This window comes from Molothrus aeneus, chromosome 1 (assembly GCF_037042795.1).
Source record: "Molothrus aeneus isolate 106 chromosome 1, BPBGC_Maene_1.0, whole genome shotgun sequence".
Classification (NCBI taxonomy): domain Eukaryota; kingdom Metazoa; phylum Chordata; class Aves; order Passeriformes; family Icteridae; genus Molothrus; species Molothrus aeneus.
The window spans coordinates 49,451,567-49,523,655 of record NC_089646.1 but is presented as its reverse complement, the minus strand read 5'-3'; positions in this window follow the sequence as shown (position 1 = coordinate 49,523,655).

Below are 72,089 nucleotides of genomic sequence, written 5' to 3'. Positions count from 1 at the left end.
AGGCAGCATTACATCATCTAAAAAGAAAAAAAAAAGCAGCCTTTGCTGGTAAACTGCTAATAGCCATGACAATCAGATTGGAATAAATAGTTAAACTGAAATAATGGTATTTAAACAGGAAGACACCATCAACTTGGCAACTGATAAATGGAATCCATTTATTAGTGTTGGTGAAAGGTTTTCTTCTTGAAAAACTAACCTTGAAATGAAAACCAACTAAGCTATAGACTTATGAGGATAGATTTTGACCTAGCATGTAGCAGCTAAATTCAGAATAATTTACAGTCCCACAGCCATGATTATGTTTCCAATACAAAGCATGGGAATTCAAAAGTTTCTCTTTTGGTAGTCTTTTACATCTTCAGGAGCCCAAAGGATGTAAATCACACATGCTGTGTATTTCTTTGATAAGCCTAGATGCCCTGGCTTCAAAAAGTGGCAGATCAGTGATGCAGCTTCTGCCAGTGTACTGGGCCTGCACTGAAATCAGTGGGCTTTCCTGTGACTGGACCTGGACTGAATTTCTCATGTTTCAAATTCCTGCTCTCCTCTGTGCCATGTTGTCTCTTCTTTCAGCCTGTCAGCACAGTCTGTCTGTGTGATCTGCACTTCCCTTCTCCTATGTGTTTGTAGCCTTAGGAACTACTGAAAATGATGTGTGATGTCTTGCGCAGGTGCACATACAAATTTATATATATATATATATATATATATATATATATATGTGTGTGTGTGTGTGTGCGTGTTCATAAAATATCATACATATTTATGTCAATGTCCAGTTAGACAAAATGTGGTAAAGTTCAATTCCTCTCTGAGGTTCTTGTTTCAAAAGAAGGTTTACATCAGAACAAGGCCTAGGTGCCTAAAAATGTAGATGGAAGTAATCTGGGATTTAAAATCACCCCAAATACTAAAATATCAGTGGCTATTATATATCAGCAGACTTGTAAAGTCCTGCCACATGCTGATTTGTACATCTAGATCTAGTTCAAAAGTACTGTGATCCTATTCTGTTTGCCATATATCAAATCTCACATCATTCTCTGGTCACACCAGAGTTGACTCAAGAGAGGAGCCTTGCAGGTGGCTGAGCAGCCTTCACTGCCAAGCAGCTGGGGTGCACACCAGGGCTTGAAGGAGACAGTCAAAGTGGGCAAACAAATTGTTAAAACTGAATTGCAATAAGAATTGTTATAACTGAATTGCATCCTAGCCCAGTGCTAGGACCTAGGGTGGCTATGCTTTTGCACAGCATATAAATGAAAAGAAGAAGAGAGATAAGTGTGGTAGCTGTGAAGTCTCCTTTTGTTTGGTTTGTTCTAAGGAAAAATGATGTGGAAGGTCTTGCTCCCTCAGTTTAGCTGTTGAAGCACTGCTTGAGTAGTGAATTTTTATCATTTGGATTTTCTATGGCTGTTAAAATAAATGCTAGCTGAAATACCAGTATGAAAGACCTAAGAAATGCCTCAAACGGCTGTATTTAAAATAAACAGACTATTTCCCCTCTGTCTGGACTCTCTCTTTGGATAATGGTTTCCACATACTAAAGTCTAAGTATCACCCACTATCTCTTTTGCTGTAAATTCTTTTTTGGATAAGGAATAGTATTTAAAAGTATTTATGTAACTAAAGACAGAGATTTGCCATTAGTAAAAGTTGTTTTAGAAGTGCAAAACTAGTTACCTTAACCTCTAAGTCAAAACTTAATTAAGCTCTTACTTCACTTTAAATTGTTTCAAATGTAGAAACCTGGTATCTGACTTGCAGTCTAAGTTATTTACTTTTCCAGATCATACTGTAAATGTTCTGGTCTGAAAAACTGAAAAGAAAGTCTGGCACATATACAAAGAAAGGACTGAAACCCTTGGGATTAATGGCAGGGAGACACTAAACTGGTCAGAGACATTTAGCAGTCTTCTAAGGCATTTATCTATAATTTTGGAGGATCCAAGCATCTAGATTTGTCCCTAAGCTGCTTAGACTTGACAGTACTGACACTGAAATCTCTAAAAAATTTAAGGCACCTGAGGGAGACACTGAGACTTAGCTGACATGAGCTGCTCCCAAAGAAGTCTGCCTCTGTCCTCCAGAGGGAACTGAGGAAGAATCACTTCCCTTGGCTGAAAGTGGTCTTGTGAGTACTTCTCTGAGACTCTTAAAGCATGTTAGTTCTTGTGTATTTTGATTCCTAATCCAAAACCCTGTGTGGGTTGGTTCTGGAGACCAATACAACTGGTACTGTGAAAGCAAAGCTGCTTCAGAACCAGTGCCAGGACAGGGTCTTTCTTTGGTAGATACAGTACATTTTGTTATTGTGTGAGCAAGAAGAGTGCAGCTAAAGCATCACAGCTAGCCAATAAAAAATGAAGCACTCTACAGAAGCATTAGGGTGCATAAAAAATTAACTCCAGGGTCATATATGCAAAACTTTATTATGCAGGCTTCAAATCTCATCAGAGTCATTGTTTAACTGCTCTCCTCAGAAACTAGGCTAACTCTTGAAACCTTTCATATTTATCATTTATTTAAAAAACATTTTAAGTGCAGCAAATACTTAAACTTGAAAGATAATTCAGCTTCTTTTTTCAGGGCTAAGTTTGTTATGAGGATTTTGTATTGTCATTTAGACAGATACTGTAAAAATACAGATACGAATGAAATAAGGCCCTTGAGCCCACAGTTAAAATCTACGTAAGTTGGCATTGCTTTATTAAAGCTCACGGGGGCAGATTTGCCTTAGTAGAAGAGTTTGCTCTTGTCTAGTTTTGAAAAAGGGATTTAACATGGCTGGCATCCTAAAAACAGGAGTCAGAAACCAGGAGTTTTCATAAACCAGAAAACCTCCAAGAAGAAGTAAACAGTCATCCAGTTGGGAGTCTATGCTAATTTTTGGGGATTTTTTCTTCACCAATACCCAGAGATATTCTTGGGCACTGGATGCTCAATGCAGTACAAAGAAACTGTTTTGAGATGTTCTCAAAATTTTAGCACGTTGTCATTCAGTGTCCACACAGATATTTAGGAAGCATAGATGTTTTAAGGCACAAATAATGAGCTCAATGAACCCTACATGAAAATCCCTACATTTGAGGCTTTGAAATATCCATGATGTAATGGCAAATATTATTTTTTAAATTTCTATTATTTATTTTATTTTATTTTATCTTTCTTTAAATTTTATTTTTTGTAATTTTTAAATTTTTATTTTGTTTTTTCTATTTTATTAATTTTATCTTATTTATTTATTTAAAAATATTATTTTATTTTATTTTTATTTATTTTATTTATTTTATTTTTATATTTAATTTTATATTTTATATTTTATTTTATTATTTTATTTTTCTATTTTTAATTTTATTTTTAATTTTTTTAAAATTTTTTATTATTTTTGTTATTTTATTTTATTTTTATTTTATTTTTATTTTAGAGGAGTAATGTTACATCTTTCAGTATGAGAAGGATCAACTCATTCCTAATAGTACTTTGAAAGATGAGAACAGGTATTTTACTTTATTTCCAGCCCTGCCCATGCTTCAATAACATTAGTGTTTGATGGTAGTACTTGCTGTGCAGCAGCATTGTGGTCTGCCAAGGTCTCAGTCCTGCCAGTAACTTCTCTGTCTCAGACACTATTTTCTCAGTTGTCCAAGTTGTCCATATTTATAATGGGAACATTTAAGATCCAGCTGATCTTTTAATGTTCTGCAGCAAATAAAAATGATGGGTGTAGAGCCTGGCATGTTTTTTAGCATTGTTGAAGTGCTGCATAAGGGATTTGGCTGCCTGAGCCCCATTAAGGTATATGGGAACCATACGGCCACATCGTCAAATACCACTTTAAAACTGTAGGTGATTCTGTCTGTAGCAGAGCACGGGAGTTTGAAGCTGTTCAGTACTCCTCTTTTTTAACCCATCTCAGGTTTTATTTTCTGCATTTAACTCATGGAAATTGCTGTAGATAAAGAACCATCCTGCAGGCTGGATTCTGGGTCATACTCTGCTTGCCATGACTTTAGTTTTCCCAGTACTGACTATGTGGACATATTTTCTGCTGAAATTCTTCTAACTTGTCATTTGGGGCCCTGTAAACACATAGCTTGGCTCTGTTCTAAATGTTATTTAGTAGATTTATTGGTTTATTGGATTTATTTATTAGATTTATTTACACTCCTCTTGAAGAGTAGAGGCAGGTAAATGTTTATCAACCAAGGATACTTTCTCATTTGCAAGCTTCTGAAGCCTTCTGAAATTTAAGCCTCTGGTGTCCCTCTGCTTCCCCTGACTACAATGTTTTATTTAAAGTTTTTATTTCAGAATTGCTAACCCAATTTTAGAAAGACCTTAGAAAGACCCTTGTGAGAGGCACAAGGACAAAATCCCTTGGTTATGACATGGGATGATCCTATGTCTAGTTTCTCTAATGTGGGAAAAAGTAAAGAAAAAAAAAACCCCAGGGAAAATGGAGAACTTGGGTTAAAATACAGAGTGAATACTTCTTGCGGGTTTTCAGAGCTGTAGAGAGACCCCTGTCACATGTGCCTTTGGCTGAAGCTGGATGGCTGCTGTCATCAGGGAGGGCAGTGGGATCACCAGTGCTCAGCTTTGAGCTAATCCAGTGGAGGTGACAGCTTGAAGGGGCCCGAAGAGATTAAAAAGAGGTGAAAGTGTGCATATCTCTATCTATATCTATCTATCTATCTATCTATCTATCTATCTATCTATCTATCTATCTATCTATCTATCTATCTCTATACACACATGTTTTTCAAGGTGCATGCCATCTGGCTATCAAAGCATCTCCCAGTATTGTATGAACTGTCAGAAAAAAAACCAACCAAAAAAACAACAAAACCAAAACATTTAAATAAGAAAGAACAAAAGAGAGAAAAGAAGATGGGAGGAGAGAATAAAAGACAGAGTATAACCAGAGAGGATGACTTGCACAAATTGCATCCAACCCATTCTCTTAATTTCTACTTTTTCTCTGACTCCTCTCATGTGGATTCCTTGGAAATTATGTTTGGGATCTGTTTGGAATTGACAAGGGGAGAGTTTTCCTATCCAGATAGATGTGTTTACACTGCACTTGAATATTATGAAGCCTCCTTCATGATCCAGACACTTTATGGTATCTGGTTTTGGTTTTGCTTATAGATACCTTTCTGGCAAAAGGTATCTATAAGAAAAACAAACACAACTTCCAGAGATCCTTTTTGTGTAATTGTGATTGTGTAAGTTGTATAATTGTGACTGATCCTTGTCATAATTCTCTGTTTCTGAGAATTATAGGGGCATAAACACCTTTGCACTTTTTTTTTTAACATAAACTGAAATGTTTATCTGTGTGCATTTTAAACCTGTATTTGCAAGTAGCTGAATGTGCATAAGATTGTTGGCAAGTAAGTATCAGTGTTTTGTGTACAGATATGACTCTTGCACACATGATTTTACAGCTGACTGGAGGGTCTACCAGACATTTAAGGCATAATTGTTGGAAAGGAAGAAAAGGAGGAAAAAAAAGTCTGATTCCTCTAAATTCCTTCGAGTGTCTTCTGAGCATAATGACAGCTCACTGGCCTGTAGGGACCAAAAACCTGCCAGAGAGACCTCCAGAGACAGCACTTACTTCATCCTCTGTCATTCTGAACAATCCTTTATTTTTGTCATTTCTGGATACCACAGAGACCTCTATTGCTCTTTGCTCCCTGTCCCACTGTCTGGCTTTTAATTTGCAGTCATCTGTGCCAACCCAGCTAAATTCCTGCTTGACATAGCTGAAACTTGGTTACAACAGCAGGTTCTCGGAAATGCCCAAGACAATGGACAAATGCTCCAATTCTCTCAGCATCTGTGCTAACCTTGAAACTCTACCTGGTAGGCACAGTGCAATCAAAAACTAATCAGTGAAATCAAGCTGAGATTTGGTCTTGGGAGCTAATAGGATAAAAAAAAAGATGACTTTGCAAATATGTTTGGACTTTCAAGGGTGAAGATGCACAAAGCCCTCCTTAATCATCAGTATCTCAAAAGAGTAGTGATAGGAGTACCTGGCAAAGCCTGTCAGCATCTGTGTTAATCCAGTTAATTAGCTGGAAAGGACAAATTCCTCTGAAAGCACCTATGTGATGGGCAGGCTGTCTTCCTATTTCATTAGGATGATTGTTTTAAAGGCTGCAGGTAAAATGGTGGCTGTGTTCCTCTAGATCTTTCCTTAACATGCTGAAGCTGGAGCATGTCAGAGGGCATTTGGGGCTGGGAGGTAGCATGGGGCAAAGAGCACCCAGACAACTTCCCAAGGAAGCAGCCTGGTAGGGAGGCAGGAGCTTGAGCTGCAACCTACGCAGTCTGTGTGATTTTCCTCTCCCTCCTTTACTGCCTTGCTCTTTCAGCAAGGGAAAAAAAAAAAGAAAATAGGAAAAAAAGAAAAAAAAGAAGGGAAAAGGCTGCAATGTGTCACAAAGGAACAGACTGGCAGACATCTGCCTCTTGCTTTATTTATTTATTTTTTTTTTACAAAAAGGAAAGGGTACAGAGCCAACTCTTCACTCCAGAGCCCCCAGTCCCTTAACAAACCAAATGGTGGCTGTTGGCAGGGTACTGACAGCTTGTTAATGAAGGAATTCTTGACAAAATGACAACCTGTGTGGGATGCTGTGTGAAGCTGAATCCTCCCACAAACCAGTACTAAGTAATTAGGTGGTGGTGAAAATAGCAACTAACTACTGTTGAGGAGAAAAGAAAAGGGGGAAAAAAATCTCCTATATTAATTATAAAAGCAGTTCTCATTTGAATAGTATCCCTTTTCCCCTTCCCTGAGAAGACACAACAGTTTTCCCTGAACTGCCTGCATCTCACTCCGTGGGCCAAAGGGTGCATCTCAAAAGGCTGAGCCTGATGACTGTGAATTCAATGCTTTTTTCTCTGCAAATGTGACCAGGAAAGGAAGCCCTAATGAAAACCAAACAAAAAGCTGTCCACTGGGGCTGCCCCTTTTGCCCCCCAAAATGGCCCTGTCTGGTTCACCTTACTCTGTTTTTCCCTTGATTTTTGTCTGATTGCTTCAGGCAGGTGGGCCTGTCTGTTGACAACTGCATTAGGTTCTAAACCCCTGAGAGGAGGCTGGGTGAGGAACCAGCCAAAGCAGAGTGCTTGAGTTACAAAGTGGGTCTTGCAGAAAGACACATTTTAAACAGTGCCTCAGCAACATCAGCATCCACGTTCACGACCATGGCATCAGTACCAGGAGCCAGAGCATTGGCTAGTAGCAGCTGAAGCAAAATATGTGACTTGTGGTGAAATTAGCTTTTTAGTTTGGCTCAATACAAAGATACCATTCTCCACTGTGTCTTGAACAGCAGCTCATGATAATTTAGCTAAATAGTTCAATAATACAGAGCATAGAAGTTTGTACAAGAAGGAAAATAATGTATTGCTTTATAAATGTTGAATTTTTTTCCCTCCCAGAGGGAGGCTGAAAACTTTGGGTCAACCGTAATGTGCAAAAAGTAATTTAAACTAAAAAAATAAAAGAAGGGGGGGAAAGTCAGGGAACTTTGAGCCTTTTTTTACCCTACACGAAAGCCAGAATTTTGAGAAATTCAGCTAACTTTGTTGTTTTGTGCTCTTAGGGTGTTTGGTCTTTTCCCACCTTGTTTCTTGTAATGACATTTACTTTCTACAGCTGTAGTTTTACATAAACAATACAGACTGAAATGAACATTCTATGCCTTCTAGTTTTAAAATAACATGGAGAAATTAAGAGCTTGCAGACTTTGAAGACACTCAAAGAACTTTATCTACAAAAAGAACTACTTAATCTCAAAAAAACTTTAACTTATCTACATTTTCAATTCCTCATTACTTTTTTGTTTTCAATGGGCCTCACTGATTTTCTTGTATCTCATCTATTACTCAGGTAAGTTTGCTCCCATTTGTGGCTTTTGTAGTCAAGCTCTGTTTAAACATTATGAAAGCTACAAAAAAATAGCTTCCTGAGGAATAGTTCATTGATTCTTGAAATAGATGAGTAATAAAAGAACCTATACATTTAATTCTATTAATTTTTTTTAGAAGGAATAGAGATTGATTTAGTTCTGGTTTACTGCATGAGGTCAAGAATAGACATAAGAAAGAACACTTTAAAGGTTAAAGGCTTCACTTTAGAGGGAGCTGTGAAAACATCTAACATTTCAATAACCTGTTGTACCAGGGAGAGGCAAAAGCCAGGTCAGGGATATTTTATTCTTTCCAAGTATACAGATAGAGCTATGAAAAAATTGTTTATGCTGTAAGTAGACAAATTTGTTTTGCCTGTATTGTGTGCCTTAAATTACTGATTATTTTTTTGAATGACTTCTCACCCCTGCTCTTCTTTTCAAAGAAAGCAAAACAGTTTTTGATCTTGGATAATTACATTGCTCAGTAGCATGGGCAAATTAAGGATAGAACATAAATGAATGCTTTAGAATTTGAACAGTCAGAATCTTTTGTGATGTGAAAAAGTACATAAACACTGATGATGAAATTTTGGCCCATCCAAATTTACGAATGCGTGTTAGCATTGGCTAATAGAATCTTGCTTTAAACAGATGAAAAAATGGGACTGAAATTCATTTGGGTTTCATTTCTGGCACCTGGATTAAAGCTTTTGGAGGTGTTCTTATGATAACAGGATCAAGAAATTACTCTAGAAAATTATGCCATGCACAAAGCAAATAAATTCATTTGTGTGGTTAAAAGTGCAAGTTGTGAGGTCCTTTCTTCTTGGGAGGATTTACTCCATGTTCTGGCCCCTAGAAAGGGCCACAGGATGCTACCAATCAAAGGAAATATATGCAAATACAAACAAAACAAGGCTTGTCAGATGCTGACTATATTAAAAAAGTAAATATTGCAAAATTAGTCTTATTTTGCAATATTGCATTTTAGTTCAAAACAGAACTTATTAAAATCTGGACTGGACTGTAGAGAATAATCTTTGTGCAAGTGCGTACAAGGTGCTCTAATAAACTTTCCCACAAATGGGAAGGCAAATGTGTATGACCCCTTTGTGCTTGTGGTGGCAGTTTAGGGCTGGCTGAGTGATACTGAATCAGGAAGAAGTTAATTTACAGTGAACAGGATTGCTTGTGTTACTGTGCTCCTGGGGCCAGGTTCTTTGCTTGTAGACTCAGAGTCAAATATTAATGCTATCACTGATTTGAAATTCTCAGTTCTCAGGGAGATGCTGTGATCTGTGCTATTCATAGATCTTGACCTCCCACGTTTGGTGTCTGTGGAGAAGGTGGAACTAGCATTGGCTTTAGTGGAAACTGCTCTCTTGTAGAACAAGTAAGAGCTCGTCACTGCTGCAGAAGGTGACTGCGAGTAGGGCTTGTTCCTCTGACATGCTAAATAAAACACATACTTTATGACAAACACTTTGCAGGATTCAGCCTCAGCATGCTCAGTCTTTTGTTGTATCAAATTCTGAGAGGAGCCAGAGAACTTCTTGGTCCAGGGCTATTTGTCCAGAAGCAATCTGAAACGTAAGTAAATCCCAAGTAACTGCATTAGTGAGACAGCTGGAACATTGTCAGCAGAGACAGACTTGTGCAAGCAATGTGGACTCTGCTGAATTTACTTGCATGGGATTTGTTCAGCTGCTGAACAACAAGAGTGTGATGTGATGAGATCTCTATCACGCTTCCATTTATTTTAATAAATCTGTACATTTCTTGTGCTAACTGAAATAAAGGGAGAAGGCTTTTCAAAGCCTGACAAAGTCTGCCTATTAGTACCCCTTATGCATGGACTTTTGTTATGCTCAGGTGCTCAGAAAGGCATCCAATGTGCAGCACAGTAATGATTAATCTTCAAAGACATGGCAGAATCACTGAATCTTCTGAGTTGAAAGGAACCCACAAGGATCATCAAGTTCAACTTTTAAGTGAATGACCCATACAGTGATTGAACCTACAACCTTGATGTTATAAGCACCATGCTCTAACCAGCTGTGCTAATCATCTTATGGATGAGGAAATGTATATCACTCTGCATTTAAGGATCATACTGTTAGATTTAATGTGGAGTAACAACAACCTGTTGAAATGGTAGTGCCTTAAACATGCTTGCTTTTGTGGCAGTGCAAAATTAAGTTTAATATTGGCAAATTGGTTATGTAAACTCACATTCTGTCTAATCAGGAGTAAATCCTATGATTCTTTCAGAGCAACTGAGCATCCATATTTCTTTCCTATTTAATGGAATCAGCCAGGGGTACTGAATACTTGACAATTTTGCAAATGAAATTGCTCAAATAGGTGCTGAGGTAAGGCCAGGGCAGCTCTGTTTCAGTGAGTGATTTTAAAACTCTTCACCTGATATTTGTCCTGTAAAGAACTGAGAAAATGTGGTGCCAGTGTGTAGCACTTTTGTGTATCCTGCACATTCATTATCAGATCTTGACTTGTCCAACATTTGTGTTTGTTATAGCTTCACAGTCAGTGAGTTCTCCTTGTGAAGGCTGACAACAAGGTGTCTGAATTACAGCCTGCAATTTGAGTCTGCTTAAATTTAATATTTTCTGTATTATAGATAAGGAAAGAACAGCACTCAGTAAGCAGCCTCCTTCCCCTAAGCATTGTTTAGAGACTGCAGGAAGAACATTTGTAAATTTTAGAGCAGAACTCTGCTTTCTCTGTTTTGATTGTGTGAACCAAGAAAAATCCCAGTAAATCAAGTTGCCTCCTTCCTCACCAGCCAGCACCCAAACAATTGCTTTCCCACCAGGGCTTACCAATTCCAGCAGCTGGTGATGGCTGAGAAAATTGTAACCTGGTATCTGTCCTTCCTGGTACAGGACGGATATTATTTATCTTATTTATCTCCCGACCACATGGTCTCAGCCATGGGCTACATAGTGCCACACGTGGTGATAACCTGATCCTTGACAGTGTTATCCCAGCATGGTCTGGGTGCTACCATGAGGCAGAGCCTCACTGTCTCAGTGAAAGCAGATTTTACTGTTGTGTAGAGGTACACTGAGGAAAGATACAGATGAAGGAAGCTGCACCAAAAATGCCACATAGGCATGTGGCAATGCTTTACACAACTTCCAGAAGAGTAATGGCCCTGTGTGTCCTGATTCAGGGCAAATAGAGAACCCCCAAAGGGGCTCCTCTAGAAAAGCAGATTCAATTGGCTCATCTCTCAACCGGTTTGGGAGAAAATACCTCTTTGGAGAAAAGTGGAAAAAAACCTGTTTATTAAACAATAAAACCTAAACAATATTAAACAATAAAACCCCTTGCTGCTCCAAAAGAGATGACAAACTGAGGAAGTCCCCTCCCTGGGCTGCAGCTCAGCTCACTCAGTCTCTGATCAGTCCCTCAGTGCTGGAAATGCCACAGCCCAGGCTCAGCCTGGTGGGCCACAGGTGTGAGCTGCCAGTGCTCCGCTGGGTGTTCAGGCCTGAGCAGGTTTAAACAGTCCAAGAAAAAGAAAATCCACAGTCCAGGGAACTTTTTTGCCTCAGGTAGCTAAACTAACTAAAAGCAAAGGAGAGCTCTGTCCCGCTGTCTGTCCATCTGCAGACCACACAGTCCAGGAGCAGGAATGTGGAGGAGTGAGTGCAGTGTATGAAAACAAACTGTGTGCTTCTTCTCTCCCCCCTTCACTCTCTGCAACAAGTCTTAAAGGTGCAAAACTTATTATTCAGCATAAACAGAACAAGATGATTGGGGATAAAAGCATCATATAGTCTACTCGGGACACTGTGTTAAATTGCTGTTATACTGTTTGAAATAATTTACAAAAGAAATTGAGAAACTTATAAGCAAAGCAGAAGAGGTAAAGGAAACTGTCCAAGAAGACTGCAATTAAACTATGGGAATTTTGGGCTCTCAGGCATATATTCAGCTTAGTTTGTCAGACCCTGATGCCTGATTATTATTATTTAAAGTGAAATGTATTTTGGCTTGTTTGCTTTATTTATTTACTTTAATCATGTCACAGTTCCCTTCACTCCAGGGCATTGCTGGTGGGCACTTGATTCAGAATTTGAGAAATTTTGATCCCAGAAATGGCTGAGTAACTATAGGTCTTGTTCAGGTGTCATGACCGGTGGACATTCTAGGCTAGCAGAAACAAAACTTGTTTATCAGGCTGTAATATATATATGGAAAAATAGATGTTGCTGCATTTCTATTAGGATAAGAACTAGGGGTAGGGGATGTTTGCTCTGTCTCAATAGCAAGCTATCAATATTCTCAGCAGCATTATTAGTATGTATTGAAAATCTTTAGTAAAGCATTGCAAGTTTGCACAGAGGTAATTTACATCACATAATTAGGATGCCTAAAACCATATACAGAAGCATAGGTGCTAGTAGTGCCAAGTACTTGATTGTATTACATTGCAATGCTATTCTAGGGGGATTATAGCATTTTCTGACACTGCTGATTGCATGGCAACAAAAAGAGGAGCTTTTACACACATTTCTGTGTCTGACAGGTTACAAGTTCTAGGTTGTGTCTCCAAATTGGCTCAATCCTGCACAGCCTAGGTGATACTGTCCAGCAAAATAACATGCAAGTGACAATGCCACAAAATGTTGAATCTCTTGTTTTGCATGAACTGTTCTCTTTGTGCATACAAATAGTTTTATAAAGCATCCATATATAAGCTAGTCACTTTACTTTTACCAGTACGCAGTTTTGAAACACAATATTGTCAAATTCAGCCACATTTAATGGTATTCATTGATTGCATCTTATCATAAGACAGTCTTCCCCATTTTAAGGAATTCTTCCATTGGATGAACTGTGAAAAGATCTGGATATTACCAAACTGTTTTTTTGTCTACACAGAGAAATTTAATTTCAGTTCCATATACTGTGAAACTTCCTATTTGTTCAATAGGAACATGTAGGTCTGTATGGTGAAGTGGGATGGAATGTAAGAAAATAAAGATAGTGTAGAAAGTAATCTTACCCTAAAGGAGTTGCAGCTGGGCCAATTATCAAAGATTAGGAACAGGCCTGACTTTAACAGGCCACAGCTGTAACCAATGAGAAGCAGAGAGCTATAAAAGAGTGGGTTGGCTGATTAAGAAGGTAACTGGAGTCAGTTGGCTGCTTTGTGAAGAAGAAAGAGTCAGTGCTCTGAGGAGCTGCCCACAAGGAAACACCAGGAAGGTATGAAACTTTTGTGCTAAGGAGACAACAGTATGGTGTATGCAAGTTTAGCATATGCTTAGGTTTAGATTGGATCTTGAGCCACAGAGTTGTGGTATCAATCAGCCCTTATATTCATGTTTTGTTAGAGCCCTAATCAATACTGTGAGCCTGTTAGAAACCTCACAGAATTCACTGGAGCTGTCTGACCCACTCAGTGGACTTGGTAGGTATCTACTCAGCTTCTAACTGAGCTTTTCAACTAAGGCATAGGTCTAACCATGCCACAGGCCTGTGTTTTCTCAGAAGGGGAAGCTGGTAGCACTATACTTTGAGGAATTTGTTTGTTGCTTCCTTAGTGCATGTTAAAGAGTGACATCTGGTTTAATAGTTTACCTGCTGCACATGAGGAGTAATTTCCTGAACTGTACTGAGATGCTGAGGGGGACAAGATGAGACAGCACTGCCCCTGCAGTAGGGAGGGCACAGAGTACATTTCTCCTCGCATGAGAGCTGTTAAAGGTTGTGAAAATCTTCATGCCCCTTCCTTCTGCTTCTTCCTTAAGTAGTCACATGGAGGCCAGGCAAAATGTGGTGTTGTGCCTGACAGAAAAATGTTGCTAGGTCAGGCATGGGATAATGCTCTCCAGGCTACAGTTTCACAAAGAGCCAAGGCATAGAGATCCAGAAGCATTAGTAAGTGGGCCAATCAATACCAAATCTATTTTTCATCATTCATTCATAGGAAGAAAAGGGATGTCTAACTTAATCATTCCTTACTGAAAATAAACAGGCACCTTGTCAGCCCATGAGAAAAATCATTCCCTAATGCCAAGATAATGTTTCTAAACAACTGAGTGGATCAAAGGTAAAATTTAATTGATTATGTGTTAAATATTCTCTCTCTCCCTGTCTCTGACATAGCACTCCCTCTTATACACAGAGTGAAAATGCCCAGACAGTAGGCTGAACAATTTTCTCCTTGTTGCCATAGAAATTTCAGGTGGTTATCCAGTTCTGTGGCTGGATTGCTTCTAGAGAGACAGATCCTTTTCACTTAAATTTTGTAAATCAGGCATAGCTGTGCTGAACTCAAGAATTTGTAGAACTAGCGTAAACAAGAGGAAAATAAACACAGTAATAGTGTTTATTTTCTTCTTTTGTCATTTTTTAACTAAGTGAAAGAAGTGACTGAATTTTGCACATAATACAAAACACATTTGTTGTGGAAAAGTTCAAAATCCTGGGTGGACTGTTACACTATTTTAAGATTTTTGTTAATTGCTGCCAAAGTCATTGGAGTAGAACTTGGGTACTGCTCTAATTCATATCACAGTTGTAGCATTCACAGAAAAATTTACATCTGAATGTGGAAAAAAAATGGTAAGAGGAGAAACTAGAAGAACTAGAAGGATTTTAGCAAAGCTACTTGCCTGGAGTCACAGACAGACCAAAGGCAGGGTGGGAGCAGGTGTCCTGTCTCTCTTGGTCCCATGCTACCAGACAATGCCTGTGAGTGGAGGAGCCATCCAGCAGGTAACAAGAAGGCAACACTTCATTAGGGGGTTTGCTTATACCAATATACATCTGTCAGGTCTAGTTTGTAGGCTAATATCCAACTGGGCATCCCAATAAACAGCCTATGACTATGGCATCCAGCTGTGTTCTGCTGGTGCTGTGTTGAATTAATCAGGGTTCGGCTCTGTGTTCTTTGTGGGAAGGGGAAGCTGTGGAAGTGGAAACAAATGAGACTGAGCTACTTTTATGTCAGGCTTACGTATTTGTAACAGTGCATTTGACCCCTTCTCTGGGCACCTCTTGCAACAAGCCACTTCCAGTGCTTGCTTGGGAGGCAAAATCAGTGGGCAGCTGAGAGGGATATGTTCTGGTGGAGATGTTCAGGGTCTGAGGCTCCCTCTAGGTCCAGCTCTACCATCAAGAGTTGAGCTGGCCTGGGACAATCCTGGCACAGCAGGTCTCAGACCTGGTGCTGTACTGAGATTCCAGCCCAGGCTTGGACAAGTGCACCATCAACATCATATATCAGAGTCCTGCAGCTTTGCCCTTGCCTGGAAAAGCTCATTCCAGTGTAAATAAGAGAATGCCTGAGAACAGCTGTGTTGGGGATCTGCAAATTCCAAGGATCGCCTTCTTGTTTGTACATGGAATTATGCACACATAGTTTCAAATATATTAATTTTGGCTCATTCCTGGCCTCCAACGTAGGGAACACGGAGTGTGTGATAGTTCCTGGGATTCAGTGTTGATTGTGCGTTGGAAGCAGTCACCTCTGAGGGCAGTGAGGCACATGGCACACAGCAAGATGTAAGTTGTTGTTTCTCTGAGCAGCATTAGTCTCCCATCTGTAAGCTGATTAGTTTCCCAAGTGCTGAGCCTCATGGGATGGCAGTAGCAGGGATATGAACCACTGTTACAGGGAACCTTAAGTAGATCATGGACAAGTTGAAGTCAATCTCTATGGCCTTCAAAAGCCTGGATCTACAGACACATGTTTTCCAGCAAAAAGCTCCTTACCAGATAACCATTCTCCAGGGATATTTTCTTTCTCTTTTGGATACTTATATTCATGGGGAGAAAGATTTGCCATATTATGTCTATCCTAGAAATAGGGAATTTCTAACATCAGGGCATGGGTGGTGTTAGGCACCTTCCTTGTGCACTGTTATTACTTGCCTTTGTCTAGAAAAGTGATCCTGTACTATTTGCACTCTGCTCTTGCCTGGCAATAATTTCACAGAATTGATGGCTGAATGCCTGTCAATAACACTGCTCATAGATATTAATGCACTTCAAAGTCATTAAGATGCAGTCACCCCTGAATGAGCTTATGTTCTATAGCCACACTGTTGGAAGCACTATGGATTTTCACATTTGGACTATCTGTAAATACAGCAGCTCCATGACTCATGTATTTTTTTTCCCTATTTGAACTCAGAGATAAATTAATCTGGCCCATCTGCAGCTGGACTTGTTTAGAAAATCTGATTGCCTTCCAGACACCAGGCATCCATGCTCCAGGGATGCCAGTCTTTCCACATGCTAATTAACTGAGGACAGAAGAAATCATCACAAAACATTCCCATCTTTGTGCCTGCAGCTGTAAATCCAGAATTAAAGTAATTTGAGGAGAAATAATGTTGTGAAGTGTCACAGAAGATTTGCAACTGCCAGTGCTCTTGAAGGAACCAGCTATGCCTACAACCATGCACTGAATATGATACTGAAATATAATATTCACTTGTTTAGTGACTTCTTTGTTCTGCCAAAAAAGCCCAGCAGAACGTGGGTCTAGAAAGCTTCTTCACAATTCAGATTAGAAGCTTGACTAGGGAATTACAGATAGAGGGGATAGAAGTTAGTCAGGTATGGACCTTGTGTTAAACTAAGCTACTGAGAGTTATTAGCACTGTAAGATGTGCCAGGAGAAATGACAGAGGTGTGAGGCTCAGCTGCCAAATAAGGAAATCTAAATGAGCAATATCTTGAACTCCATAGATTTATGTTATACCAGCTGCCTGAAAGATACAAATGTTAGCTGTTCAAGAGGAACCACATGCAGTAAAGACTTACATATTAAGAATATTGTGAGATTGGCAAGCGCTGCATGCAAATGGGAAGGTAATGGATGTCCTTAAGGTTTTCTCAGTTATGACTACACTTTTGTTAGCTCTTATCTTTTACTGAAAGTCTAAAGATATGTGCTATTTTCCACTAATCCTTGGGGCTATTATAGAAGAATCTTAGATTGCATAGGAAAGAACTAAAATAATGGGGAAAAATCTAAAAACATGATTTAAAACATTCCCTATCCAGAAGATGAATGAAAAGAACTTAGCATTTTTCCTTTACTACAAGATTTGCCCTTCAACAAAAGTGGAAATAACTCATTAGCTGCAGGACTTCTCATCACAGTGGCTCTAAACTGTCTGTGGACTCCCATTTACACCCACCCTGATTTCCCAACAGAAATCTTTGTGGGGGATGAGTACATTCAGGACAGTTACAAATCCCATTAGTCAGTCAGAATCTTTCAATTGCCTGTAGTGGTTTTTGTGTTAGTGATGTGAGTGGAAATAACAAGTTAGAAATGTCCACTCCAGTGTCTGGCTACACCAAAAATCTTATAGCATTTTTTTGCAGCAGCAAGTCCCGCCTCAGTGACTGTTCTAGTTTTATCTGTTCCACTGAGCATAATAGGAGTGTGAAAAAAAAGCAGTTAGGACAATGTTGTCTCCCTTTCTGTCTTCTAAGTATTTAGGCATGCCTGCATCGCTGTCAGTCGAATGCTAGATGTCTCAGTAATGAATTAGAATTCAGCTTCCCCTGAGTATTCTGCTCTGAACAGTTAAAAAAAAATCATTTTAAAAGACTGACAGATTTGAGAGCAAAAGCAATCCCAGAAGTTTTGTGTCTACTTGACTTGTGATTCAAATCCTGGGTGTCTAGGTGGTTCAGACAGAACTTGCAATGATTTTCATCCTTGTAGTTCCTGGCTCCTTGGCAATGTGTTACCAAACAACCTCCTGTTGCATGGTTACATTGATAAATGTGTGTGGTATCCCAAGGCTGGAAAGGCAGCAAGGCTAGAAAACTTCAGATGGAATCTGGAATGTTTCTGTTTACTGATGCAGTGAGTCAGAGCACTCTACAGATATGTAGCAGTGGGGTCAGCTATCCATGAAAGGTGGCAGAAAGCAGTCAAATTTTTAATGACAATCAGCAAGATCAATGTAGTGCTGGGAACCAAGTCCACAAAATCTGTAGACAGGTATTTCTGAAAGGCAGCATTGGTTGGCTCTTTTTTGAGAGGGGAGACCTGGTGACTCTTAGGAATTTGTGGATCCCCAGCCTTATCTGTTATAAGACAATACAAATCGGCTGAACAACAACATCTTTGCTTACTACTGGCTCCTGCAGGGTTTCTACTGGGAAATCTGGTAAAGCAAAAACCGTTTAACCAGCTTTCTATGAAGACTGCAGTAAAAAAATTAAAGATTAATTTCTTTGGCTATTTACATCTATTTTTATTTCTACTGTTTTGATCCTGAACGCTAATGACATCATGCTATGCAAAACCAGCTCCTCTGCAGCTGTTTCAGCACCTGGGATACTACAACAATCTCTTGAGACAGGTTTTACTACAAAAAGTAAAAGACTTGTAAATGGGAGGATAATCTGAACCACGTGCAAGTAAGCAGGGAAAGTGTCAGAGTCTGGCTCTACAGGGCACATCAAAAGGTGATCTTCTGGTTTCTGAAACCAGGGAGTTCAGGGGCCAGGCTGGCACCTGCTGGATTTGCACCAACCCATATGCTCAGCTTCCAACTAGATATGAAAGAGATGGGGTCTCAACTTAGACTGGAGTTTGGATGTGACCCTGGCAGATATCAGCTGGCATCTGGCTGGAAAATTTGCTCCACAGTGTAGATAACATCGCTTATTGTAGCAATTAATTATGTGGGTTGTAAAGGTGCACATATAGTGCAGCTATTATTGTGGCTGATACTAAAAGTACATCACTTGGCTTGCTCCATGGTGGTTAGCCTTTGTCCTTACACTGCCAGAGCCACTTAGTACACTCTGGTAAATTCCTAGGTGAGTTTCTTTATTTACTACATATTCCTTATTCAAATTCCTGCTGGGAAGGGAGCCCTGACAGTGTGTCAGACTCAAATCTGCCTCCTTGTGATGATAGCAGTTTCATACTTCTGTATTAGTATTCCTTCCTAATAAAAAAAGAAGACACTAACCTTTGTTTGGCTACAGCTCAGCTGCAGCTTGATTCCTCAGGCAGTATTTTAAATCTATTAAAAGGGAAGTGTAGGCTAAATGAAATACATGGAGAAGACAAGAGGTCTATGAGCATGTTAAGCATATGTTTTATTAGCAAGGGGCTTTTCCATGGTGCTACACAGAGGAGGATGTGGGTATAATGTGCCAAAGCTCTGTGTTCCACAGGGACCAGCTGGAGATAAGAACTTTGCTCCTCTTATAAACTCGTGGGTTTCCAGTTGCAGTGTTTTTCAGCAACCGTATATTTTCACAGATAGCAAACTCTTGTCATTGAAAAATACCCGGAGTTCTGGAGTGTGACCAGCTATAAGTTCAGTAAATATTGCTCTCCATAGTTACTGGTGCAGTTTGCCTTAGATAAGTGGCTATGTCTCACAGACACTTTGAATTTACTTTTTATGGGGCTTAAAAGAGATATGCAAAGACATAAAGTGGAAGGAAGTATGTAATTTCTGTCATCACACAAAGCTGTTCATTTAAATGATTGTGCTCTCATACCTGGATGCTTCATTTGTGTTCATATGGCTGATTCCCTGTTTTGGGCCAGTGCTAGGGCCAGTCTATCAAGCATTAAGTTAATTAACTGCATATCTCTTATGTTGCTGTGTATCAGGTTCTATTTGTCATTTATGTGATACTCAGAAATATTTTTGATTAGGCTATGCTACCTCTGCATTTGGCTGTGACAGTGTGAATCTGTCTGATCAAGAGAAAGAGAAAAATATATCTGAGGTGACTAGTGCTGGGAATAGCTCCAGCCTGATTTGTTTGAGTTTTGCACTTGTTGGTTGTTCATAATGCACTGAGCAGACACAGCACTTTCAGAAAATTATTCCTGCTACAGAGACTTTATACCTCTGTCCCAAGGGATGGGAAGTTTAAACTGGGCCAGTCACCTGATATAGTCAAGAGGATGTCAGTGAGGCTTAAGTTGTATGCCAAAAAAAAATGAGGCAATGTGAAAATATTATTTAAAGAGTTATATTGACTTGTTAGTGTGTGCAAAGTGAATGCCTCTATTTGAAGTCTCAGTTGCAGCTGAGTAGACCCTGCAAGCTGACACCAGACTGCATCAGCTCCAGGACAGCAAATTCTTTTACCAACTTTTTCAACCTATCTACTTTCTCCTTTTGGAGCTTGATCTTGAGTAAATGCTTCAAGAAAATTTCACGTTGCTTCAGGCAACTTTGACCAGCAGGTTTAGTTCTGGAGATGGCTCCAAGATGCCAAGAATGGTTTCCTTAACACAGTGTAAGCAGGCAAGTAGAGGACCTGACCCAGAGATCTGCACTGTGACTGATTTCCCTCAAGTCAAAGCAGAGAAAATTCAGGCTAGGTTTGTGTTTCCCTGTGTGTGCCATTGATGTGGGTCTAGTATGCTATTCATAAGTTCCAGAGTGTTTTGTCTAGCATTAAGAAAGCAACCATTAACATTCAATGTGTGTAGGTGAGCAAGACATCTGATTAACTTTCTCCTCTGTTTCTGGATGAAAATGTGGAGATAATGGAAATAAAATGACTTGTTAATGACTTTGGTAATTCAGTGTCTCTTAGAAGGATATTTAGAGTGGCATGACATAGCTGAGAAACAACTGAAATTGTGAGTTTTGGCACCTACTACTCCATTTTAGCCACTAGATATCTTTTCTGCAGTTACAAATTGCCAGAGCAATAACTGCAGGCTCAGTTTAGCCCACATGAGTGCCCTGGCTGAGATACAGGAGTTCATGGCAAAACTTCCTCTGGCTTCAGCAGGGCTCTAATCTCTCCTTCAGTATGCAGTTCCTGGAATCTCTGAATAGCCCATAATAATGTTTCTAAGCTTTTAAATGCAAAACAAGATATAATTAAGACTAGACTAAGGACTCACTCCACAGAAGTCTGTGCACACTTGGGCATGTGAATGGCTAAGTAGTAGGTAGGGAAATATAAAGCTAGTAAGGGCAAATTACTAATTGTGTCTTATACTGGTTTCCTACCTGAAAGAAATACTCAGATTTTAAGAACAGGTCTGCATCTGTTAATTTTCTTTTAAGCCTTCCAGACACACACATACATTTCTTGCACTTTCTGAGCTGATCAATCTGCCTCCAACTCAGCAGTTTCATTACCAAGGCTTTTTGTCACTCCTAAGAGTGTCTAAAAGTGCCTTGAGCAAGTCAGATACTTATCAGGTTTGACTGAGGTCTTGTTAAGGGTGTAGAGAGGAGCAGTGGCTGTGGAAGGTTGTGCTGTTCTCTGCCACAGCTGAAATCAAGGAAAGCCTTACACAAGATTATTAAAGTTTTCATTTTAAGCACAGATTCATAACACCTCTGGGGATTTCTGTTGAGAGATTGCTTATGGGAAGACATTTTACAAAAACATCAATTGTTTAGATGCACTTCTGCACTAGCACAAAACTTTCTTTTAGTATGCTAACACCTTTGAGTGAAACCACTGTATAGAGGAAGTTCCTTAGCTCTCATTGGACATTATTCTCTGGATGTTTGTCTTTCTCCCATGCTGCTGTCTGCAGGCTGGTCTGCCTATTCCTTCAGTAGCAGAAAAATATTTTCATATGCAATATAGAGTGCATACACAGGGCACTGTTTTTTGCCAAAGTGCTACTCATAATGTGGATGTTTTCAATAAATGAGGCAGGAGGTTTTGAGCAGAAAAAAAAGGCTAAATGGAAAGAAGGGCATGCTTTCAGTCATGTCTGTGGTCCTGAACTCTTGTGGGAAGGATAGAGCAAGAAGCCATCTACTAGTGGGTACTACACGTGTACATCTGTACATGTGTACATCAACTGTTCACATGCAGCAGCAGTTACATGGTATGACAGTGGCCCCAATACAGCTGGAAGATTTTCCATGCAGAATTATGTTCTAATCTATTATTAGTCTCCACTATTAGCCTATTCTTATATAACTGTCACATGTATATAATCTTAATATTTTTCTAATCCCCATAGAAACCTAATAAAATAATAGCCATGTAAAGCCTGCTGTTATGCTCTAGCATAAAAGGCAAAAAGGAGAAAGGGTCTCCCTTTTTTTTTGTAGTTGTAGCAAATATTGGCTGTGTTAAAGACATATTGAAATACTTCTTACACTTGCATGTCTGATTCTGACATTTTGTATCTAAAATATCAATGGAATAAATATGAAGAACAGGGCAGCATCTATTCAGTTTGGGGAAAAAAAAGGCAACAGAGGTAAGGCAGACCACATCTTTTTGTAGAATTCAGCGAGTGGTTTAGCTGTATCACAAGCTTCTCTGTTGCTCTCTTTCTTTCTCCAAAAGTTCTCTGTGGTTTCAGCTCTGGGGGTCTCTCACTGAGCTATAGTGTATTGTCTGTAAAGTCTCCTATTAGTAAGGATTTTTAGCACTATTGTGAGCACCCTGGAGGGTGAGATTAAATGTAGATGACAACAGAGTGCTGAAACCCAGCAGAATTACAGTTTCAATTATGCAACTACAAACATGGATCAGAGGCATATTCCTAAGCCCTCAGCTCCATCTGTGTCTCAAATGACTTCAAGCTCACTTATGATTTCCTTGTTCACTTGAAACCTGTCTTATTTCTGCTCATGGTCCATTCATTTTCCTGAGATAGCTATTAAAGGCATTTAGTCTGGGAGGCACTAAGAATTGCTTTAGAAACACGAGCTAATATCACTGTTGGGAAATGGTCTTCTGCCATTTCACACTCTCTGTCTCCAAATGACGTCTGGTGCAAGTCCAAAGGCTGGAATTAGAAAGTACGCTGCAGCTGCTTAAATAGCTCAAATTCATTTTGGATGGTTTCTCCAGGAGTATAAAACCACGTGCATGATGAGCCAGCTACTTCTGAGACCTCCAGGCACTGACAGATCATAATCTTATAATAACAGATATGAAATGTAATAAGAATTGTTATTATGAATGTTGACCTAACAATATGGGTGAATGTATCAACTCTGGCAAATATAGCCAGATTTAAGATAACTTCTGTTTTGTATGGTGTATGGCAAGGCTGAAATGGATGCATATTAGAGTTAGGTCCATGCCAAAACATAAACAAGCAATCATGTGAAGTATAGGCTCAAATACACTTCTGCTAAGGTTGGAATAGCTAATGTTTCAGGAAGACTAGCATAACAAAACATCAAGTTTTAGTAACATAAAAGTAATTTTTTAGAGCAGAGTCTCTGGAGCAGTTCTCCAGCTTACCTCTTTTAGTGAAAAACATGAGCTTGCCAGTTATGTATGAAATATCCCACTAAATTGTGCAAATTCCTGTAATCTGACCAGTGTCAGATGTTGGCTGTAACCTTTCAACAAGTTCCACATTACAAGTAACAACATAGCACAAGCCATTAGACCCAAGGCAGAGCAAAGATGCCCTGGGCTCATGCTATTATTCTACCTGGCTAAGAATTCTAGGGGATATGTGGTACAGTTGAATGGAGTTTCAACCCTTTCTGGTGTGCTGCTCATTACAGAAATGAGGATTAACAGAGAAAGATTGTATCAAGCTAGTTAGAAATTGCTGAAAGGGCTATGAATAGTAGTCCAGAACTTCAGTAGGCATAAATTGGCACAGCTCAGTTCAACTTGGTGGACTATACCTATTTTAAATCTGCTGAGATTCCAGCTCATTATATAGAAACCTGCATCCATATATAGATCATAGCAAGAAAAGGTTAAATTTTAAGATCACAGAAGAAAAGCATTAGTAGATAATACCACCTTTTTAATTTTATTTTGAAGTCTCAAAGTCAAAATGACCTTTAAAGGCAAAAGGGTGTTTGGGGTGCTAAGTGTGTATGTATGTTGCTGCAGAATAAATCCAATATTAGGAAGGTAACACACTTGTATTTCTTTGCATTGGAATTTTAATTTTAGTGCACTTTATTAAAAGATATAAAAAGTTAATGCGTCTGACAATTAAAAAAACCCACAACAAGAAAAATCTAACAAGCTAAAAGCTCTTATAGATTCATAGCAGTGTTCTTGCCCTATTTCAGACACAGTCTAGACTCTTCCTTGCTAGCTTTGCTCTTCAGATAGCTCAAACTAAAACTTTATTTATACACAGAAAATGATTAAAAAAGAAAATGGGCCCTCTCCTTTCTGCAAAGAAGGGAGGTGTACTGGAAGTTTGGTAGTGCTAAACAGTGAGGGAATGGCCACTGCAAAGCTACATCATGATAAACAAATCCCTTTCAGCCTGAGGGAGAAATCATCCAGCTTTTGCCAGGAGGGCTTCATGGAGTAAGTGCTGTCCCACAATGGTTTCTGCTGGAGAGGCTTGAGGGAGGCAGCAGCTGGGAGATGTGAGTAGCCACAGGCAAACATTCTTTATGCCTCCTTCCCTTGCTGCCTCTTGGGAATGTGGGACTGGGGGACTCCAGTTTTAAAGCTGGTTTTATTGGTACAAGCAGCAACCACACACAAAGTGGGGTTTACCATGCATGCTGTGAGGGGATCAGGAAAGAGACAAGCCCTGGAAAAAAAAAAAAAGAGAATTTTGTTGAGCTGTAGGTTTTTTGTGAGTTTAGGTATTGCTCTGACTTTTGAGAAGAAAGCTGACTGGCTGATATGGTCCTGGTGTTTTGATGTATTTTCTGATAGAGTTCAATAACAAAAAGGCCCAGACACACATAGGTGGATTTGTTTTTCCCTTGGACTGGAATAAATCAGGTGCAGTGGCATTACATCAAAGCCACACTGCTCTAATCAGAATTGGAACAGGGTTTGTTTAGCAGTGTGATGCTATGAAATATGTTATTTCGCATAACCCTTCTCACAGAAATGAGACTATTCCCTTTTTTTTTTAATGCTACAAAAGCAGCTGTTTTTGATGTTTGGCTATAGACTTCCTATTTTCAGACTCTGTTGTCCACTGCTTATAACTTTAGCCCTTCAGGCTTAAATTCTCTGTGCTGCCTCTGTCTTGGGCTTAATACTTTTATGAGGAATGCAGCAGACGAAGGTGAAACAGCCACAGAATGCAATTTGGAGGAAACGCATTGCTTTGCCCCAGAACACCTTCCCCTTTCCCCCAGCTCTCTGATTTAAAAGCCAAAATCCCTGGTGGCCCAAATAAACCTCAGTGGGCCCCATAGGTGCTTTGCTACCCAGGAGGCTGTGCTGTGGAGGGGCTCAGGCACAGCCCTCCCCTCTGTGCCACAGGCTCTGGTACTGAGGAAACTTCCCTAAACAGCAAAGGAGGCAACTGTTAAAAAAATATTAAGGCTGCAAGGTTAATCACTCAAGACCCCTGAGATACCATTCTCAGCCTTTATAAATAGGAATTGTTTGAGTAGAAATCCTTTTCCACAGATCTTGCTCACCAAATAGCTGCTTTTTCAGTATTTCCTTCCAGTCAGACCCATGCAGGGCTGTGCTCAGGGCTCCCCAGCCCAGACTGCTCCCAGTGTGCCATGGCTGCTTCTTCCCAGGGACATGTCAAGGGCTTTCAGGGTTATGTCAACATGCTTTTGAGTTGCTGCTCATAAACATCTGGAGAAGTGAAGTAGTGCCTCTGCCCTAATGCTGGAGAACAGAGGCCTGAAATTAGAGGGTATTTTAATGTTTTCAATACAAAATATTGTCCTATGTCCTTTTAAGTATATGCTAATGTGAGATACCAATCCTGAAAGTCCCGACTGAGTGTTTGCATTGTAGACTCTATAGAAATGTGTCCTATTATTGTTAATTAGCTCATTTCAGACCTGGCTGATTATGGGTTCTGCTGAGATACTAAAATGGGTACCCAGAATACAAATACAATGATCACGTAGGTACTGACACTAATACAATGATCATGTAGGTACTGACCCTAGCTAACTCTGGGAGCAATGTGGCCAGCATCACATGGAAATGCTTTGGCAGGTGCAAAGTAGGTGTAAATTCAGACTCATTCCTCCCATAGGTGAATGTATTTTTTACAGGCACGTGGTTTCCTGGTGAGGCACCTGTTCAGACTTTGTATAGCAAGTACCTCCAAATGCTGGGTGCACAATTCATTTTGACAATCTCTTATCTAGAGCTATTGTCCTCTTACTTCTCTATATTATTTACTTAAAGCCTACATTTGGGGAAGAGTTAATCTCTTGTTTTGTAAGCTTGCTGCTTATAAACCTATCCTTACTGCAGTTCTGTAGGAAAAAAGCCCTTTTGGATGAACAAAGAAATATGTAGTTCCAGATTTACAAAAACTTTCACATCTAATCTTTCTGAAAAGATTAGGCCTTGTTTTGGTGTACTGAAATTTCAAATTTGCACTCTATGGTGAAGTTCTCCAAATTATTTATATTCTGAGGTCTTTACTGCAGTGGTGTCTCTATGTGCATGCACATATATATATATAGTCATTTATGTATATATATCTAAGAAAACATATAATGGAAGTTATAGTTCATCCTTTATTTATAAAATGTGAAGGTAGCTTTTGGGCCCAAATATTCACTAGTTGAAGCATTGAAAAAAAGTTTTAATTTTTCCTCTTTTCTGACTCTTGGACTCTCTCTCTTACTTGGGTGAGAAGTGACCTCTATGAATAAAGAATGCATTTAATCTACTAGGATCAAGTGATAGGTGGTAAAAACTGGTAGCATATGCATCATCTCTATTGTACTATTTAAGCAAAACTGGCATGTTTCTTGGACTTTTCTTTAGCTGTCATTTTTCCCTGTTATTCAGTCAGCAGGAATGCCATTTTTTAGTATTCTAAGATAAATTATTATATTGGTTGGATGAACAAGCATCAGGGCCTTAATTAAAGAATGAAGGTTATAGAATTAGATTTGTACAGAAAATACATTCCTTTTAAACAATGAAACTATTTAATATTTGAGCTGTAATAAACCGTATTTTTTACTTGAATGCTGTGTCCTATTAGAGTTAGATAAAAACAGCAGTAATCTCTGATTCTTCACAGTGTGATTTCATAAGAGATAAAATTTTTGTATTACTGGAAAATATTACAAGTCGGAAATTTATTGAGTTGTCAGTATAATAAGCATACTGAGCATAAAGTCTGAGGCTTTTTCCAATTATGTATGAAATTAATGTAGCAGAGCTCCGTGCAAGACCTTACTGAAAATTAAGGTGATAGTTATCTTGAATACTTGAAGTTGATGGCACTTGCTCCCATTTTCTCTTGGATTTCTCCCTCACACTCACTAGCACAATGCCCAGGTGCTCTGGCTAGGATGTATGCCACATGGAAGATGAGGGATTCCAGCTGCTGAGCCCTTTGGGGTTCCCATTCGTGGTGGCAGAAACTGCTTTTTGCACAGGTCTGTCGAACCTTTGTGGAATGAGTGGTTGCATCTTATTAAGAAGCTCACCACAGGGTTTCAAGGTGATTTTTTCTCCTTCTGGAGAATGAGAAAACTGTACTGGAGCTGTGCTTCCTCTTCTAATGCTTTACAATAAGGAGGCTCTAAGTTTAAGGAGAGCTGTGGCCTGGCTGCAGGTGTAGCTTCTATAACAAAGATGGAGGAAAAAGCAGATTATGTGCATGGTTAATTTGGGGCAGACGCTTCAATCCAGCTGTCCTCATAAACAGACACATACTTGTGGTCTGGTACCTCCAGGAACTTGGTGTATTACAGTGTGCCAGAGGTGAGATTCCACCTCATTTTGCCAGATGTCCAGTGTAAAACCGGTCCCTTATTCCAGGTTCTGACAATTTAACATGGTGTAGGAAAAAATTAGCAGGTAACTAAAGTGGAAAATTGCTGTATGCAGGGGGGTCATGAAGGAGTTATCAGATCTTCCAGCAAATCCACACTTCCTGTTGCTTCAGGCAGTATGCATGTATTCTGTATTGCTCCAGAGCAAATTCAGTAAAGCAAAGCAGCTGCCCCAACACGCTTTTTCAGGCTGGTCTCTTGAAAAGCTAACGTTTGTCAAGTGCCGCAATACACTTGGATGAGATGTGGATGCACTGTGGAACAAGAATTATTAATATTATTGATTTGAAATAATAAAGTATGTTTTTGAATTCCTTCTCTTTCAGGAGACATTCCTGAGGTACTAGGTGACAAGGACATTATTAAACTGGCAGCATGCCTTTTGAGATGAGAAATTACACATTTGATTCTGGCATTTGTATAAAGAAAAAGAAATCTCTGAGGTCCTCAGAGATGGAAGTGGAAGGGAGCGGTCACTAGTGTTGCTGTAGATGGGCCATTCCTATTAAATGAAATAAAAAAGAATGGAAGTTTTCCTTGCAATGGGTCTGACAGGGTTTCCTTTATAGAAAATGACGTGGCTTGACACAATGTAACCTGACATAATGTGATGTGATGTTCTAAATGAGAGGTACCATGGTTAGTTGTAATGTATAATTTGACACAATACGTGTGCTATGCATGAGCTGGCAGAAAGTGTGCTGTGGTTCACTGAGTGCCCAAATTGCTTTTAAATTACATGCTTGCCATGTCACGGTGCACAAAAGTAAGCTGGCAGTAGTTTAGTGATTCAGTCGTAGACTGAGATACTGTAGGCACATCCATGCTGTTCTTTTGAGTTTTGGGCTGATGCATAGGCACAGGTGCTGAGCTAAGGTGACAAAAAATACAAATTGGCATGTGAAAAAAAGATCCCTGCTACTATTAGTGTGGCTTTTGTTTTCTGCCATGAGCATGGAGAAAGCCAGGCTGGTCTGAACACCACACCACTGCTCAGCTGGTTGGAATGTGATGAAGAGCAAAGATTACCTTTGAATCAGTGAGCGCGAGTGCCCACGCTCTGATGATTCCAGCCACCTCCAGATCAATCAGAGCATGTTGTTGAATGTTCATGAATTTTCTGGTAAACTCTGCCTCTCGACCAGGAAAAACATGGGAGTAGTCAGAGGTGAACTAATGTGTGATTTTACTGCCAGCATCAGCATTGTTGGGAACAGAAACAGTTCTTTATTACTTTTAAAAGGGAGAAATATCTCTATTGGTCGGCAGTCTTCATCCCCTCTGGTAATGGTGAGTGACACAGGGGATATCCCCAGGTTCCCCCGACTGGATTTCTTTCCTAGAGGCTAGGGAATTCCCATCAGCCCCACACCAGGAGTCCTGCTTTGTAGAGGTAGTCATAGAGGATTTCTGAATTGGCCAGAATCTTTGCATGTCTGGACTTTAGCTCATATGGCCCCCAAGGACCTCTAGCTAATTTGCTGTGCCAGCAGCCAGGCACAGTTTTCACATTGCATTACATAAGACCTATTATTATTATTATTTTTACTACACAAGTACATAAATGATTTTTTGCTGGCCCTGTTCAAAGCATTTAAGAAAAAAAATCCTCAAATCCCTCTGCTTGCCTTTTCAGACATGTGATTGAATATTCTATAAACGAAGAATGCACATGAACATTTTCTCTGCTTCTCTGGAGAATAAGTGCATTGTTTTAAAAGTTGTAATTATGAAGCTACAGTATTAAATAAAACTATAATTACTTCAATTCAAATATTTTCAGAGGCAACAAATATTCAAGAATTGAAAATGTTCTTTTTCTCACTGCCTTGTCCAACGCTGGGTGACTGGATTTCTGCCCATCCTGCAATGATATGTATTCATCATGCATATTGCAGCAGAGGCTTCTCTGCAGGCAGAGGTGTGGCAAGTCAGAAACAATCTGTGACAAAATTTTTGATGGGTGCAAACTGTCACAATTCTGTGAGTTTGGTGGCCAATTTCAATGCTTGCAGTTTTCTTGGCCCTGGTTTCAAGAACATAATTTTGTTTGATGAGACAGATCATTTTCAACACCCTTGTCCCTCTCACCTGTGTTTTTTAGGTCTAGAGAGACAAGAGGTGCCATGTATTGAATTTCTGAAGCAAGTGCTCTGTTTTCTAACTTCTTGATTGCTTAAGCTACACATGGCACAGCACCCTACATTGTTTTCACTTTGATCCAGTATCTTCCTTCGTTCTGACTGTGTTAACATTTGGCAAAAGCAGAAACAAGTAGGATCTAGTGCGTTTGCCCAACGAGCTGCTGTGTTGTAAAACCATTGCTGTGCAGGAGACACACAGGCGTGGCTCCTGCAGAGCTGAGCACTTTGCCAAGGACACATCAGAGGATCTGGGCAGAGATTTGCCATGACACACACACAAAAAGTCATGGTAGAGTCAGAAAAAATGCTTTTGTTTCAAAGCAGGATGCCCTGTTGTATGTCAGAGCGGACTCCATTAGCTCCTGTGAAGGAAGAAAAGCAGATAAAGCGCGGGTGCGTTTGGAAGAAAAACCTGAAAACAAACAAATGCACAAACAGACACAAACCAGCTAGAAGTCAAACAACAAACCCAAGTGCTTTCTCGAAGCTTAGTGATACTTGTTTAACAATTGTGAGGACTAAGGAGAGCTCTGGGTCATCTCCTTGTGTGCTCTCTTTTAAGACTTTTCAGCTGCTGCTCTTAAGTTCTTCATCTGTGTGGTGGAGGCTTTTTTATGACTTGACCTTGATTTCTCTGTTCAAGTTTTGAACCTTTTGCAAAGGTTCCTAGCTATTGACACACTTGGCACAAGAAATCTGCCTGGGAACACAAAACATATCGGGATCTGCTGGAGTTTGGACGGGGCAGGGTACTTATGGTGCAGCTCAGACTATCTGGGCTAGGAGTTTGCCTCTGTTTTCACAGAAATTACCATGTCTCCAAAACTAAGGGAATGGTCCTTGGGATTTGTGGGCATCCACACCTCCAGGTGACACCCTTCAAAATCAGTCTGACAAAGGATAAATGCACTCAGTACTGGAATTTCAGAAGTAACAGGTGATATCTGGAAAACTGGGAGGAAAACCAGAAAATGGTCATGGTGAAAAGATGCATGTATTACAAATGTTAAAATTACTCATTTTGTAAAGATTGATTAATCAATTTCCCATTAATGGGGTTTCTTTTTTTAAAAATGATTTTCAAATTTTTGCTTTAAATAGATTTTATCTTTCTAAAAAAACTTGCCTTAGGCAGAATGTGGAGGAAAGCAATATGCAACATGGTCATATAATCCCCAAATAAAAACCTTTCATATCTATTGTAACTTTCCACTTTGACTATAAATGGATATTTTCCCATTTCATTCAAAATCCTTTCCTCATATTGCACTTGCCTACAATTCATACACATCAAAACTGATTTTCTTTTTTTCTGCACAATTTCTATTCTTGCCCAGACATGTCCCAAGACATCTCCAGTGCTGCTGCTGCTTCTGAGGAGGGAGGATGCAGTGGGCTGCTACTGGCTCAGGCAGTGCTGCCTTCTGTCACTGTTACCTAGCAGGACACATGAACTCTGCCAAACACCTTGACTCCATCCTCCTCCTTCTCTGCAGGAGAACTCAGAACTCTTGCATTTAGACTTTCAAGCTCTTTTGCTGCTTGTTTTTCATGTAAGGCTAAAAATGAAAGAAGGCTTAGAGGATAGTTTGAGGAATCTTGGAGGGAAGAAGATGCTGTTTTAATTTCTCTGATTATAAAGGTGAAAGGATATCCCTTTTATGCCTTTGAAGTTTAATTACATTATTAGATATTTTGAAAAAATTGACTGTTTCATTAAAAAAAAAAGGCAAAGAGAATGCCCTCTCATTTTAAGTCGTTTTAACTTCTGCTACTGTGGGGTGTGAGTGACTTTAAAAGATTCTGTGGCATTTCAGGGATAGTGAGCACCAACAGAGACTGAGTTTCTACTTGTTTGTTATGATGACCTAATTATTTAGAGTCAGTTCATCTGGAATTGAAAGCTGTGTGAAAAGCTTGGCCTTTGAGTGTATGCCAGGTTCAGAATCCGTGCAGCACTTGTCTCAGAATTACCATGCAGCCAGCACGTTGAACTTGGTTTTTTTTGTCATCTTAAAGTGAAATATTTAAGAAAAGGAACAAGAAATGACATGAAGCCAGTATCATATTTTGATAAGGAGGTAGCAAGTTTTACTTCCCAACAGGAAACCATGAAAAAAAGCAGAAATAGTGAAAATTTTTACAATGAGATTTTTTTCTCTGTACTCATTTGGTTCTGAAGTGTTAACATCTGGACCTGATGACAATCAGTTTTAGCTTTAAAGGATGAGGAATAAGGAGAATTGGGATTTTGTCTTATGTTGTCCTTGACTTTGATATATTGTAGTAGGGGACAAGTAATAGAGTGTTTTGTAGTAACGAAAGTAATTGTGTATATTGTTCTTCAGAAAGATTAGAAAATGAGTGTAATTAAACCAGTTATCCTTCTTAAAAGTTCAGACTCATGCAATCTATTGTGACTTCTACATTCTGACACAGAAGCAAAAGATGCTGAAAGCTTATTCTTTGTCTTGCTGTTACATGTAAAACCTTGTTTCAGATATTACTAGAATGCGCATTCATGGTGTACTCAGTCCTGTTCTGCAAATTACCACACATTCCTGAAATTCAGAGATATTCCACAGCCTGGATATGTATTTATATTTTCTGGTTACTGCACCATTTTGTCCTTCTCCTAGTAGCTCTCTGAAATGCAGAGTGGCATTTGGCTCCCGTGGAAGTGGTGAGGTTCAGTTCTGAGCATACACCAGAAGTCAGCTGGGGATGAGAAATAGCAACAGAGGTTCAGTTTCTTTTTAAATGAAGAGTGAAGCTTGGTCACTTCTGCTTGGTCAACAGCAGGGTATTTAGGGAAGGATTCTCCTGTACTTTGGCAGCTGTGGTTTCTTCACATGTCTGTGTAAAGGACATAGGACAGGGAGAATTCAAAAATACTCAACTTCTTATGTAAAAAAGCTCACAGCAGGGGTTTGTTTCAGGCAAGCCAGCTATACAGTCAGAGTGCTTTCTGAAAAAAAAATCCCAAATGGTGTGAAAACATACTAAAAAGCTCATGTTAATGGAAGAGAATGATTTTTAAATGTTTTTTCCCTCCCAGTGGAAGTGAATATGCATAAAAAACATTAGTCCTTGCTTAATGGTGTAAAAAGATGCAAAGTCTTTCCTATTAAGTATTCATGAACACTGACTTTGAAAAAAGAAGGAAATGCTTCCTTCCTAGTGTATCATATTTTGTATCTGATCAAAGGGCAGGGCCCCATGAGAACGTGAGCAACATCTGTAGCAATTGTTGCCTACCTGCTCTTGTCCCTGGAGCAGAGCTGCTGTGATGTGGACTCCTAATCCACTTCAGTGCAAAGTCCTCTGCCTGGATATAAATCACTGCTGGATGGCATGGATGGGATGTGAGGAGCCATCAGGGGATTAATTTTGAGGCACAACTGTAATGGAAGTAACCAACAGTTTTCAAAGTCCACACATGACCATGACCTGTTAATATCAGTTGCATCACACTGAATTTCAAATAAATATGTAGTTTTCCTACCTGAACTATTCTGCAAGTCTCTAAAAGTAGATTTTAATATTTTTTTTCCCCTTCTGGTATTTTAAGGGAGCTATAGGGAGAGGCTATTTAAGGTCTAGAAGATAGGAAGAGAATTTAGCTATTTCGCTAAATCTACTTAGATAAAACTCTCATGTACCAAAACTGATTTTGCATAAAACATGAACCAAGCAAGGCATTATTATTTTTGTCTCAAAGTAATGTATTCATATTTAGTGAGAGGGAAATATCAAAATCTGTCTTTTCCAGATATTTGACTGACAGGCTTCTGCTGTGCTTTTAAGAAGTTTTATAACATTCATGTTTGATAAACTATGGTGGATGCATGTGTACATACATATACAGATACACACACACACATATATATAAATATGTGTATGTGGCTTTCTCTACAGGCAGATTTTCTGTGTGGAGGTACTTTAAAATCAAATAACTGAAATGCTAAAATAATGATGGTTAAATAATAAATGGTTAAATAATCTTGATGGGCCCCTACCACTACCCAGGAAATAGAATGCAATTCAATGAAGAATGGTTGCAACAGGTATAGATTAGATAAAAGTTTGGTCTTGCATTTATTATTGTCAGAATAATCAGACCTTCTGCATCCCATTGGTGGCTTTTTCCTCATGGCGTTGTGGTCTTGGTTCAAGTTGGCAAGGAGAGTCCAAGACTGGGGCTGTAAACTAACTACAAATACCAAAATCTCATTGATGACACTGGGGGAAACACAAAGAAGATGGAGGCAATTTTATACTGATTCTTTTAGTACCCAAATAACATTTTCCTTAATACTCTAGATCTGTATGTAATGGTGACAACCTTGCCTTTAAGAATAGTAGCAAAAGAGATTCTACCTTCAAACCTATAGGGGGAAAATCTTCAATACTGTTAATGCATAAAGAATCAGGAGATTGATGAAAGGAATCCTATTTTTCTGTGATAGAAGAATATGATTTTTAATCCTAATACTTGATCAACTTTGGAAATACTTTCCTGGGATAAACTACTGATCCAGAATAAGCTACAGATGTTTTTGCAAGGGGTTGTGGCAGGGGAGCAACATTCCTTATGTAAAAGAACAGCAATGACACTAAAGAAAACACTGGGAGAAACAACACCGTGAGCATGAACAGGTAAAAAGTTACCTAAAACATGTGAATGCAGTGTCCTCCCTACATTACCAGGATAGTTTACTAGTTTTAAAGCAATATCTCAGCAGCTGGTATACATAAGTCTAAATATTTCAAGAAATCACATTAGGATTGATTTCACAATTTTTGTTGGCAGAAACAGAGTCTCTTGTACTCTTAAACCCCATTATTTTCAGTTGGGTTTCAATGGGTGACATGCATATGCACATAAAATCCCAAAGCCCCAGGCTCAGAGATTACACTGAATGACCAGAGTGTAGTCTCTACGCAATAAGGATAACTTCAATTCAAGTACATGTTCAGACTCTATAAATAAAGGTGACAGGAAGGGAAGAGCACAGTCTCCCTAGAGATCAGGACCTGTCAAGGTATGGAAAGGGTGACTGTCAGTTTCATGCTGTCTGTTTTTTCCCCACCATCTTGCTGAATGAAATGATGCCCATGTTTTTCTGCAGGGTCTTTCTGGAGCAGCAAACCCATCTTGCCTTGGTGCCTGCTGGCTGATGATTGCTGCACCTGGTTTTCCTTACATTAGTCACAGGTTGCCTGGCAGTGGTCTAATGGCATCCAATTGAGAAGAAATAGTTTAGGGACTCATTCTCTGTCCCAGGAATAAACTGGGATTATTGAACTATTATTTTTCCCCCCAAGGTGATCACTTTCTTCATGGGCAGCAAGAGAAAAGATGAAACAAGCTAAACTAGATTAAGGGATTTCCTCTTATTCCCAGCTCTTATTTTCATTTGTTCTTGTTGTTTCCCCCCCTGCAGTGCTGTGGAACTACAGCTATGCTTTACCTTGCAGTTAACCTCTGGAAGAGAAACACAGGAAACACCTCTTGCTCTGAGGGGAGACTGGAAATGCAAGGTTATAGAAATTAGTGGGAAATTAGGATGTTAAGGGATATTGCTTAGGGAGGAGTTTGCTATGTAGGTAATGGGCACAGAGGATGCACAGCTCTGGGGTGTGTGCAAACCAGAATGGCACATCTCAATCCCTCTGAAAAAAACCAGTATGGTGGGTGAAGAGCTGCTTGAGAGGAGACACCAGGAAAATGCAAGTAAGGAAGTAGTACCTCTGTCTTTCTTCCAAAATGTGGAAAATGAGGGGAAGATGCTGGCCATTGTTGCCTGCATAAAGAATTTGAGTGTTTTGTCAGGATGTGAAAGATATCAATTTGGTTTTCTTTCCTGTCTGAGAGAGCTGAAAACTACCTGTCTTGCTGAGAATGGCACTCTTCAGTTCTTTTAGTGCTCTGGATTGGGTTGTTTTTATTAGAGAGGTGCTTCCAATGAGAAGAGATCCATGAGACCAAACACAACAAAGGGGATAGGCACCCTATGCCCTAATAATTAAAATATTTCCCTGGTAATTTTGGTATTCAGTTCTCTCAAAAGATTAACTAATTTATCTTATGATTCACCATATCAAAAAGTGTAATTGTAATTTCAAGATGTGCAAAATTCCATGATAGTGCAAATAACCAAGGTAGAGATGGAGCAGGGTTCTTCCTTTATCTTGAATTGTGATTTTCGTGGAATAAATCTGATCTCTACTGAGGCCTTACTTTAAAGCCATAAAACCTATTCTGAACCTGGTCCCAGATGATTTTTCTAGTCTAGAATGAAATGCCTTTGATGAAATACTTGCATTTGTGTGAATTTTTACACATAAAAATTAAAACCTGTATTCTCAGCCTTTTGAAAGGGGAGAATACTTATTTTCCATTCCTGGAGGGAATGCAGTCTTGGATGCTGAGATCTGTATGGAATTTTCTGCACATAGCTGAACTTGGCTGGTATGAAGGCAGTACCCATCTGTTGGGGGAAACAAAAAGGAAAGAAAAGGATCCCTTACTTTTTCTGCTGTGAAATAGTGGAACACAAGTCAGCGACAGCATCTGTGGTCATCACCTGTGGAAAAAGTGACCCCTGTAATTGCTGCCATAATGTGCATAATGTCCAAAATATACTTAGCTGTCTAGTTTAAGTGTAGTTCCACATGTGTACACATCAGCAGTCCCTGTACACATTAGCTGCAGAGCTGACCTGTGGGACTTGTGTTCCTGTATCATTCCTGTGCTTGCAGGAACCTTGTCCTGTGCATTCTTTTTCTGTCACCCAAATTAGTGTTTTGTTTCATGAAAGACAATAGTTAGTCACTCCCTTTAAAATATTAATTTTGTTACTCCTTTTTCTCCTGTTTTCATGGTTCAAAATTCTATCCAGGCTAATTTGCACTGGTCCCTGAAAAGCAAATTAGCTGTACTCTGTAATAGAGCATACAAGAAATCAGTGGCCAGGCTCTTCTTGATTTAAGGAATTTCTAGAGGAGTCTGAGAATTTTGTCACATTGTTCTGTGGGGCGGGATTAGGTCCCAGCTGTTGCTGGATTTAAGATTTCCAGCCTTCCAAGGGGATCTAATGAAAAAGCAGTGAAGTTTTACAATGCAAGATGAGTCCATAATCTTAAGAGTGTTCTATTAAAGAAAACTATTCTAAATGCACATGTCAGGGTAGAGCACCACAAATTACGACATTGCACTCTGGAAATAAATAGCAAAACAGTACGGAACTGAAAAAGCTTTACTGTCTCATAAAGCTTGGCATTTTTCATCTACCTTCCCACCTCCATTAGATGCAGCAATTAAAAAGTGGGCCATGGAACTGTTCAGACATAGAAAATAAAACAGAGCTTTAAAGGTGTCACTTTTAGAGTCTGTGAACTGTCTGTCCTATCTAACTATAAGATAATAAAATTGAAGGTGGCCATTTGGTATTTGGCCGCAGAACAGGCTGAAGGTTTCTAGGGGGTGTGTGCCACCCTCCTGGGACCAACAATTTTAATTTCTGTATGCTTTCCCTGTGCGTTTAACCCTTTGTCTGCTATGTTGTCAAGCATTTCCCACACAACTGCAGTACAGGTTCTCAGCTCTCTCTTTCTGTATCCCAATCAGCACAAAGGCTGATGGGGCTTCAGGGCACAGACAAAAGCTCCTGGCTTTAACCAGCAAACCAATGTCTGTAGCTACTGAGCTGCTGCTTATCCTTCACCATATTCACTCAGAGACAAGGACTTGTCTGAGTTTTTTCATTTTCATAATTGACATGAAGCTCCTGTGTTCTCCATCTTCTTTTGTTCTGCCCAGCTCCTTTCATTCTGGGCTGTAGTTCTGAAGAGTGTTTGGACTGCAAAGCTTATTTGTGCAGACAAATCCTTCATCCTTCATGTAATGGTCTCGGGCTCTATGTGCGTGCTCCAGCACTGGGCACTAGAGACCCTGAGCTTTGCAGGAGTCACCTGTATCTTAATTTTACTGACTGACCAACATATGCCCAAGGCTTGTGTCTGAGCTGTGTGTTTACAGCTGCTTTGGCCTTTTGTCCTATTGTTGAGAGATCTGCCCCACACTTAGAAAGCTATTGATAGATTTTATTGATCCCCAGCTTACTTCCTGTCTCCACCAATTCCCGTTTCTAATGGTCAGGCTGTGGCTGATGCAAGTGTGCCCTCCCCCAGGTCGAAATTAATAGGCCTGATTTAAAATCCTAACAGGTGGCTTTAATCTGTTGCCTGAAACAGGTGGGAGAGTGTTGAGGTGCCTGCCCTGCCAGCCAGGTCTGAGAGGGCAGGGGCTCCTTTTGCCTGGCACAGGCAGAGTTTGGCCACTCTCAGCTGGGATACCTCAACACACGGTTTTGTTCAGGGCTCTCTTTTGGAAACCTGCCTGCTGAAGGTAACTCAGCTTCTTTCTAATTCTCTATACAACTTCTGATATGAAAATGAAGAAACCAGTATGTTTATAGCTACAAGACTCCTGATGACAATGCCATCAAAACAGTTTTCCTTTTTCCCTTCTCCTCTGGATGTTTTGATGCACCTGATGTGAGCTGTTCTGAATCCTGGCTCGTTTCAGCATGAGCTGGAATAATGTTACTGGGGGGAAAACGCAAGTAAGATATTTGTGCTGATACACAAAAAGCCTCATTTGTAGACTTGTTCCAAGTTCTGTCCTTGTTTCTTTCTATTGTTTGGCTTTTCTTTCTTGCTTCTGAGATTTCTGCTGCTATTTCAAGATTTTCTGCAGTGTGGACTCTGTCTTTGATCTTGTTTTGTTTGTTTTCAGTGTTTTTGCAATCCAAGCAGAAGTAAATGGTATTTGGAAAACAGTAAGTTTGAACCTTTTGGTGAGTGCTTGTTTCTGCTGAAAAACAGAATTTTAAAATTTATTTTATTTGGAATAATGCTTATTCTTCTACAATCTATGAGAAAGAACTAGTCTATTTAAAAAAAAAATCTGTGAGAAAAGCTACAATATCAATTGAAAGACTCAGTCAAGCAGTTTCAGCTGGCAGTGTTGTTCAAAGATTGTCACTGTTCTGCTCTTAATTCTGGGATTCCAAAATTAGACCCCTTATTCCAGATCTGCACCTTTCCATATTTGTTTGGGGGGGAATGTTGTCACAACACTAAAGGCTTTTATTTCAGCTGTATTGTACAGAATTTACTTTTTCTAACGGTGGTGTTAGAAAGTCAGTTCCTAAATACTGATGAAGAAACTTAGCAGTAGCCACTTATTTTCTAATGTTTTGGACAGAATTATGTATCTCTGAATGTGTCTGTTAGTTATTTCCTTTTGGCTAACAAAACTTGGGTGGTTTCTGATCCCAATATTTCCTTTTCTGTAAATGTTGCCAAAAATCCATAATTCCCTTTCAATGAAGCCTGGGAGATCTAGTTTTGTTAGCGTTTAGTGGCTGTGCATGCTATGAAACTCTCCATGTCTGCAATTTTGAAATGGCCTGGGACCTCAGCAAAGATATGGTTCTACTCATATAAAGTCTTAGCAACATATGATGTGGTTATATTTATATATTTTGGCTATATGTTGTTATTTGTTATATCTTGCATATGTTGTTGCACTATACAATGTTCCATATCATGGGCACACACTCATGCAATGGCCATGTTCCAGAGAAAGCTGGAATGAAACCATCCTATGATTAAAAAGCATGTTCTGTACATTTTTCTGTGAAAGGACTAAGTCTTTTAGTCATCTTCCCAGCCCAAATCATAAAGCTTGGAAACATTAGCATTTTTTTCATTTTTGGTTTGGTTTTGTGTGTGTAGTGCTGCTTTGTTGTTGTTTTATTTTTTTTTTTTTTTGTTGGCTTTGTTTGTGTTTTTTTTCCCTCAGTTGTGCTTCTTTTATTTGTGAGGAGTTTTGGTATTGGTTTTCTTTTATCTGGAAATTTCAGTTATATGAACTGTTTGTGATAGCTTATCTTGCAATAGTCTGAAGGAAAGGGCCAGCAGTACACGCTTATTCTTTTAAGGAGCCATCAGTGTGCCCTGCATGATGTGAAAATGTAGGTAAAAGTGGCTCAGAGTGAAATGTGGTTTCAAATTATTTATCATTTCCCCTTTAACCTCTTCATTTTTGGCTTATGTTTGTTAAACCCTATTAAAAATTAGTGCTGAAATGTAGTACAAGATGCTATTTGCCATAGATAGACATCACCTTTTAAATGAAATGGTGAGACTTTTCAGTGCAGCAAACAGATATAATTAATACTATTTTTAGTTTTTCAAGGTGAGAGACAAAAAGGTGTAGGGAAAGGGAGAGGAGAATAAACTCTCACAGCCTTAAAACTTGAGGACAGTTGGCTTAAAGACTTCTTTCACCTTTTAGTTAAGAAAGGGTACTAATAAGGGTTGTGACTGAAGGTATTAAAAATCTTCGTAGGTCATTTTATAAATGACCTACAAAGATTTTTAATACCTTCAGTCACAACCCTTATTAGTACCCTTATATATACCTTTATAAAGGTATATATAAGTACCCTTATATATACCTTTAATACCTTTTTAATACTTTTTCTCATTCAAGAACAAAGAAAATCATCTTTCTGGAAACTGCTTCTTTTGCTGTCTTTCTGAGATACTGCACTGAAATATGGGGTTTTTTTTTGCAGAGGAAAAATTTTCATGGTGGAAAGGTAGAACTTCACATTTGCAGCACCTAAGCTAGCTTCCCAGGCTAGCCATAACAAAAGATTTAGGTTTGTTTACAGTTAATTTAGAAAAAAAAAAGTTGCCTGTTCTCTGCTCAGTACTGACAATGCCAGCAGTAGCTCCATGTTGTCAAAATGGATAGAAATCATGGAATCACAGAGCTGGGGCTGGCGATGGCTGCTGGCCTTTGCAGAGCCCTGGTGGGTATAGAGCTCTGCAATAGGCTCAGCTGTGGCTTATATCCTTGAAAGCAGCAGCTTGTTGGCATCATCTCCAAGTTCTGTCAAGCAAAATGTGCAGCTCCTTATGCATATTGCCTATATCTATTTTACCTTTCTGTGGAAAAAATTGCATATAATGTCATAAATTGGTTTAAAGGAAATTGGCAAAGATATACTCCTTAATTGTCTCATGCTGACATCTCCAATAAGTGAAACTTGAGTCTCAGGAAGAAAAGTCAGGCAAGGTGAGTGTCTGACTTAAGCTGTGATCCTGGGCAGCTTGGAGGTCTCTACAAGAATAATTTGTGTGGGTTTGTGAGGAAGCTGGTGGAGTGAGAGACAGGAACTTGAGATTACTTTACAGAGGAGGGAAAATACTATGTGAGATGGAGTGGATTTTAATTGATGATTAACTCCATTGAGACTGTAATTTGTTACAGCTGCAGGGAACATACCTTGCTGTCTCTGTCTCAAGTTAATTTCAAGAGCACTCCAGGCCTTTAACCACAACTGTGAAATCTCAGCACTTTGTAATACAAGCCCTTAGCCATGTCTGTGTTAGCCATAGGACTAGGAATTTCTTTTTTTGGCCATTTTCTACAGAGCTAGTAAACATGCCAACATACAATGGTAATACACTGCTTCAGAGCAGTCTCAAATCAACCTCTGTTTCTTAGAAAATGCTATTCGTACACAGACCAAATTATTGTAAAAATAATATTTTAAGTATTTTCTCTCATAATGGTTTTCTAATGTCTTGTCCATTTTTCCTGTCTTGCAAAAACCTTAAGGTTATAAAAATGGTGCATACTTTGCTCCCATGTGTATCTGGATTACAAAATTACTATGGTTTGGGGCCTTTCTTAAAGCTGTAATATCTCTTTGTATTGGGAAATCCACTCAAGATCAAAGCTGCATGAAAAAAGCTGATGAGAAAAGATGCAGAAAGATGATGTCCTGCTGTCCTTCTGTCACATGTGTTCTCCAGCAGTGTATGGGAATGATTTTTGTAATGAATTACAGCTGGGTCCCCTCAGCTCCTCCAATGCAGGGACCAGATTATCAGTTTGATGAGTGAATGCTTTGTAGATTTTGATAATTTACTGACTTAGGCTGCCTTTCTGGTTGAACTGTTTATATTGGCAAACTTCTGAATATGGATGTAAACCATTGCTAGTTCCTCTTCTGTGGTAGAAAGGACAGAGAAAGGACTATAGCATACTCTTATGCAGGCATGTGTGTCTTGAGTCAGACCTGTAACCTACAGGAAAACAGCACTGTAGTTTGCCAGAAGTCAGGAGATATTCAAATAGGAGCAATTCAATTGCTTCTGGTAGAACTGGCTTTGAAACCAAATTTTTATCCAAAACAGTGAAAATTCTAAACTGGAATAAGAAGCTGTCCCCCTCCTCCATAGCATGCTGTTAAAATACCACAATGCTTTGCTTATGAAACTGGTGTGCTCTGCAGGATCCCTGACTGCTGCTGGGTGAAGCTGACAGGGTTTGACTGTTTTGCTGCTGTTAATCAGTGGGGTTTTCTAGCGAAACTAAAAGAATTATAGCAGTTTTATTCAGCAGCTTCATGGGCTCCCTGGGTTCCCTGGTGAGTGGGAGGCTGTCCTGGGGGTCTCAGGCAGGAGTAAAGCAGCTGGGAGCTCAGGTGGCTCTGAAACCTGCAAGTCTTTACATCCAGCTCTTTATTGCTGAGGAGACAGGTAAATAAACAGCTATGAAACAGCAGGTTTCCAGCCTGCCTCTGTGTTCTGTCAAAATAAAGTGTGTCCATGAAATGCTAACATTTGACAAATTGCAGTTTTATGATGGAATAAAAATCAGATAGAAAATTTGTTGTATCTGGATTTTGATCTTTCGTGCATCTCACTTGGGAGCAATCTACCCTTTGGATGAACAGGCAAAAACCTAGAAGTTTATTTCTGCCTAGAAGCAGTCCATAGCAATGTGCTTCTTACTCATTAGTCCTTATTAGTTTGAGTTTTATGCTCTATTGACCACAGACTTGCAGCTCCTCACTGTCTTGGAAAGAAGATAAATCTCTTTGTGGCTTACTGGGAGATATTGGATAGGTGTAGTCAGTGGAGGTGCGTCCTCTCCCCTGTGGTTAAACTGTGGCACCCAGTGTGTGCCACAGTGTGGTCAGGTGCACAAACTTGTGACTTCTGCATGTATGGGGATAGGTGTAACCATAACTGCTGCTTCCACAGGCTAAAAATGTGATTTCATTTTTAATTATCTTTTAATCTTTTTTCTTTGAGAGGGGGGTATTTGAATGTACATGCTGTGGTTCATATGCCTCTTTAAAACATTGATAGTCTATTGACTATCTAGTTGAACAAATTCTAGTTGAACACTTTAAGTCTGTGAGTGATTGTTATTTAATTAGCTTTTTTGTTTCGTCAGTTTTTTTCTCTGTAACCTGACAGAGCTATGGTGGCAATTTTGTACAAGATAGATTTGGTAGTATGCAAAGTACCTTTTGGAGAAAAGGGAAGTAGGGAGAGGGGAAAGAATGGAGGGAGGAAAAACCTGTCACTAATCAGGCTTAGGAATTTTTCTTTTTGTCACTTAAACTAAGAAATGCAAGCAATGGTAGTCCTCAGGAAATTACTTCCCCTGCTCTAGGAGAAAAGGTGTTGGCTATGAAGTACATTTTTGGCTTAGTTTCTGACTCTGGTGGCTCATCTAAACAAAACCAAATTATTTTGCTTCTCTGTCGCTTTGTCTTTTTCTTTATGGGTGGTTGTTACTGTGGGCTCTAAATGCAAATGTGCAGTTGGGAGACTGAATGGTTTTCCCAGTGCTTGGCACAGTGGAAATTGGTGCTGCTGGGAGCCAGAGGGTTCCTCATGATGCATAACAATTTCCAGCCAAGCAGCCCTACCCAGTTAGTGTTCTTAAGACACACACAGGTTAAAATATTGTTTATAGGAGCATACTACTAAAGATGCAAGAGTAAAAAGCTCTACTACCAAATGAAGCTTTGTGGCTATCCCATTGCAATGAAGTGTTGTTCAAATAAAAAGAAATCCATTTAGAAATTTCCAGTGGGCTCAGAATACTAGACATCATGATTTCTAGCCAACATAGCTTCTATAAATGCATCCCTTTGACACAAAACCGACCTGAAATGCCTTGAACTCCTAGAAACTGGAGATTTTATTGTGTCAGTTACCCACTGTGTATATTGTGCTGAAAAAAATCCAGCACTGGTGTGGAATGATTAAATCAACCTGGTTTTCTTAGACCATTCTCCAATCAAGCTTCTATTCAGCACACAATGCTGTTGTTGACATTGCTAAAGTTCATAATGGTATATTTTTTTTTTCCCTGCAACAGAGGAAGGTTTTTTAAAAATTACTTGTACTATTTTTGGACCTTAATTTGGCCTTAAATGTGAATCACAGAATTTTTGCCAAGTGATTTCTTTGCAAAGGCATGTGGCTGTTTGTACAGGAATAGTTAGTAGTTGCAGGTTTGTAACTGGCTCAGGTTGGATACTATTGTACTCAGGGCTGAGCATCTTGAGGGCACATTGTCTCTAAATTTGGATTGACTGTTCAACTCAACTGATACTGGATCTTTGCCTGTCGAATTGCTTGCTCAGGGATTTCCCTCTCCCCTTACTTTCTATTACGTGTGTAATTTCAATGATTCCTGATTTATGAAAGGCAATCCTAGAAAAAGAAATGAATTGGCTTGGCATTTGCAAAAATGGATCTTGGCGTGCCGGTGCAATTCCATTGAGGGACAAGTCTAATGAGGAGAGTTCTGAAGTAAGACAAGGGCATCAAATGAATGTTCACTGAAATAAAGAATTAGGGGTTTTCTTGGTGGTAAGGAACTGTTTAATTGCAACTATAGGTTGGTTATTTGGTCACTATCCAGCTTTAGCGTGTTCATTTCAAGATACAAACTTTCTTGTGAAATTATCTAAATAAATTTTTAGTTAGATTTGCAACTGCTGGATGTCTCAAATCCTTGGTCTCTTTTAATACTCAAAGAGGAAACTTGCAAATGCATCTCAGCCTCATTTTTGCAAATTCATTGAGTCCAAGTGTTCTTGAAAATCAACAAGGCTGCATAACTCATCTCTGAAAATAAGTAATACAATTATAGATCTCTGGGATGGGCTTGGAAATATTACATCAGAATATTTATTTTGAGGTACTTTGTGGGCAGAAGGATGAGTATCCCAAAAGGAGGGTGTATTAAATAAAATCTGTATCTTTTATATTTTATATATTAGTTTTCTCTAGTTGATTAGGTAACTGGATTTCTTGAATTTGTTTTTCTTAAATGTATAAGAATCCATTTAATCATTAAACTTGAAGCTTCAGATTTCTGAAGTCAAAGGTCAGGTTCTAGGAAACAACAGAGTTATGGTAGAGATGGAATCAATCAGAATGAAGTGAAATCAATAACAACTCGGCTATTGTCAAAATGTGAAGACAGTGCTCCTTTTTTCAGATGGGGGGGGGGGGTCTCTTCAAGATTGAATTGCTTTATTTGTGGGGGAAGTGATAGTTATTTCCTGAAGAAAAGTGTGTGTTGTGGAATGGCTGAATGCAAAGACTTCTTTCATAGGAAATGCCTTAAGTATGATGTACTGTCACAACAATGGGATGCTCTGTGAAGACCAAGGATTGCTATGAAGAGCCAACAGGCTTGCTGTTCCAGTAGAAGGAGAGCTTTAAACTAGGAATGACAGACAAGTGAGATGTCAACCCATGTACAAGTGAGGATGAGAGACCTTCTAATCAACAAAACAGGGAGAAAGTGGGCCCATTTCAAATGTGTGCGCACAAATAAAGGATTAGTGAGATTACAGCATGATGGAAGAAATGTTCGTCCATTTATTGGGAAATCAGCACCTCTCTCAAGTGCCTGTACACTAATGCTTGATGCAGGGGAAACAGTGTCCTTCTGTGTAATCTCAGGGATATTAGAGATGTGGTAGGATAGCTAAAAAGGAGATGTGTTGCTATGTGTGGAAATAAGACCTTTAGGAAGAAGCCAGGACAGTGAAGTGGGGGAGCTGACCTTTATGTGAGAAGGTAGGAGGAACATACAGAGCTGTCTTGTTATGGATGAGCCAGCTTAGCTTGTTATGGATGAGCCAGGGTTGGAATTAGCAGATGGACCAATGTGGACGATATGGTGAGTGTTGGATCAAGAAACAGATGTAATTAAGGCATTCAGACATCTGGAAGAGGCCTCGTGTTCACATGCTGTGGGACTTTAAAACACCCCTATCTGTGCTAGATGGGCAACAGCAGGGCACAAACAATCCAGGAGGATTTTTTCCAGTGTGCAGGAAGGACAGCTTCCTGACACAGATGATTTGAGAATCTGCTGTGCAGGATCCCTTACTTACAACCAAAGAAGAACTGGTAAGGAGTGACCAGTGACAGTTAAAATGGCGGAGTTCAGGATCCTGAGAAGAAAGATTGAAGCAAATAACAGGATCACAGTCTTGAAATTCAGGAGAGCTGACTTCAGTCAGTTTAGGAACCTGCTTGAAAGAATACCATGAGTTACAGTCCTGGAGAGAAGAGGGAATCTAGAAGGTCTGGATGATTTTCAGGAATGACCGGCTCCAATCTCAAGAATGATCCATTCTTATCTTTAGGAAACAGGCAAGGGTGTCAGGAGGTCTGCACAGATCAACAAGGTTCTCCTGACAGAACTCAAATATAAAATGTAAGAATATGTGTAGTCAGTAGACCTAAGAGGAATACAAAAATAACTGTCTGAGTGCAGAAATGAGATTACAGGAGCCAAAGTATGCAGGGAGTTCAATCTGGCAAATGATGTCAGGGGGACTGAGATGGATGTCTACAAAAGGAAAACTAGGGAAAATGTGGATCTGGTACTGAATGTGATTTCCTGATGACAAAGAGTATTGGAAAGGCCAAGGTTATTGATGCCTTTTCTGCCCTGGTCTTTACTGGGAAGATCTTTCTTCAGGAGTCCCAGTCCCCCAAGAATACTGGGAAAGCCTGGAGCAAGGAACTCTTATCTTTGGTGGAGGAAGCTCAGGTTAGGGGAAACTTAAACTGAACATAGACTAGTAGATGGGACCTGATGGGAATGCACCCATGAGGACTGAGGGAGCTGGCTTGTATCATGAGGCTACATTTGGTGGCCTTTGGAAGGTTGTGGCATTTGAGATGAAGTGCCCGTGATCTCCCATCTTCAAGAAGGGCAAGCAGGAGGATAAGGGAAGCTACAGGCTGGTCACCTTCACCTTGACTCCTGGGAAAGAGAGCAAATTTTCCTGAAAGCTGTTTCTAAGCACAGCAGAGAAGATACAAGCTGGGCAGACTGTCTGTTAGATGCACCGTCCAGGGAGGGAGTCTGTAGCATCTCCATCCTTGGAGTTACTCAAAATCCAGACAGGACTGAGCAGCCTGCTGTCTTTGACCCCTCTAAGCCAGAGAGGTTTGACTAGAACATCTCCAGAGGTCCCTTCTTACCATTATAGTTCTGTGATTCTGTGTTTTAAACAGTGAAATTGTTGAAGGACCTGATCTGCTCATGGCCATTTTGTGCACACAGAATGATCTCCAGTCAGCAAACAGGAATTTTTATAGTTTAATTTGTCCACTTCAGAGTTGAATATGCTGAGTTTTATTTCTATTGAATAATTTGTGCTATCCTAGATAGAAAGATGATAAATTTGGTTTCTTTATAGATCTAGAAAAGTTTGCCAATTATTATTCCAAATGTAGTTTGACTTCTTTCACTATTTTTAACAGCTCTTGTACTTAATATCTGAGCTCAAGAGTTCAATCTTCTATAAAGACTGTACGGTCAGACTACAGTTTTAGTTTCTTGAAATAATTCTGAAAAGTTCCTACTTTGCATTTGAGAATCTTAATGCATTTACTCCTATAAATGTAAAAAAATAATATTTTGGGGTTTTTCAGTATGAATAAAGATAGCACTAAATACTGACACAGAGTACTTCTCATTCTCAAAGTGCTCTAAATTTGTTGTCTAATTACTATTCACAGTACTCTTGGGAGGTTCGTGTATTTAATTATCCTCATTTTATAAGCTCTGGGAATATGAAACAGTGGCACATGGGACCCAACAAGTCTTTGCTTTTTTGCATTTCTGCCCCAGCACCAAAAAATTGATTTCCTGTGTGACACATCAGAAAGTACAAGGGGAAAGAAAAGACAACTTGAACTAAGTCAAGGTCTGCTTTAGCATCTAGGCTGCTCCCAACCAGAAAGCTGTTTTCAGTCATGAGCTTCCTTGCTTTCATTTCAAGACAACAACACCAATGAAATTTGACTTGGAGAGGAAACAAATAGGACTTCAATTCATTGTCCCTTTTCTCTTGAAAGTTGTTGCAAGATTTAATTTCTTACGGTCTGTTTTGTAAGCTTTGCTCATGAACATGTTGCAGTCAGTGACAAATGCATAGACTAAAATAACATTTTTAAATGATATTTTGTAAAAAAAAATAGAGCCTGACATTTCAGTAGTATTTCCATTTTGTGTCCCTTCCCAATCAATCATTTTTTACAGAGAATGGAAAAAGCAGGGTAAGTACTCACTTTTTAAAGATTTTTTTTTTTAAGATTGATTAACTGTGCTAGACTGATGGGAGAAGCAAACTGCTACTCTTCTGGAAACTTACACCATGAATTGAGGGCAAAGGTAGTTGAACTACTTGGCTTCAACCTGGCAAATATGTACTTAATTATTTAATAAGCATCCTTATTTAAAAAGTAGAGGGGCTCCCTATAGTGATCCTAATGATTCACTTGGCCTAATAATGCAGGAAATGAAGTATTTTAAAAGTGTAAATACAAATATAGATGAGTAGTTAAACTGACTCAGTTTATCCTGTGTAGTGAAGCAAGTCCCTGTCTTGTCATCTTTTGTATTTCAAGAAAATACAGGTATTCAAATTTCTAGATTCTAGATCATCTCCTGACTTGACAATGGAGGAAGGAAGTGCCTATTTTGTGGTCAGATCATCTCTGCTTGTGAGGAGAAAGCAAATAAATTGTTCTTTACTAGGACATGTTGCTTGATTCTATCAAAAAATTCAAACTTGCTGGCTTTGAGCAAGTGGCACATGACCAGCCATTCCCCCAGACTTCTTGGTGTTGTGTAGCTTCAGTGCCTTTCAAGGCTGGAAGCTACGTTTGCACTATGAAAGTACTCACTGATACTGTGGCAAAAATTATGTATATTCTGGGGGAAAAATTAGGCTATTTTGGAAAGCCTATATTATGTGAGTGGTAACTCCAGAACTCTTCATGTCTCTCACTTACTGACAAGTGCTGTTATTCTTGAGTGGTTTATTGAATAAAGCTGACTTATCAAATGGTACTTTATTTTAGGTCTTTACATCTGTGGATTAGCTACTGATGGACTTTCACTTGTTAGTGATAAGGTTGTTATATTTAGAGTAATGCTATCAAGCTCAATGCTGGAGTCCCAGTTAAAAACAGAACTGTCTTTTGTCCTTATAGTCATATGAAGACTAAAAGGAGTGAAAAATGCCTGTGTGCTCCAACTTATTTCTGCAGTCTCCAAGATGGTTTTGAGCAATCACTAACATTAAAACAATAGTCTCTAACTAAGATTTAAATTTGATTTTTGCTTTAGCCTTTTAGCTGTTCTGGTGTAATTTAACGGATTTGATCCACAACACTTGTGTGAATTGTAACTCCCATTGGAAAATTATACCTTTAGAGGTATCTTAATGAAAGTCTTGCTGGGAAATGTGAGGGGTTTTTTAAGCCAAAGTGGCAATGAGGAAAAGGCAGAGAAGACAATAAACCCAGTCATTTAACACACTCTTCCAGCTGTAACTGGGGCACCAGTTGGAACAATAATCATTCACAGCTGAGACAAATGCTCTTGGCTGTTCAGCTGTGGGTCTGCTTTACACTTATGTGAAGAAATAAATATTCCCAGAGCTGTTTCCTATCAGTCTCTTACCTGGTAGTTAGGATGCTTCCTTGAACACTGAGCCTGTGCTCAGTCAGGTAATGTGGGAATTACAGCATGACTGTGGGGCATGGCTGGCCCCACATCCTGAGTGAAAATGGCAACAGTGAGCAAGTCAAGTCTTGCCTTCTGAAAGGAGGAGTCAGCTGTTTTGATTTTTGTTTTATTTCTCCTCTTCATTATTTGATTGTTCTGACACAAATCTGTTTTTCTGACACACTTGATTTCATATGAATACTAAGCAATGGGATGTTTTTTTAATCTGCAGGATAGAAAACCTCTTTTGTTCTCAGGTTCTGTTTGTTACTTCATTTTCAGTGGAGCAGAGGGGGCTCGTGAAGCGTCTGTAGGAATTGCACACAGGTTGTTGAAGCACTGCATGCTTCTAGTTCAGAACTGAGCAAATTCACTGTGCTCATGACAGCCATAACTACGTGCTAATACAGATATTGGTGTGCAGAAAGGAGTCACAGCTGGGTGTCTTGACATAGACTAAACTTCATCCCCTCTCTCCTTTTAGAAGTCATTATTGGGGAAAAAAGCTAAAAGAGTAAAGGTCAATAGAACAATAACAAAAAGTATTTATAGTGGGGTAAAGTAAATGATTTTTAATGTTATTTTTGAGTGATTGAATTGATACTGTAGTTTAATACATAGTGTACTTACTGGGGAGTGATTGGGAGGGAATTAAAGAGGTAAATCATACAGGGCCAAAAATGATAAATCATCCCAAAATGATAAAAAACATGCCAACGCCCCTTCCCCCCGCAAACGGAATGCTGTACCTCTCAAGGGGGCTCATAAATGTCAGCAGTAATACTGATTTTTAAACCATCTGGTTCTTCACAGTAAGTTATGAGAACTTCTAGCTTTAAATACAATATTGGTTCATGCAAATGACAATATAACAGACTTTGACATCCCAAAATATCCCTTCCCACCCTGCTTTAGCCTCCCCCCTCCCTTTCCTCCCCTTTCTTCATTGACATATCTGCAGTAAAATACCAAACCACTACATCTTGCCATCCCTTTTGGGCTAAAACTTCTGTTTAGACCTGTGAGCAGACAGAGCTAGTAAAACTAATAAACTAGCTCTGGCACTCTGTATTCCAGCATCAATTTGAGCTTGTGATCAGCCTGAGAGCTGGTATGCTGTTGAGGCTGTTGAAAGCAAATTCTGAGCGTGTCCTTCTTGGACAAAGAGGAAATTAAGCTGGTCTGTGAAGCTACACAGACAGAGATGTAAGTAAAGAGCTAAAGGTAGCAATGGTCTAGGAATGTTTATGCAGGTGAAATGTCCAGTATCTTCAATTCTAGCTGCACATTGTCCTTTAGGGCCTGACTTTGAGAGTGATGGTTTTGAAAAATGCTGGGTGTAAGTGTGTGTCTTTCTTCTGCCTTGCACTGGAGACAATGAAGTCTACACTGAGGACCTTTAGAAAGGGAAAAATACGGAGGTAGCAGAAGGAACTTACTGGGTTATCAAGCTTGCTACTTTCAGATAGTGCCAATACCCATGTTGTAGATCTCCTAAAAGAGACTGTTTCAAAAGGAACTGTTTCTTGATTTTCTCCTCATATATGCAAGTCTAGTCACAAAAGTTATGCCTTTCGTGATCTGAAGCTTTTATGAATTCCAGACAGAATGTGTCAGTGGGAATTTTTATCATTGTTCCATTGCTTTTAAACAGTTTTTTCACTCTGTCTCTGGCATTTACTGTTGAGATGATGTGGTGGGTTGATGTCTGTTGCCCACCAAAATTACTCTATCTCTCTCCATCCTCAACTGGAAAAGGGAGAAAAAAATAAAATGAAAAGATTTTGAGTTAAGGACAGGGAGACATCTCTCACTGGTTGCCACCATGGACAGATCAGACTAGAATTGGGGAAATTTGTTCAATTTATTATCAAACAAATTAGAGTAGAATAATGACAAAGAAAGAAAACTGAATCCTAAAGTACCACTGCCCCATACTTCTTTCTGTGCTTAGCTTTACTCCTGTTTTTATCTAACTCCTCCCTCTCAGTGGTGCAGGGGGATAGGGAATGAGGATTGAGGTCCATTCATCACATGTTGTCCCTGCTGTTCCTTTCTCCCTGGGGGAGGAGTCCTCCCACTCTTCTCCTGTTCCTGCATGGGGTCCCTCCTGTGTGAGACAGTTTTTCACTAATTTCTCCGCTGTGAGTCCTGAGGAGCTGCTCCCCAGGGGTCCCTTCCACAGAGTGCAGTCCTTCAGAAGCAAACTCCTCCAGCATGGGTCTCCTGTGGGCTCACAGGTCCTGCCAGAAAACCTGTTCTAGGATAGGCTCCTTTCTCAGTGGGCCCACAGGTTCTGCCAGGAGTCTCCTACAGCACAGGCTTCCTGCTGGGTCACACCTGCTTCAGTGTGGGGTCTTCTGTGGGCTTCAGGAGGCTATTTGCTCAATTTTTAACCTCTATGGGTGGCAGGGGCACACCTGCTTCACCATGGTCTGTACCACAGCCTGCAGAGGAATCTCTGTTCTGGGGGTGGAGCGCCGCTTCCTCTGCCTCCTCCTCGTTCTTCTTCACTGACCTTGGTGTCTGTGTAGTTGCTCTCACATTCTCGCTTCCCTCTCCAGCTACAATTGTGCAGGGTTTTTTTTCCCCTTCTTAAATATGTTATCCCAGTGGTGCTGCTGCCACCACTGAAGAGCTTGGTCTTTTCACAGAAGCCACCCTTGTAGTCCCCTTGATACCCAAACCTTGCCACACAAGGCAAATCCTTTTGCTAAGCTACAAAAGTAGGGCCTTCTATTTGGCTTCCATAAGTGCCTTTTTAATTGCTCTCCTTCAAGGCTTTTTTTTTTAAATATTGTTAAATGGAAAAGTTATGCATAATCTTCCAGATAAGGTCTCATCAGGGCCACATATGATGGCTTTTTAATTTTCTCCCTGACAACACCTCTTGCAGTGTGCCCTCTGTCTCTCTCATAGCCATGTCACTCACCTTGAGAGCAAAGAAAAGATTGAATCTGCCCAAACCCCAGCAGAGCACTCCATATGGTGCTGTGTGGGAAAAATGCTATCTAAACTGGAGGAGATGGTTGTTAGTACAAATGCTTTGGGAGTGACTGAAGGAGATAACAAGAAACTGTGTTGAAAGAAGCTATAAGGCTGGAGGGAGGTTATTAGTGGAGTTCCTCAGGGAGTGGCTTTGACATTGATCTTATTTATTATTTTCACTAATTACCAAATTGTAGGATAAAAAACAAGAATGTGCTAATGAAATTTGCTAATGGCTTGAAGTTGAAACTACATAAGAGACCAGGATTGACCTTGAATAGTGATGAATTGGAGGTGGAAAGGAATTAGTATTGAAATAACAAGAAGTTGCATTTTTGGAAGAAAAATAACAAGTATTTCTGGCATTCCTCATTCAGTGGAGCAACAAAAAGTTTGTGGAAGGCTTAGCTGTATAATATAGTCAGAGGGTGACCATGTATCTTGTTTGAGGTGTAGAGAGGTCTGATCCTCCCACCACTGGAGGGAGACAAGGACCAAGGAGAACAAACATTGATAAATGTCAGATGATGTGTGAATTCACGTGTAAGGGTGGAAAGCAAGTGATGGATTGCATGGAGCTGTTTGTCTTCAACTGCACCACCTTCAAATGGACAGTACAACACAGTTAATGCATGATAAGGGAGGATGCAAGAGGTCTGTGCAGAGCTGCTGTTTTATTTGGGGCACATGGGTTGTTTTGAGGTAGTTACTTTAAGAAAAAAGAAAAAAACCCAAGAAAACCCAAATACCAGCCCAAGCATACTAATTGAGAAATGCAGTTGTCCTGAATCAAAACAGTCCTGAGGATGATGATGGAAGCTCCTCTTAAACAGTTGTTCTTAATCTGTGCTTCCTGGAAAACTACAATCAGTTTATTTTAAATCTATTTCTTTAATTGTAGTGGAATTGTTTAGTATTAATTGTTCTGTATTGCTGTTTACAGAAATAAACTCTGTTCCTGTTTACTAAATTGGTAATATTGCATTTCTGCTAATAGGCCAATTTCTTTTTACATGTTTTTAACAGAAGATAAAGAAACTGCAGACAAGCCAACAAGAGTCCATTAAAGACAAATCACTGTACAGTCATGGAGAGAGATGTTAACAAAGACATCAAAATTGAAGGAGAGGCAATATTTGCAAAGAAAAGAGGATAATCACTTAATCCTGTTCTCTGCTCCCAACCAACATGGAACATTAGACAGTAACAAGACTGGGAGATTGCAGCTCCAGTGATTGTTTTCTAAATGTGGAAAACACTAGTTAAAGGAATAAGAATAGATAACACAGGTCCTAATGTAATGATGACTCACTGCTCTTTCCCATGCTCTTAGTCTGGATGCCCTGTCTCCACTGTAGGAAATGTTGTACAGGCAACACTACTTTTCTAGCTAGCATGTACAGTACTTGGTCACACATATCTGTGGTGGAATTTCATAGTCTATTTTAAAAGATAAGATTGGAGGCAAAGTTTCTATGCAGTTTGTAAACCAACTTTTCCCTCTTGTTTGCCAGAACATTACTTTCTGATTGGAAATGCCCCTGTTGCTTTTTTCCCCCTTATTTCTTCTTCACTTTTTGTTTTCTTTTTTTTTTTTTTTTTTGGTTTTGTTATTGTTGGGTATTTTGTTTTTTTTTTTTTTTTTTTTTTTCCTGTTATGGTGGCTTTTTTGTGCCAGTGTCCTTATTTAAATAAAATTTCTCCTCTTTGTTGTAAAGCTCCTGGTGACTTGCATGAGCTCTTGGCCATTTTGGTAGAAGTCTCAGTGGTGCTATAGCAAGCACGTTCACAGGATTTAGCACCTTTTGATGCAATTTAGCTCTGGTGATACTTAAGCTACTGTTTCACCTGAAGTCTGCAGTTCTTTTACTCCCTCATGAATATGTTAATGAATTATTTCACACTCTTTAAAAAATATATCTTTGCAGTCACAGAGCCAACTTGGCATCTTGGGGTGGTATTTAAATAACTTCATGGAAAATGTATCAGTCTAGTTTTTTTTAAAAAAAAAGCATAGTGAATAAATTCAGTGTGGCACGAATCTGGCAGCTGCATTGCAAAAAATATTCAGTGCAAGTAAATTATGCATTCTTTTTGTTGTTAAAATAGTTCAGAAAATATACTTTCAAATGTTATTTTAATTACTACCTTTATTTTACTGCTTCTAAATAAGCTTTGTACTTGGCAATTTACTACCTGAAATCTGATATTCTAAATGACTCCTTGTTTCCTAATGTAAAATGTATCTTTTAGGATCACTCCCAAATTCTAATTTTTTTTCTGTCAATCAAATTGGTATTTCAGCCTGTTTGTTTCTTTATACCCATAAAGACACAGGTGCATAGTATTACTATAATTTTCTTCATGTTGTATCTTTTCTCAGTGTTTTTCATGTATGGACATTGCTGTAGTTATTATCTGTCCTCCACTTTATTTATGATTGGAATTATTTTTATTCTACATAATTTCTGGATGTGCTTTCAGACTAATAAGTACTGCATTGTTTTAAAGTTCATTTATAAACATATCCTCTATATAAATTAGAGTATATTAGTACTGAATGTACTAAGAGTTACAAGTGTTTTTTGTATTTGCAGTTTCTGCTATTTTTGTGAGCTATTAGAAACCTCATTAAAAAGCATGACAATAAGAACCATACAACCTACTTTCCAGATCAAAGTAGTTCAAAGAAATCTAGATATGCATATATATTTTCATTAATACTGTATTTTTACCAAAGCCTGCTCTGGTTATCAGGCATTTTTTTCAATTTCCATCAGTGAGTTTGAACAAGAGTTTTGATTTTACAATGCTTTAAACATGCTGGAGTTATTCAGGTAAACACATACAAGTCCATATTTTGATTTGAGGGTACTTATTTCAACTCCGATGACCACTGAACTTCTGTTTTGCATATTGTGTACTATCAGAACCTGTGGGGAAAAGTACAACAGTTTTATCAATTGATACTAGAGGATACTGGAGAACTGGATAGCAGAGAAACTGACAGTTTGGGGTGCCTGGTTTTGGAGAAATGCTGTGATTTACCTAGGATGACTTGGAAGTCCTTGGCAGAACAGGACTCCCAGGTACTGGGATAATGCACTGACTCCTCTCTCCAGTCTCTGTGCCCTAAATGCTTCCTGTCTCTTCCTATCAGCACCTTGATAATGAGATTTTAAATGATTTCTGTTACTGCAGATGCTGTTGGCTGCTTATTTTTTTTAGCTTCATGGAAGTGCAGGATAGGGAAGAGGAGTATATTCCCTCCTATTCCAGATTACTCATGGCCTCAGCAGACCTGTGGGTAATGGGAGGAAAAGTACTGTAATGCACACTGTTGGAAAGAATTGAAGTCTCAACTGTAATATTCAAGTGTCAGGATGAAGTACTTCTCCATCCTCAAAATAAAGAAGATTTGCAAAAAAACAAAAAGAACTTTAGTCTCTTTCTGTGAAAGAAATAATAGGTTTTAGGTCCTAGTCATAAAGTGGATGAAGAGTATTCAGAATCATCTGTTACTCCTTTTCCTGTGTGCATGCTCAAGGGCACAAAGGATTTGCTTCACTTGGGTGAAAATGCACTCAAGGGTTTCAAAACTTCAGAAAAATAATTTATAATGTGCTTTGCACTGCGGCAGATTGTGTTTGGGTCTCTTAATATTTGTATTTTAGTTGCTTGGAACACCAAGGGAAGAGAGTTGAGTATGGCACCAGAGAGTTTGCTGTTGGCTTGTGCTAGCCTCAGCAAGTCATTTAGACAGATGGGATGTGAGACTCAGGTTGTAACTTAAATGTGGGATTATAACTGAGCCCTCCAGGGACCTAGAAGTGTTATTGTTATGGTTGTAAATGTAATGTGATAGACGTTCCTTGGTGAATTGTTTAGGGTTTAAGCTCTTCCTAAAACAGACTGGGACAGAAATTGGCATTGTGACTTCTTGATGTGAATCCCTCATGTCTCTATTATGAATGGGCTTCTGTTGAGCACTTTGCCTTGGGGCAGTCTTCAGCACTGGCTTCGTGACCTGTGGACTTAAAATTCTTTTTAGTGCTTGGAACATATTAACTTCAAAAGGAATTTTCCTTGCATATAGTTTCCAGAAAAAAACTGATCACCTAGAATTAAGTTCTCTTTAAGAACTTAATTTTTAAGTTCCATAAGAGCTGTAGTCTTAGACTGGGGTATGAATAGCTTTATATTTAGATGCTTGGGAAAAAAAAGTTGTGCTGTTATGTGTTTGCTTGTCTTGCTTTAGTGACAAACCACTTTAATTCTGTTGTTGTTGCATTGAAATTTGCCACTATGAAAGAGTCGTGAGAGATCTGGATATTTTGGATCTTGGTGAGTCCTACCAGATTCTTATATTAGTCAAACAAGAGCTCAGCCCATCCATGGTTCAAAACAACAGGTTGTGAGTCAGCCCCAGTCAGATGTTCACTGTGTTGCTGAGGGGTTGTGGCCGAGGGACTGATTTTTGTTTGAAAAATTAACTCTGTGTTCTAAGAATGCACAGAGAGACAATGCCTGTGAGCAACAATTTTATATTTAATTCCTTTTGTTTCTAATAATTTATCCTTGATAAGCAACAATTATAATTATAGTACTTCTGTAGTATAGTTTAGCTTTTGTAGACCAAATTGTTGTAGGGAAAGAGATCCTACTGGGTTGAGATGGAATCTGTTGTATGTGGGAGAGGATGCCAGATACATTGGCCCAACCTGAAGGGATGGTGAATGTTTGCATGCTGCCAAAAGTCTCAGTTCATTTTGAGAGTTCCACAGTTCAAGAATCAATTGGATTTGCATATCCCAAAAGTTCAGGAATTGATTTCCTAAATGGTGATATTCAGGGCATAATGATCATGTCTGCCTGTTATTATATGATCAAATATATTCCATGGAGGGTGAATTATTTAATCTCTGTGGAAACATGGAATTTTCATGATGCATTAGGATTGCAATGGACACTTTTTTTTTGCAAAGGAATGAAATTATCCTGTCTTCTAAACATATGATCTGTGATGCCTTGAAGGCTGCTTGGAGAGGTAGATAATTAGCTACCCCATTGCCTAGAGAAATAGCTTGGAGATTTTTAGAAGCCTTATGCAAATGGTTTGGGATATTATACAAAATTAGTTTCAGTTAGGCTCAAATTTATCTAATTTAATTTAATTATTGGGAAAAGTAAATCTTTGACTGAGAAGAAGAAGGAAGGAGAAGACAGAGCGAGAAAATATATTGGAATATGAACTGCAACAATTAGATAGTGATGGATTTATAGCTGCCATTCACTTTGTAGGTGTTCACCTTTAAGGCATCTGTAATGACTTTCTTTTATAAGACTCTAACAAAATTAATACCCTAGACCACAGGTGAAATAATTACTTAACGGAATTAAACCCTGTTGCTGAATATGGCTGTATCCTATTTTAGAGAACTGTGAACTCAGCTGGTAAATCTACAGCCTCCAGGGAAGTTGAAGTCCCAGCTCATTCTGCACATTGTGCTTGAAGTTTCAGGGAGTCTCTGGCATGGAGAAGAGAGTTTTCTGAAGAGGAAACTTGACAGCTTTACCAGGCCTGCATATTCATACGTGCATGAACTGTGGTGGTCTGTTTTATGCCTGTGTGATGTCTCCAGCAGCCTTTCATTCTCTGTCTTGCTCATGGGTGAATCAAGTTTCTTCTTAATCCAGGGAAGATGGTCAGGCTATCAGAAGAACAGCTGGTGCACAGCTGATTGCTGGTGGCTAGCTGCTAGCTGCCTCTTCAACATGCAGGGCCCAGGCAGAGAGCAAGGAGGAAAAGGAAATATATTGGAAGCTGCTCAGGCCTTCCAGCTTGGCCGGTGGTTCACTGGCTGAGCTGAGACCAGAGGAGCTGTGAACTGGCAGTTGTGTGGCCTGAGGTAGGAGGGAAGGCTGCCAAAGCAGGACTGCACCAACAGGGATGAGTTTTCTTCCATGGAGAATAGTAGGAGGTATACAGCATGCTGGGGTGATGTGGATAAGTCAGCGGTGTGTATAAATGAGGAAAGAAGTGCAGGACAAGCAGGGTTATCACAGACAGTCCTTTGATGATTCTGTTAGAACATGTAAGATTTATACCCACTCTTTATGAACTAAATTTCTGCAATTTCAGTGAGCTCTTGTTATGTTTCAACACGCTGAATGGCTTTGCAGAGCTATTTGAACAACTTGTTCTGTGATTTGACCACTCTAAGACCAAATTCTTTGAGCAGCCTTGAATATGTGCTTTTGAAAAAGCTTCTTCAGGCAATGCTAGCTTCATTTACCGCTTTTGGAACATATGCTGAAGTTTAGATCTAGGATGCTTCCTTTAAGAAGCTCTTAAGTTGCTTGGGCAGTATTTTGTGGGCAACTTCAAGAATATCATTTGGAGTTTGATTAAATACAGTGAAAGGTTTTCAATGAAAGCTCTTCTGTATGTTTATCAGTAAAAGAGACGTGTTACTTTGCAGGATGAAAACAGTTTCAGGACAACTCAAAAGTAGATTGACATATCCTAGATAATCATCCCAGCTGTAGGAATACATGTAGTACTTTGTTACTATAAGATACATTGAGAATATAGTACTGAAGATAACAGGCACCACTTGTGACAATTTGTTATAGAGCTCTGAACATAGGATACTGTTGACCTGCACTTTTGAAAAGCAAGCCTGTCCTAGAATTCCCCCTGGGGCTTTGCAGCTTGGTGAAAGAAATTTAGGAAGATATACTGTTGGCACTGAGAACTGTAGTGCTTTGTTTTGGACATATTGGTATGTGACCAAACATGGATCCTAAAACAAAAAGATTCTGTACAACTGCACATTTACAAGAAACTATTTTACAGCATTTACTTGGGGTTTTTTTGCATCTTCAGGGTGCTGTATTATTTCCTTTATGTATAGCAGTTTCCTGATGAGGACACTCTTGTTTTCAGTTCTCTGTCTTGGAGAACTAGGCCAAATGAGTCAGCTGGAGAGAACAGGCAGGGAAAAGCAGAAACCCAGTTAGAAGCTAAATGACAGGTTAACAATCTGTTATAAACCAAACCAGAAAAAGGAACACTGAGACAAGAAGTTAGCCAATCCCTTCTAGGGCAGCAGAACTGTCTTTTTCTGCCCCAAACAATATTTCAGAGTACAAGAAGATTGTTTGTATCTTGCCCATGCATATTGGATTTCTCTACACTTCTCTGTGATCTATTCTGGAGGTATTGCAAAAATAATAACTAAAAATATCAAAGAGCACTTTAGACATTTTTGTTGTTGTTAAACTTCAAGTGGCAGAAAGTTTTTTTAATATTATTTTTAAATAGATACTTGTTGCTCTTTGCTCATAATAAGCTGTTGAAACTTGAGGCTATAACATTTTCTTTACAAGAAATTAATTTTTCTATTTTGCAGCATTTTATTGTTACTATGATGTTCCTCAGGAATGGCTCAAGAATTCCTTTTAGGAATGGCAGCTCCCCATAATGAGCGCTGTTCTTAGCCAAAATCTGTGATGTTGAGCAGAAGCTAAAGGTTAGCTCAAACATTGGTGTTATCTTCCTTTGATTTCATTTGAACACCAGGGACATAATTTTGAAGGATAGCTTTCTAAATGTGAGGAAGAACTTTACTGTGTGAGAGACCATGCACCAAAAGAGATTACCCATAGAAGTTGTGGAGTCTCCCTCACTGGAGATATTCAGGAGGTGTCTTGACAGAATCCTCTACCAGGTGCTCTAGGATGGCCTTGCTTGAGCAGGGAGGTTGGAGAAGATGACCCACTGAGGTCCCTTCCAGCCTGACCCATTCTGTGACTTAGGTTTCATACATACTGATCTGACCTCATCTCTGATAATCTGACTCATTTGTGTCATGTAGCAGTATCTTGATGACAAGATATTTTGAAACCTCTGAATATCTATTATGTAATGAGGGACCTTGTTTTTAGTCTTTGAATATGCAAATGTTCATAAATTCTCCTTTCAAGATTTTATTCATGTTTGCAGGGTGGTTTTAAAACTGGAAACCAAATGCAAAACTTAATGTAAACCCCTACTGTTTGATCTGGTTTTGGCCATTATTGGTAACCCATTGTACTCCAACTTTTTAAACCCAGCTTTAAAATTGTTAAAGCATGGAGAAATGGTGTCAAGTTAAAAACTCTATATTACTGGTAAACTTGGACCTGAAAGTGAATCTAGTACTTGCAAGACCTTTGCTGAAGGAAATGGAGAGAAATGTGGCTTTTTTTTCCCCACAAAACCATAATTTTTTATCTCCCAGTTTAAAATGATAAATAAATCTTCTTTCAGCAAAGAATGAAAATATTATTCTTGCATGCAGATATATACTGAAATGCTTTGCTAGTTATGGACAGGCCTCATGTGCTTAAACTTGAAGAGAAATTTCTTAGTATTTGTGATAGCAACAGTGCCAGTAAAAATACAGACACAGTAGCACATGCTGTTTGGCTCACAGGCAAGAAGGAAATAGTGTTCTGCAAGCATCCAGAGGGAGAATATTTGGGATTTTTCAAAACACAGGAAAACACTGGTTAAAGTCAAATGAGCTGCTAGATAGCAATGAATGGTCCTTTGCAGGCCAATATTCTTTGCCTTTAAAAAAGCAAAGGAAGATCTTCTCTAGTTAATATACCGTGACTTTAATAAATATCAAGTGTTCTCTTCCTTCAAGGCACATATTGACTTGCTAACCTTCTTCTAATCTGTCTTAATCATTGTCAATATTTACCTCTTCATGCAATAAATACCAGGAAGTCAACAGAAGCCAATTTCATCTCTGCTTTTGTGTTTGTGCCATTTCTTTGCCTATTTCAGTGAAATTCATATACAGCTTGAGAAGAAAAATTAAACTTGTTATGGAACTGCTGCTATGAAGTTTATAGTAATGATCTTGAACTATTTAGACCTCTGGCTGTAAGTAGAACTCACATTTCTATAGACCTAAAATAATATGAGATACTTTTGACTCTTTATATTTCTAGGCAAACTGAATATGGTATTGCTATGCTGCTAACCAGTTGAATTCCTTACCAAATTAAGTGTATTATACAATTTATAATAAGGTTCCTTATATGGCTGGTTCACGAAATGATTACAAAGTATCCTGTGCAAGCTAAATGATTACAAGCATATTTTTAAAAGAAAATCTTGATATCTATTCAGACTACTAATCTGTTAGGATGCATTCAGCTGTACTTGTCTGTTTTGGGACTCCTGGGGAAACTTCTACTTTTGTTTGTCATTGATGTCAGTGTCCCATTATGTTGCTGACTGGGGTGACAGGAAGGAGGCCTTTTGTGGAGTCAAAACCCAGCCTGACCCCTTGAGCCCTATGCAGATACTGAATCAAGCAGAGCTGAGCTCCAGTATGGTGCTGAGGACAGTATTTCATGCCTCTCTTCTGGCACTGAGCACTCTTGAGTCAGACCTGTCTAATGCCTGCTCCCCATGAAATCTGACTTCATTGAGCTGCTACTGCTGTCTCCTGAAGTTTAGAGGGTGTGGGAGCTGTTGAGACATGGGCTGCCTCCACAAAACTCAACTGAGATGGTCTTCCCAGATGAACTTGTCTGTCCTCAGTGCATCCTTAAAGTTTTTAAGCTAGGCTTCCAGAGGTCTTGTGAAAATTGCGAAAATCTTAATTATTACAGCATTGTTGCTCAAGGTGAAAATTTACTCCTTGAAAAGTGCTTGCTTGATTGCAAATAATGTGGTTTTGAGCTCACATGTGTGCATGGAGGGGAAAGTGCAGTTTAAAAGTACTTCCAGAAATAGGAAGTACTGATGTAACTTTGTTCTGACTTTGGGAAAGTAGAAAGTGAGAGGGAAGGAAAAGAGTTGAAGCATGCAAGAATGACTGTGGGGAAGAAAGGGGAGCTTGAATTGTGATCTACATTCCATCTCAAATTCCTCAGACACTGTGAGGATACCTGATATCATACAGTTGTAGTTCATTGTCAGTGCTGAGTCATCCAGAATGTGTCTTTGGTGCTGATTAGCAAACTGCTGCAGACAATTATCAATATTTTAATGGTTTTCATGGTATTTAATAGAGCTGGTTGCATGTTTTCCAGCTGAATGTTTTTTCACTTAAGAAACACAAAACATTTCCTGGGAAATTGCCCATTTCGTTGAAAGTTTTGGGCAGCAGATTGTTGGAACACCTTGTTTCCATTTGCACATCTTCAGGGCATGATAAGTTAGATCACAAAAACTGTAGTAGTTTCCTTTCTTCCCAGTTTGAGCCAGGAAGGATTTCCCACTGTACAAATTTTATGTGACTGAGGAACTGTGGGGAAAAATTTGGATTATCTGCACATGTACAGAGCCATCATGAGTTTGAGAACTGAATTATGTCTTTGGAGAAAACTGTGTTAAGATCCAGATCAAATTTGGCTGTATAAGTAGCCCTGTTAATTAGCACTATATCTGGACAGTGCTGCATTCCTTGATACTCATTAGTAGAAAATTGTAAAATAAATTATAAAACCCAAAGGGCATTAAATGTCTCTTACCTCAGATACTGAAAACAAGTGCTGCAGAAGGAATAGGAAGAGGCCATTCATGCTACTGCTTTCTCTTCCTCTGAAATTTCATATCTTATTAAAAACCTTCCCTGTAGGATTATTGGGCTGGAATGATACATTAAAATGAAAACACAGTAGTTATTCTCTTGCCTACAAAACGAAATAGTTAGCATAACTGTATATTGTTTAGAAAAGTCAATTATACCTCAAATAAGGAGGAGAAAAAGATTTAGCAATGTCTTTTGAGACTAAGCCTCTGCTGAAATGTGTTAGATAAAAGAGCAGTGATGTAGCTGGGGGTGCACAGTATTTTGGTGTCTGCCTTTGTGAAGATTTGGGACTGATTGAATCAAACCCCCTGTGAGAGTGGCAGTCCCATTATGTTTGTTGGAGGTTGACTGGTGCAATGTTTGTTTCTGAGGTTATCAGCATGTTCAATCAAAAAACTAATATGTGCATTATTGCTTTGCTAGGTGTTAAGCCCTTTTCTCATTATAAGTATCGATCTTGATTAGAAGCTGTTCTCCAAATGTTTGGTTCCACTGACATGAAATGATTCTCATCATCTCTTCCACCAGAGGGAAGGTATTTTCACTCAGGTTAATTGCTGGTGCCTGATGCTAAATGCAAACACCAGAGCACTGCTTGAAGTGAAAATTCAAAACTGGGGAAAAAAAACCACAAAGCAAAAATCAGCTGTTAAAATGCCTTTTCCTTCTGTATATACCAGAATGGTGAGCTTTTCTTTGGCATTGCAACATTCCAAAGAAAATTGCATTAATACTGTTTTGAAGACATAAAATTTTCAGTTCTTTGTCAGTGAATATGTATTGTTCTCCATTTCTACCAGAAGCAGGGGGGAGGGCAAGATAGTAGCAGACACAAGTGGGTATAGAAATACACAACAATAAAAACATAATAACCCAGTGCCAAAAGGAGGAGTGATGTAGAGTCATGTTTAATTTAGACAAAACCAGAAATCCTGCTATTGTAATCTGAAATATGGGGGTGGACCCTAACGTCAATGATTGTGATGATGTGCACAGGCAATAAAACTCCAACCAAAATTTGTAGGAAGATTTAGGCTTTTCCTACAGATAACTTGCTCAAAAATACTTAGAAAGGCATATGTATGCAAATGTATTCTTTATCCAGAGCTTTATTTATCATGATGCTTTGTTTATTGTAATTTTGTTGTGATAAAAGGAAACCTCTGCTAGGCTCAAGATGTGCTGATGGTTATCTGTCTATGCACTGCACCCCACACTTGTCCAGGCAAGGTTCAAAAAAGCCTAGGAATTGCATACCAGAAAGAAGCTTTTTAAGGTTACCAGGGATGTGTGACCCAAAAATTTCCAGTTCTGTTTGGTTTAAAGTGTTCATAAACTCTAGTAAACTGTCCCAATGACAAACGATCCTCATTTAACATTTGGGTTTTATTCTTTTTCTGAAATGGTTTCAACACTGTTTCTTGCTCTTAGATCTTGCCATATACTTGTTTGCAGGATTGAGATGCTCCAACTGTAGGTTTCTTGCAGGTAGTTAGAAGTTAGTCTTCTCAGTTAAAAAAGCTGATTTTCATTTCTAGCAGATCAAATAGTTTTTAATGATTTTCATTGCTCTTCACTGAATTTTTCCACAGTATTTTACTAGGTCTGAAGTAAAGCTTGAAATATTTTATGAAAAAGTTGAATGCTGCATGAACTCAGTTTCAAAAGAACCCTAAATTAAGTGGTTTAGTTTGTTGGTTGCCTGTGTGGAGGAGCCTGTTGTCAATATTTCGTTTCAGCAGACAAAGTCCAGGAAAAATATGGACTCATTGTGGGGGCTAAATGCCTTGGCCATCTGAGCTCTGTTAATGTTGAATCTGTGTATCTGCCACCAAACTAGCCATAGTCCAATAGTTGCCTACAAGCCACTTGTCAGATTGAAACTGGCCACAGCTTCCCCAACAGGAGGACAAGAGCCCATCAGTTTTTTGAACCACTTCAGTTTTTGTGGTGCATTGTTTTTTCTTCTGTTAAATTCAACATATCATGCATGATAAATAGATTTTTGAGAGGTGTGAGAGGAATGGAGAAGGTTAGTCCATCAGGGATCCTAAGAGAGGTTTACTGAAAAATTAATCTCTCTTTTTGGGGGTTGTATTTCTCCCTGTGCTTATAAGAACATGGGTTCAAGCCTAATAAATATGGCATAAGAGAAAGTGTCACGGTTTGATACTGGCACAACGTCAGTGCCCCCATGTAAATACATTCTCCCTGGTGTCTGCTGTGAGATGTGACCAGGAATAGAGCAAAGCAGGCTCCAACTTAGGAATAAAGAAGAGAAAACTATATTAACCTACAACTATATGTAAAAAGAAACACACAGAAAGAATGAAAACCTTCCAAAAACATTTCCTCCTCCCCCCCACCAAATTTCCAATATATCCATCCCTCAGATCACCAACTCTCAATCCATCACCACCCTTTAGATAATCAATTCTCAGTTCATCAAGGCCCATTTCCTCTTATCTCTCTTCTCATTCAGCTCCAGGACGATCAGCATTTGTAAGGTTTCCATCATCCAAGAAAAGGCTTAAAAATCCCAGTCTCTGCCCGTCCAGAACTCCCACGCTGCCCTGCCGGGCACCTTCTCGCCGCACCCCCCCTTCTCCTTCTCCGCCGGCTGCTATCAAATGTCAAGGTGGCACAAGCACAGACACCAGCTCTCTCTCTCCTGGGGGAAAGGGTGGCTGCCCGCTGCCTCTTGGTGCTCCTCCACCCTTCCATCCTCAGCGCCCAGGCCTACCTCACCCGGCCGCATGGCTTCCCGTCCCCCGCCCAGCCGGCAGCTGGGCAGGGGAGCTTCGAACCTTTCACTGACCGGAACCAAGAGAAAGTTTTCCCGCGTGTTCTCTGCTTTTAACTCCCTGTGTTCTCAGAGGTGTATCCATGTCCTCAGTGGCCACACCAGGTGCCAATATTCAAATCTGAGCACCTATTGGCTTGACCGCAGCATCCCAAAAAACTCACTTCCTCTCAAACCAGGACACTCCACCCTTTGCATGAATCGAAGGAAGACAGGGCTGAGAGAGGGAGCTCCCGCAAAAGGAAAGCAGCTCCAGTTGCCCATAGCCGAACTGCCAGGTATGAAGCGCCTGCTTTGCTCTATTCCTGGTCACATCTCACAGCAGACACCAGGGAGAATGTATTTTCATGGGGCCGCTGGCATTGCGCCAGCGTCAAACCGTGACAGAAAGCTTCAGTCCCAGATATTTTCGTGAGAGAATTCCCCTTCTGTCTTACCACAGACTTGAGCTCTGCTGCTGCTGCTCCAACCGAGCAACATGAGCAAGCAACACCTTGTCCCAGCAGAGCTATTTTTTGTTGCCCTCGGGAGGGAGTGTTCATCGTGTAACCACTTACCAACAAGTGTGAGGGCTTTCATGCCTTAGATCAGAAAAGGGCTTTGGGTCCCTCAAAACAAAGCAAGAACTCCAAAGTCCTTTGCTGATTGATGTGTCTTGTGATCATAAAGGTTCTTGAGGCAAGTGTTATTTGGTGTCAAGTGTCCAATTCATTACATGGCTGCTTTGATATCTGGAAGAGTAATCTGTGCAAAAAGCTAAAAGAACATTCATTTTGAATAACAGGGATTTGTTTCAATCTCGCTTATACCTGTTTTCTAAAATACAATAAAACAACCCAAGTTGCCTATGTATAATTACAACTGTCTTCCATTGTTTATCCCTTGTCTGAGAGGCAGAAATTCTACAGCATGCACCTCAAATCTGCATAAATTTATTTACCTTACTTCACCAAAAATTTAGTTAGAAGTAGGATAAACGTATACTGTCTTAAACTGAAATAATTTCTCTTTTTACTGATATTCCAAATGAATTTAAGCTGTCATCCTTCATTTGCTTTGTTCAACTCTAAATGGAGTTGGACCTGTAGTAATAATGTGGGAAGATAATAAAGTCACTCTTATTCTTTAGAGATTTTTTTATTTCTTTTTAGAAAGTCTCATATATTAACGAAGCAGATGGTCACTCTTAACAGCCAGAATGTAATTGAATGGCATGGATGCTCTTAGGTTTGCTTAAGTCAGGAACTAAATTGAGGTATGCTTGTGTGCTGGTTCTGGCTCAGGTAGAGTTCATTTTCTTCACAGTGGCAGGTGTGGGGCTGTGTTTTGGATTTATGCTGAACACATGTTGGATAATATAGAGAGGTTTTGTTATTGCTGAGCAGGGCTCACACAGAGCAGAGATCTTTTCTGCTTTTCCTACTGCCAAGCTGGCCAGGAAGCTGGGGGTGGGAATGGGAGACTGGGAGGAGACACAGCCAGGACGGGTGACCCAAACTGACCAAAGGGACATTCCAGACCATGTGACATCATGCTCAGGATATAAAGTGGGGGGAAGAAGAAGGAAGAGCAGGATGTTTGGGGTGATGGCTTTTGTATTCCCAAGTCACTGCTGTGTGTGATAGGGCCCTGCTCTGCTGGAGGTGGCTGAACACCTGCCTGCCCCTGGGAAGCACTGAATTGATTCCTTGTTGTGATTTGCTTGTGTGCATGGCTTTTTCTTTCCCTATTAAATTGTCTTTATCTCAATCCCCAAGATTTCTGTCTTTTACACTTCTGATTCTCTCCCCAGTCCTGCTGGTGGGGGAGTGAGAGAGTGGCTGTGTGGGGCTTGGTTGCTTGCTGGGGTTAAACCACAACAGCTTTGAACACAAATAATGATTAAAAAATGCATTCAAAATCTTCTGTTTTGAAAAATTTTCAAAGCTGTCCTCTACTCCTACCATCTTGAATCCCCCTAGAGATAAACTCTAACAAGACAGGATAAACTTTTAAGGACACACCTCCTTCTTCAATCTCAGTTATCATTTATCTTGTCATTTGAAATGCTGCATGATAAATCACTTTGTGAAGATATAATATTTGATGCTCGGCCCCTCTCTGTTTTTATGACTTTAATAAAATTTGAGGTCTTGCTGGGAATTGCTTTTCTTTAGTGAATTTCCTGATGTGTTTGGATTTCAAATGTTTTCATTTTGTCAAGTTATATGTGACATTATTCTGGTTCTTGTGAATGACATTAAAATGATTGTTCTTAGGTAATGAATATAATTCTATCCCAAGAATTAATTTTGGTGAAAGTTTAAAAAAGCAAGTAGAAAATGTCAACCTAAAGCATACAAAAAATGGAAGAGACATTTGTCTTTTTTGCATATAGTTTCCACTATGGAGCATCAGAGTAATACTGAAGTGATCAGTTGTCAGTCATTACATCAATGACACTGTTTCTAATTTGATTTAGCTTCAGATTAATTGAAACAGGCAGTATTGATTGCCACTAAAAGGACTGGAAGTTATTTCATTTGACAGAAGTCAAATGGGATGGTTTGGAAGATGAGTCCAACTCCTGCACAGACATGCCTATTTTCTGTTTTGTATTTGCCCTTGAAGGAATTTGCATTTGTAGAGAGATGCTTCATAGTTGAGCGTGTTATGCATGATCCAAGCTACTGGAGTTTACAAAGGCTTTCTAGTCCTTGGTGGTTCTTGGATGCCATCTTAAAAAATCATATATTTGAGCTATCATATTTTCCTTATCTCAGAGTTTCTTTTTTACCTATAAGGCCTATACCTTCCTACTTTTACTGGAATTAATCACCTCGTATTATGTCACTTGCTGCTTGCCAGAAATTTCAGTCAGAAGTGATCAAGAACTGGTTTCTGGATCTTACTTAATAGATTGGGCAAAAAAGCATATAGCATTAGTACAGGTCAATGAATTGATAATGAAAGAATAGGAACATCACCTAACAACATAATTAATTTTATTGAGTTCAATGAAAAGCTGTTTCATTTCTGGATCAAGCCTGAATTTCACACATGGAAGACAGGCAGTTCACTGATGCTTTTATCAGGGTCATCCTCACTAGTTTTGTTTAGTGTTTGAATCTAAATTAATAAGAAAAGGCTGAACTGGATTTTACTTGCTTCCTGGAAATAAGGTCAAGGCATGTGTAGATGCAGGAAATTGAGCTACAGGATTTTAATGAAAAACTTTACCTGCAGAGTTAATCTGTGCTAAGAAATTTAAAGTGGGAAGGAGGCGTTCATTGATTTGCCATACTAGTCTCTGCAGAAATAACATATACCAGGGTAGTAGCACTGCTTTATTCCCAAAGCACTGCTCAGGTGCTTGAGAAGAGTCCTTGTAAACCTGTGCACAATGCCACATGGTGACTCCCACTGGAAGGAAGGACCCTGGCATGTGTGCACACAATCTGCCAGCTTACTTGTTCCACCAGTTTTCCACCAAGTTTTGCTTCTGGTTCCTACAGTACTGTGAGAGTGGGAGGAATGGCTCAAAATCCCATATTAATTTCTGTGAAGATATTTCATATTTAACTTCATATACTGAAGTCTACAAGCAGTCTGAGCACTTTGAGTTTCAGTTAAGATGCCTATAGGGATGGTTTTTCCTGGATTGAAGTGTGGCCTAAAGCACCATAATGTCCACAGCAGAAGGAGCTTTTGTGCCAAATGAAAAATAAATCACTATGAATTGATATATATTATGTAGCTGCTCCAACCTACCAATCAGTGCTGGAAAAAGATATCCTGGGTTTTGGAAGGATCCTGAGGGTTTGCCAAGCAGTGGTCCCCTAAGGGGGAGATTTTAATTTCTAGTAATGTGCTGTGTGGGGTCTGAAATGGGTTTTTTCCACTTCCATTGATTCCAAACATGTTATGTTCAACTTCTAGGTTTCTTTTTAGAAGTCATCAGTGATATTGAACGCTGGCTAGCCTGCACAGATGGACCTGTAACTTCCTGTTTTAGGTCAGGTTTTAAGTCAAGTGTTTGTCAAGTTTCAGAGTTTACCAGCCCCCTATGCTGAGGAGGACTGAGTCACTATTGTTCTTGAGCTGGCTGCAACGTGGCAACCTCTCTTAAATTTGTAAGGTTTATTTTTGAAAACAGAGGTTTTCAATTTTTTAAAGGCAAGGTAAATTATGTTCTAGAATATTCTCTGTAATCTCTGGCCTTGTAGTAAGCCAGTCAAAACTCTGCTTTTCCCCCAATCATTCTTGAATCTGTCTCAAAGTAGGATGTTTTTCTATGTAATTTTTTTGATTTGGGTATGTTAATGGTCAAGTTGCATAATTAAAACAAGCATCCCACTAAAGTTGCAGTCATATACTCTTAACTCATCCTCATTTTAAAGTAGAATAATTGTGCATGTCTTCCCACCAGGGTGTTGACAGATGAGCAGTAGCAGCTGAAGTTACTTCTCCCAGGTGTCCATCCTTCCTGTGAGGAGAGCTGGAGAGACAGAATGTGTCTGTGAGCCTCAGGCTGTTCAGCACGAGTCTGGCAGCCCTGCTCCAACCCCTCAGAAGTGTAAAGCAAGTTGTCAGGGTTTTCACTCAAGTGGGAGAATTGAGGATCCATTCCCTCTTGCTGACTATGCAGGCAGTGTGGCAGCCTTCTACAGCCACAGTTAACTCCTCTAGTGTCCTGCACTGCCAAAGAAAAGTATGGATCAGAGACCTAGATCCTTTTAATGTATTTGAAGTTCCACCTGTTTTGAGAGGGTGCTCTGCCAGAGCTTGGCCTAAGATCTTTGGCATCTTCTCTTAGGTGAGTGTTTCATTCATGACAGTTTTCATGGGCACTTACACAATATTAAACTGGAAACTCCTATTAATGGACAGTAAAAGTTTCATAAGTGAGCAGAAGTTGGGGGAGAAAGATAACTATCTTAGTATAATATCAATTTACCTCCTTTATAATTTTTCTAGATTACTGGGAAGAGATCTGTTGAGGGTAGGAATGCACGAGATGTGACAAATATCAAGTGTCATATATCAATGTCATGCATTGGGTTAATGAAGTAACAAAGCCTTATTTTTTATTTACTTATTTCTGTGTAGCTAAAACTTTCTGCCTTTAAAGGTCATTTCAAGGCTTTTTGCTTTTCTAAATTTGTGTTTTGGATAGATTATTAAAGAACCTACCTTATGTTTACTGAAATATGGATGCTTTCTGCTTGACAAATCAGGCTGAAATACAAAGGTGGTGCTTCTTGTAGGCAATTTGCTGTCCAAAGGAAGCAAACTGTCTTAAAAACACTAAAGCTGGAAGCAAGAGATAAAAAAAAAAGCCCAAACCAAACCCCACCTACTGCTTCCCAAACAAGACGTAAACCCTCTTCTTTTTTCCTTCCCAAAGAATCTTTCATCTTTAGTACCTGTTACTGCCTATTACTTTACTGTTTGCAAGCTATCAATTATCAAGAATGTTTTCCCCCTGCCTCTCACTGGTATATTTGGAAAAATGATCAAGATAATGTACTTAAAGGATTGAAAAGAATTCCAATATAGAAAGTAGATGAACTTTCCTGTTTGAAGCTGCACATCTGCATCCTTTCCGGAGCTGGATAGATCAGTATTACTTTGAAAGACTGTTTTGTTGCAACCCCCTCTTCTTGCCTTTCAGATTATGTGCTTATTGTGACTCATGTCACAGCTCTTGATTGAGAGGTCTGTTTTGGTGATTACATGAGAGAAGTAGTCTAGAGCTCCTAATCCATTTAAATTGCTTGTAAATGACTCACCTATTTTGTCTATTGCTTCTACTATTGTGTGGTACCTTCTTACTCATATGTCAAGGTGAGCTATTTCCTTATGTGCTAAGAATGGGCTCACATAATCCCTCAAAGTATAAAAGTATAATGAGAGCATGGCACTTATGTAGCTACTGAAACTTTATTATAGGATGTGTATGGATTTCCATTAGACAAACATCTCA